A 72,089-nucleotide genomic window follows, 5' to 3' on the forward strand; every position below is an offset into this window, starting at 1 on the left:
TCACGCACACGCACCTTGCGCGTTTTGCGCGGTGGCGTCAGCGCAGAGAGCTAGCTTCATGCACGCGTCATATTTTGCCGCGCAAACGGTGCTCGAGTGCGACGCTTAGTTCGAGGCGACAACGCGCCGGTTGGCACTCCTTTCGCTTCTGGAAGCAAGGCACATTCGGATCGGTCCAACTCAAAGAGGCAGCAGAGAACGGTGGCATGTTTCGGTTATCGCCTATTAAAATTGTACAGTACGCCTTCAACGGCAACCCGCCGCGCTAGATAAAGATGTTTACTGCGGTAGTTTTGGCGGTGATAGGCGATAAGTCGAGCCCGTCGGCGGCTGTGTTCTTTGCCGACGTCGTCACCACACCTCTGTTCATTTGCGCGGCGACTAATCGGTTGGCCGTTCTCCGCAAATCCCAAAGAGGCGTAATATCTCTTGCGGTGCGCCGCATCATTAGCCGTAACCTAAATCGAGGTGCGCTTAACCACTATGGCACAAAAGGTGATCACGCTAACCATATGGTATACGATGAGCCACTACAAATTAAAAAAAAAACAGTTCTGATGTCCTACGTGCCAAACCAACGATCTGATTATGAGGCATGTTGTAGATGGGAACTTCGTATTAATTTGGCTTCCTGGAAATTTTTACGCGCATAAAATGCAAAATGCACGAGCGTTTTTGCATTCCACTCGTTTGGAATGCGGCCGCTACAGGGATCGTATCCACGACCTCGAGCCCCAAATTGCCACGGCGGCCGCCATAGTTACGAAATGCGTAAGCGTGACGTGCAACACCGCCTTCCGGTACGAGTGTGGTACAAGCGTAGCACAGCTGCACACCTGCTGCACAATTATTTGTCGCGGTTCTCCTAAGCTCGTAGTGCCTGCCTAAATACCTTGAAAGGCAGCGCGGCTCTCACGTATCGGAACGCGAAAACAAGCGCTTAGACGGCCCACGTGAGCCCCCATGAAAGATGACGTGGCCACTGTACAAAATTATCACTGGGCAGAGAAGCCGATCCTTATGTTCCAATCCTGTTCTCTCATACAAATTAAGGAAACGTTATTAGACAGGAACAAATGCAGCAATGCAATTTTATGCACGTGGGGCGCCGCTGCCTTTTCGCCTACCATTGTTTCAAACGAAGTGACGGCGGTAGCGAGAGTTAGTATCGCGCGCTTTTGCTCCAGGGCACGCGGTTTGTTTGAAGAAAGTGAATGGTGTGCTTAACATCTCACGCTTGTCGATGTCAAAATAGAAAAAAAGGCTACGTGTTCAAGAAAACGAGATTACTTACCCATATGCAGAAGTTCGGCTGCCACTGTTTCGGGGTGCCTTCTCTCCAACAGGCATCATGACCTCTGCCGCCCAACTCATCAAAACAACCAGGCCCGCACATAAGTCGAAGACTAGTAGCTGGGTGACCCAACGACTTCAACGGATAAACGTCCCACTTATTGTCGCTAAAGCATTTCACTAAAATGTGCTTCATGATGTCCGCAAAGAAAAAAATACTTTCATGAAAAATCACGAGGCGTGAACCACCGCACAACTGCAGCCAAGAAACTGAGTCCGAAAGGCGTTCACAGCTTCACTATCGTATTAAGTTATAAAAACCTTTCAAACACAATATAACGGCACTGAAAAACCGCTAAATTATTAGCAATAATATTTCATCCACCAACCTTTAGAAATTTTTAACAACAACCTCATTTGTAACGTAAACAATAAATACTACGACAAAAAAAGCGACTACGAAACTAGCGGTAACCATGTGTACTGTTGCAAAAGTGTGCGCAAAACGAAGCTACAACGGTTGCAAGCGCGCGTGCGCACATACGCACACACCCGAACGCTACATTGACGTTCGTAGCGCACCTTGAAATAAAAACACTACTAATTTGGTTCTTTTTACAAAAGTAAAGCTCTTAAAATAGTTTCTAGCGCCTTTGCAGATGACGAGGTGACAAGTAAGTTATGTAAGAGTCCGTTACCTGTATTTCAATCATTTCCCTTTGGTGTCTTCTATTTAACTGAACATACGAGACCTACAGGCTAGGGGGGATGTGAGAGGACGACAGTTCGGCGAGGCTCAAATAAATCGCGTGCTTCTTGCAAGGTGAGAGTCGGGAGCAGCCGCAGATACAGCGATTAGCTGTGATACTGTTGCGGCTGTTGCTGAATCCGAAGCTCTTTGAAGTCAATGGCTATAGCAGCTGCGCGCTGCGATCTCAAAGCGCGTTCGTTCTTTGATCTCTAGTACCACGGATATTGGATAAAAATACTATATTTGCTTTACGGACAGAGTGTACGTCGAAGGAAATTCGAAGACCTCACACGTGTATGTTTGTAGCGTGTCAGGGCTTGCATCCTACGGTTCCCACAGCGCGTCCGATGCTCGATGGTAGCATCGTCGCGTGTCGGCGCCTGTCTTATCGCCGGCCGCGCTGCCACCGCGTCTACTTTTGGGGAACTCCCCATGCGCGTAGTCACCGTGTTTGCAAGTGAATTTCGCCTTCTTCTGCTCCCCGAAACGTGCTCATTTTGGATCGTACCAATGGCTATGTCATCTAGTGTATGTTAAAACGACGATGACATTTGTACACTGGCAAAGAAAGAAATCGTTATGAACTTGGGCGGTTACGAATCTAGTCTAACGTTACAGTTTTTACGTAGCGAAAACGGCTACGAAAGTGGAGCGGTCCCGGGGATAGGCGCTTTAAAGCGCCAGCTGTAGCGACAGCACGAGGAAGTGGCACGCGGCGCACGCGCCAAGCATTTCAGAGCTTACTGCCTTCGAATGAGAGGAGTATGCGCGCGCTCGTGGCCTATTGGTTAGAGTACCAGGCTCTACGGCCGACGTTCGATTCCACCCCAGCGGTCACACATTATTTCCTTTTAATGAAAGCGAGGCGAAAGAAGAACCTACCTTTCGCAAAGTGACAGGAATGAGGTTGGAACGCTTCGCAATAAATTTTTGGAATGTCTTCATATGCGAGTCCTAATTATTTTATACTGAACTCAACTGCTGCACAACAAAAAAACTAGAAAAATCAACACAAATTACCCAATAAATTGTTTATTGAGAACGCTCAGCGGTAATATTGTTGTGCAAAGGTTCAGTGAACTCAATCACTCTTGAAAATTTCTTGAAGTCCGTTGTTTCAACAATTGCCCAACAATATACCAATGGTTCATCGACAGTCGTTTTTGTACGGGTGATCGCTCGTCAGTGCGACAGTCTCATCTGCATCAGCTGCCGTCTTCAGTCGTCAACAGCCTATATTGTTGCCGCTGGCTCTCTTCATGTTTGGCTATTGTGCTGATTTGGCGTTGCACTGTGGCAAGAATATTTCCATTGTTCAGACAGTGAACCTTGCTACTGCCAGTGTAACAGCACTGACGCACGATGTGCCATCTGACCTGATATCACCGAATGTTTTTGTCGCTCTATTACCGATGACCTCGATCCAACCCAACAGGCCCCTCTACTTAACTTTTTTATTGGCTACCACACTTGTTTTGACTTGAACCAAGCGTCATTAGCCCGCACGAGTACCGTCTCTCACCACACTGACACGAGACATCATGCACAATCAAGCCAGCGTCCATACCGCGTGCCATCCGATGAACGCCGTGTCATCACCAAGCAAGTCTAGGACATGCCTCAACGTGCTGTTAAGAGACCATCCTGCAGTTTTTGGTCATCCTCTGTAGTACGCCTTAAGAAAAAAGATGGCTCCATTCGTTCCTGTATGGGCTATCGTCGCATCCACAATAATGAACTAAAATATGTCTTTTTTCTACCACGCAAAGAAGATACCATATATATTTTTGCATGGTGCACAATTCTTCTTTCAACTTCCGTCTCTATAATTTCTGGCATACCACAACAAATATTACCCGTTGGAAACAAACAGAAGCGAACATGGAGTTGTCTGAAAAAAATGGTTCGTTCAGATCCCTAATACCTCTGGAAATTAATGACTTGGAGACGTTATGTTGTATCCTCTAAACACAGTAACCTATAATGTAACTTTTGGACCTGAGTAATTTATGAAATAAAGGTTACAAGTGGTTTGTTTTCTTGTTTTCATTAGGTTTGTGTGCTCTAAAGGTTACAAGATCCAAAATGCAAGCAACCTATTGGTTACCCTCACAAATGACGTCATGTAAACTCTACGCTGTAATTTACGAGCAGCGCGGTAACTTATGTTTCTAGACGCAAGGAGCTGCGCATATGTAGAGAGGACGTTTGTCGCTTGAAGTGCGCAAATATATTTATTTCAGAAGCAGCGCGGCAGTGGTTTCAACCACAGGATAAATGTTATCACACCACAAACACTTTTTGACAGTCTCCGTGCCCTTCCACTCTGCGGAGAGCTATGACCAGTGAAGCTGTGGGCTCCTTAATGGCGAGCTGCACCTACCCCTCGAGTCGGCACGGCACTGCACTCTCCTCTAGATGAGCACACGTATGGGGAGTGCTGACACCTGCTTCACCTGCGCCGTGGGTCGGCCTGGTATTGCACAATGTTCTGGATTATGGGGGCTGCTTAATGCACATGGTCCACTTCTCCCCGCAAGTTGGCCTGTCATCGCGCTATTGTTGTGGTAGACTCACGTACGGAGAGCGTTTAACGCCTGCTTCCCTTCCGGCGCGGGTCGGCCGGGCATTGCAGTATCTTGGGGATGTTTTTCTACACGCGGCCACGACAGTAGGGAATGTAGCCCTTAGAGTTTCGATGTAATAGTTCGCTCAAACAAATGGCACATGAAAGATGCACACATTGGGCGGCCTATGTTTTGCCTAAACTTGAGCTAACTTAGTAAAGGGACAAAACATTGTGTCTATGCGCGGGCAGCTTTGGGGGTCCTCAATGAATATCGTTGAGGCCACCTTCGGTCCCTGTTTATGTGCCCGTAGGTGTGTGCCGCTCTTCAACGAAGACCTTTGACGCCATCCTTGATAACTAGGTATATGCGGATGGGATCGTGCAACTCTACAATAAGGCAAATAAAGCATAAATTTCTCAGATTCGGAGCGCAATCAAACCTACGTACCTAGTCTTCAGGAAGGACATCAACCAGAAACATAAGCAGACTGTGCCACAAATGGATGGGGAAGTGCCACTTTCAATGAATGCCTTGGATGACAAAACTTTAGGGAGCTGCTCCATGAATCCAATGGGTATCTACCACTCTTCAATGAGCCTCTCGCCGCCTTGGCTTAAGGAGTGTGCGGAAAAGAAGGGAACAGTGGCCAGTGTTCGCAGGCACCGACATGCAGCCATTGTCGTCACGGAGGTCATGCGCAAACTTTTTGGTGGTGCCACTAGATAGAGCAGCGTGTCCAGGAAGAAGCGCGAGAGAGGAGCGCAGCTGCCACATGACGCGTTTCTCAGCGTTCGCATGCGCCGGCGCTCCATGCATCACGGAGGCGCTGCGCAGGCTTTACTGTGGTGGTGGCTGCGTATTCTTACGGCAGCACGAAAGAGTAGTCCTGCTGCAGTACATGCATCCGACATAAGTCGTTTCAATGGGGGAAATAAGTTGTGTCGCTGTATTAATATAATGCTGCGCGCATTACTATTGACAGTCGTCGCAAGATGGGTTCTCCTGAGTTTTTATGCCTATCTACATTTATGGCACAAATGTTCTCAGAAAAGTTAGACTGTCTAACAACAGACATTTGTGAGTACTTTGCGTCTGTGTTGAAAACGAAAAGAGGGAAACACGATGTAGTGAACAAAGTTTATTTTTTATGAACCGAAGGAAGTTAACGTCTTCGAGGACCGGGGAGGCACTTATGCAAAAGAACATATCAAGCAAGCAAGACTTCTTGCATTGCTTGACGAAGGGCCCCACTGAAATATAGGAAGAAGTAGTCATCCCACATTTTTCCAGTGATCGCCGGCAAGAGCCTGCTTAGGATCATGCTAGCCATCCTTATTTCGCTACCGGCGCCATCGATATATATGTGTGGGTCTGTGGTAATCACAGGGATAGTTGGCCCTTCGTCCATGAGAACTTTGTTGCTGTACGATCCTCTAGTTGTGACACGGAATACGAGCGTAAACCGCGATAATGTGGTCCGCAAGTTCAGCGTGCCTTCTCGTCCAAAGCAGGCCCTCCACGGCAGCGACAAGATAGCGTCCCCTTCGTTGATGACATCCACACTCATTAGCCGGGTCCCGTTGACACAGTATGGGCGGAGCGGTCCGTATCGCCGGATCTTGTCAAGACCAGTTACGTTCAGTGTGCCACCTTCCAGACCAGCGAAAACCCTCTGAAATCCACGATCATCTGGGGCGTAGTACCGGGGCAATTTACCAAGAATTTTGTCCAGGGCTCCATCCAGGTCGATAGCACTGAAGTCGCAGCCAGCTTTGAAGAAAATGAGAACAGTGCGATGCACATTTGAAGACTTCAGAACATCTGCGAGTTTTATCTCTTATAATGCTAAAGCGGAGATTGCGATTTATTTAAATGTAGAACACTGCGTGGCTCTTCTAAAAGCAGTATTAAGCTGCGGTAAACACACTACATTTTCGTTTAGCTAATCTATAACGTACATAATATTTTGACAATCTGATATAACAGGTGCACGGCACGCTTTTCTTGTCAAGTTGCATACAGCGGGAAGAATATTACAGGAACATAAGCTTCAAGTTTTCAGCGTCCGGGATATGACGCTGATGTTAAACTCGTCTTACTTTGGTGTGTCTCAACATTTTGTCGTAAATCGCGGTGATGCCGATATTGCATGATTTTACTGTTGATTAAAGTCACCGTGATCTCTATCAAAATAATTTGTCTTCTGCAGGCATCGTGCTACTTGACTTCTTCCTTCAGTAACACTTATTGCGGTTACACTTTTGCTGTCAAAACTAATGTATCCTCAGCAGGCCTGACATGCTTGAATATATTCTCAGGGTCTTCCCAACATATATTCCGAATCTATTCCGGAATACATTCCCAATATATTCCGAATCTTCCTAAATTTCTAGCGTTACAATATGACTAAAGTCACCAACCAAATGCGAATTGCAGACCCAGCGTCTGGCACTGTGCCAGAGCGTGGTTATACTGAATGCAACTGATAGCCGTTATGATCTGTCCTAAACAACCTAGGACACGTGATTTATCAAAACGTCTGCTACAGAAACATTTTTGATAGTTATTAGCTGGATTTAGTGGTTCTGCTTTGTCTCTATTGGCAGCACAAAAGATAGAGGAATATAGGGGATGAGTGAGAGGTAGATGTAGTGATGATGATTTGTGTTACGGCCTTCCTTGCCTTCTTAAGCCCAGCATCAATTAATTTCGGTTGTACTCCGCCGTTCGTGTTCTCCACACTGTTTGTACGCCTGCCGTAAAATACGGCGCCGGTTAATTTTACAGAGAATTCTGGGGCTAACCGAACCACTAAACGGTTTTAAGGATGGTTACGAAATATGTAAATCGAGCAGACGCATAAAGGGTATCTTACGTGCCTTACACCCTTCGATATATATATTTCGCATGCATAAACAGCAAAGGTCCTTACTGCGTGTGAAATAATGGACATCGCAATCTTACCAATGGGAAATTTTGGTGTAAGTCGCGGTAAGTTCTTTCAAGCGGAATATTGCACAATTTAAAAACACATGATTAGAGGCAAAGTAAAATAATAATGATATGGCGGACTTCTTTGTCAATCCTGTATTTAAACATATATATATATAGCAATCGTTCAGAAAAGGGAAGCACTTAGGAAAAATGAAATAACTTTTATTTGGCCTACGTGACCGGGAAACGGGACCTGCCTGCGTCGGAGTGCTACACACACACACAACCGTAGCAATATACATGATAACAATGATGTGGCATTCATTGCACGTATCACCGCACTGTTGCTGGTTTAAAAACAAATTCATCAAACAAGTATGTAAGCAGGACAAGTGAAACTGGCATAGACAGATGTCTAACTAGAGAAAAAAAAAAGGCCACATGAGATCTGCAATTGCATGTGCACACATTTTGACACCACAGCGACAAAAATTTGATAGGAATAAGTGTATGTATAAAATACTAATAAGGGGTCACAAAATTCACGAAGACTTATTACACTGAACCGATAAAAAGGAAAGTTTTCAGTGCTTTCATTGATTCTACAAGTTATCGCTTGAAGTTATGTATTAGCTAATATTGCAGAAGCTTTCTTTTGTGGTGGGACCAAAAACCAGAGTGAAGGATTGTTGCTGTACTTTTATCCAATGAGTAGCCCGCTATACTCACGCGTTTTGATAGCGGTAGATTAGGACGGGTAGTATCAGGACAATTACTTTATTTATTTCTGCATTTATTTATTTATTTATTTTCAATACTGCTGCTCTTCTTCGAGAGCGTGCTAGTTGGGCCGTACAATAATTCAGCTGCACAGTGCAAGGAAACCAAAGTACAGCTTAAACAAAAAAAAAACGGCATAAGCAGTGCAAGTTATACATACAATACAAGTAAACCATGTTAAGGTCGAATGGAATAGTAAATAGTCAAAAAAAAGAAAGGGAAAGAAAGCAAGAGGCTTTATAATAATAGCACAGGTATCACTATGGGTAAGTTGTAAAACATAAGTAAAATAAAACTAGGAGTGTTTGAGAATCATTATGACAAACAAATAAGCTGTCGTAAATAAGAGGTTTTATTAAGATTTCCGAATGAATAAAGCAATCTGTGCCGGCTTTCTTGCATGCATACGTAGTGTTATTCACACACAGTTTTACTTGAGGGATAAATTCAGATAATGATTCAACGTTGGTAATACTAGCATAAAGTTCGTTTCATTCTGCTATTTCGAGCAGAAAGAATAAATACTTAAACGAGTCATTTTTGCACGGATATTTGGTCAATGTGTGCGCATGCTTGTTGCTTGTAGGTCGAGCCTCGGAGAATGAAATTTATTTTTTGGTATCTATGCTATAGTAATTTTTCAGTAGTTGAAACAAGAATTTTGAGCGAGCGTGTTTCGCTCTTGTGGATAGCGTTCGCAAACCAACATGGTTTATAAGATTTCTTGGCGAGTCTGTACGTTTATATTTCTTATGGATGAACCTCACAGGTTTCCTTTGTATTTATTCTAGTCTGCTTATGTTAGTCGGTGTATCCTTAAACGAGACTGCGTGAGCGTATTCGAGAACAGGCGTTACAAATGATGTGTAGGGTAGCAGCCTCGTTGACTTGGTTGTGAGCGCCAGGCTTCTTCTTTAGAAAAATAGTTTCCGCAGCGCCTTTGAGGTTATATTACTGATATGTTTGTCCCACTTGAGCTTCGAGGTTAATGTAACGCCTAGATATTTGTGTTGTTCAACTTTGTTTAGTGGAGTGTCGTTAACTGCGAGTATAAATATTGTTGATACCGTTTTCCTGACTACAGTCATGATCGCTGACTTTTGTATGTTTATTTGCATCTGCAATTTAGAGCACCAACCAGCTATGTCAGCTAGAGAATGATTTAATTTAACATGAACGTTGTAAAAATTTATTTCTCTGTGTCTGACGCAGTCGTCCGCGAATAGTTTCATATTGTAATTGTTGTTACCTGTGATATCGTTAATATAGAGTAAGAAAAGCAATTGTCCGAGAACAGAGCCTTGGGGGACTGGTGATGTTACTGCGACTGTGTTAGAAAGCGTTTTTTCGTAAACCACAAATTGCTAGCGGTTACTTAAGAAACTTTTTATTCAAGCAGAAAGGTCTCCTATACCAAAAGCTTTTTCAACTTTAGCTGTTACTTTGCGGTCACATACGCAGTCGAAAGCCCTGGAGAAATCGAGTAGAATCAAGTTTCTTTGACCGCGGTTATTAACTGTAATAGCAATATCGTGGGCTAGTTCTGTTAGTTGAGTTACTGAAGATTGACCACTGCAAAAACCATGTTTGTTGGGAATACTGTCATGTGCTTTAAGATTATGTGTTCGAGATGTTTACATGATGTGCTAGTTTGTGAAATGGGTCTCAAATTTGAAGCTAATGTTGTGTCACCTCCTTGTTGGATCGAATTACCTTTGTAATTTTCCAGTCGTGATGTAGTTCTGAAGTCGTAAGTGATTTCCGGAAAACTAGGCCAAGATATTTACTACATCACTCTGCATATCTTTTGAGAAAAGTATTAGGTATGTCATCGGGGCCGCTACTTATGGTTGTTAAAGCGCTATTTGAACAGGTTTTGCCGAGCGGTTGCATACAATAATCCATTAGGTACTCAATGCCCTTCATTTTCGCACACTGTCGCGATTGTTAGCAAAAGCACACACACACACACACAGAGACACAAAACGATACACTGTACCGAAATTGCCTGCAAATAACTTTAGCTATGTAAATACCTCAGTGATAATGGCTGCTCTTATTATATTTTCATTCCTACTACGCGTTATTTTATTTGCCCTGCTATTTTCCGTCACGCACAAGAGCATTCGTAATTTACCTACTTAAATGATATTGTCCTAAGCTTCATTTATATTTTATTCAAACTGAGCTAAGGTAGTCAACAAATATGTCCCAAACTGTTGCAGAAGGATGTTGAATGTCTCTGCATCACCTCTAGGAAGAAGAAATTTGTCACCAGGCAACGTTACCTTGCCTTTGACAAAGAGACAAAATGTAGCCTTTTAGCGAGAGTTTTTGTTCATTTAGGAATTAGCTTGCTTGGCCCTTTGAAATAGATTTCGGGCTGCCCAAGACAACGCTACCTCTGCCACTTGACTTTTTCACTTATCTTCGGCAGTGGATCTCCATGTTCGATGAAATTTTGTGCAATTCTGACCAAAAAAAGTTTGAAGTGTGGACTCGTATCGGCGCGATGCTTGCTCACCTGTATCGTATGCAGTGCTTCCAGCATATACCGCCATCAAAATGACGGCTGCCAAAGCTTTGACAGCGATCATGCTTGTTTCTGCAAACAGAACAGGAAGATCTTCATGAAAATCTGTTGTATGAGCGCAGAGTCATGTAAAGGTCGCTGAAATTGTTTAGGCTATGGTCAGACGTAGAACGCACATATTGTGCAATTCCTGTTGTTACACAAGAATGCGCCATCTTCGTTAACGAATGCAGGGACGTTTATGTCCATGCCCCGGTCTCTATACCATGAATATATAAACAAAGCTCAGGTGGAGGTGGAGTTTTGCCAAACGGGCAATCAACCAACAATTTCGACTCAGACTTAACCAGTGTTTCACTGCTGATTATCAAAGGTACAATCTATGTACATCCATTTCTTGTAGATTCTGTATTCCTCACGAGAACAGCATGACCTGCAAAAGCAAGTATCGCGTTGTTGATAGAAGAGGGAAAATTACCTGTGCTGAAAATTTTACTGCATTCGTACCTGACTTTATCGTAAGCTTAGAAGAACAGGTTGGCGCACTTTCACGAAGCTTGAAGCCAAAGGTAGGCAATCCTGACTCGTAGTTAGCCAAGTTTGGTACACAACGTAATATTATTTTTTTTAATTGCTACTGCATATATGAAAAGACTACACCATCAGCAAGTAAGTCAATAAGAGGTACCGGCTTCTAATTATTCTGTTTGCAATCGTCAGATCTAGAGCATATTACAACCAGGTTGCAGATATCCTACTTACTAATAAGAATGATTTCGCAATTATGCACAATGCGGTTCTAAGAAAAGATGAGAAGAAATATGAGCCCTAGGCTTCCTTAATTGAAATGTGCATGTTTAAAAGGCAGTAAAGTGAGATATCGATACTTTTAATGGAGAGAAAGGATATGAGGCGCATTATTTATTTTGCAGGCCTTATGTATTTGGTGCTTACAGAGGAACTGATGAGTTCCAATAAATTTGTAACACAGCTCTTCAAAGTATTTCAACAGGTTGTTTTTTTCTCATCATTTTTACGCCGTTAGTTGGTCATGCAGCTATTATGCTGTAGCAGTAAATTCACCTTTGGTAGCTGCCTACAGGGTTATTGTCACATTCACTCTTGCCGAAGGGTTACCGTTTAGATGGCCGTAAACACTTTTAGGTCTTAACCAATGGTTTGATAAAGGTGAACATATACACAGAATTTAGGCTCTGATTGTATTATAGAACGTTCCGGTGGATAAGCTTGTCGAGCGGAGTGCGAAACTGTGGAACACTCACTTTTCGCTTCCCTCACGAAGCCCCAAGTATAGCGTCAGAAGCACGGGCGGGCCTAAAGCAGCCACTGAATGAAAGGACTTTGTAGTATATGTGTAGCGTTTGAAAAGAATTCTACGTACTGCAGCCTTATAAGGGGTTGAGCATGGGCTGTTACTCGCTGTAGATAAGCTAGATGTCGAAAGCAGTATGCAACTTCTGCGTCACAAAGACGCCTCCCTGAAATGTGTATGGGCGTGATGTTGCACGTGCCGGATGAGCACGTCCGTGGCTATAATTATTGTCCTCTCTATATAAAAACAACCATTATGCCGTACGAGTTCAGAAATCTCAGTGGTCTCAACGAACGGTCTTCCGCTTCAGCTCGGTGCAAACCCAGCCTTTCATATCGTAAACGTTGAGAAAGGTCGGCGTTCTTAATAAACGCTTCCTGCGTGCTCGATATCTGCGGTCGCACACGTCCCAATTAGAGTGCCGAGGCTGACGGACCCCAATAATCACAGAAACGCATGCTTTCACATGACGGGACGTGCCTTCCTGGTGAAAGGCTTGAAGCATACAGAGGTCTTTTTTTTTGCCTTGTCGTCATAAAAAAGATTGGTTGGCTGAGCTCCATTTGACATGCAAGCAATGAACAGGGGTCACGGTTCAGTGTAGAATGCTTCCTATTAATCAGCACCGATCGCGTAATGCTTTTGGGATGTGTGTCAAATTGATGCGGAGTGCAGTGTTCGGTGTTTTTGCTGCAATTCTTGGTGACAAGTTTTAAATCTTAGAGGTTGCTTAAGAGAAAGAGAACCCTTTGATGAAAGAAAGAGATTTTAGCCAGCGTATAGGCAGCGCTGACATGGCACTCTGCATGGGGAAGGGAATTGGGAAGGAAAAGACAGGAGAGGCACAGAAAAAAGGAAAAGGTAAAAAAAATGGAAACTGAGTTTTCTGACTCATGGGCAATGGACAGCGGCTTGAAATGGTAGAGTTCTTCAGTCTATGCACCGCCCTACAATGAGGTGACAGAATTCGCCACGTGAAAGGTGCATGAGGGGGACAGAGTAGAGCTAAAATTTGTTGAGTTGACCAATGTTTTCTAAGTAAGTCAATAATACGTTCATCGCAGGTCTCTGTTGCGTGAGGTAGGCTAAAGGGCCTAAGACACAGACAAATGATAAATGTCTCTGTGTAGGTGAATGCATGCAGGTATCGCAGGTTCCTTGAACCGTGGCATATATTCAGTTCCACCTATCTACGGAAACGGCCGTCCACGTTTTAGATTACACTGCCTACAAGATTGGCCCACACTATAGTGTAGCGCTATTCTTGAAATCGGCCATTGAAAGTGGCGAGTTAGTCGCAAGAACGTCGAGTGGCAAGTTTGAACGGGTCAAAAATTCTTCGCTATAAACATTATTTGGAGCGTACCGCTGCTAAATCATGCTCTAATCTCGTAGATCGAATTTTTGATGTTCATCATTAAAATAAGAATGTCCGTGTTTATTTGACGCATGTATAATACTGAAATGCCAAGTGACCTTCGTCTGCGACACTCGATATTATTGAAGGCCTATACACAGAGATTATGACGTTACCGGGTCGCTTCCTATGCGTAGTGTAAAGGCCTTCAAGAGTGTTTATATTAGTTGTGGGGAGGGTATGTGGGCTATGGTGTAAGCAAGACACGAGTGGATAAATGTGAGTTCATATTGCTTTCTTGACAAATCAATCAAGTACTGAGCCTAGTGTAGCGGAGAATATGAATGCAATGCTGAAGGCAGGGGCACTGCCATCATTTCGGCCAAGAGCTAGGACTCTTGCAACAAAGACTGCTTCGACATGTTGGAAGAGCTTTAATACATCCCCCTTTCATTTGATGGAGCTGCGGGATAACCTCTAAAACTGTAATTCCGAAGCCTGACGGTGTCCACTGCTGCAACCATGCCTGAAAAAACCAGCCAGGAAGATATCCAACAGCGCCAAGCGTTCATCGGTTCTGCAGTCTTGTGGCAGTGTGATCCTCTCGTCTTAGCGAAGGATTGGTTGTGAAATTACAAATGCGTGAGCCAACAAATGTGGGACGATGCGACAAAGTTGCACAACGTGCTACATTACTTAACCGGCATCGCGAACCTATGATTCCGAAGTCACGAACATGATCTTACCACATGGAGTGCACTAAAGACAACTTGCATAGTAGTGTTTGGGCGCGCAACTCTCAAGTGGGCGCGCAACATCGTGGCGAAACTTTCATAAGTTGCGTCGGAAACGTCATTGACTTGTTTACGCACGTGAATCCATGAATGGCAGAACAGGGGAGATCAACCATGTTATTAAAGACGCTGATGAAGCCCCCCTTTCAAAGGATGCTCCGATGCACCGATGGATCGGCGCATCGCTGTTGCAACAATCAATTTTGCCAAAATTTTGAAACTAGGCATCTTAGCGCGGCGCCCACCACTCACGAAAGATTCGCTAGCAGCGTTGCTTACTGGCCAGTTAACCTTCCCGACTCAGATGAAAGAATTTGTGCACGAGTAGGTCGCGCGACAAGTCTCCACTTTGCGACCACGGAGAACCCTTGCTATTATTTCGCTTTAACCGTCCAACATATGGTTCAAGAGCAAGTCAGCAAAGTTCAGGCATGCCCGTGTCAGCCGTTTCCTATGGCTACACCTATGATCTATGCTGAATCCGCTGCAAGAGCACCTCGTCTGCTGGGGTTCTCTCCTCTGCATGCAGTGCCTCCCATCTGCCTTAGCCTTGGCAGCAAGCGTTCTATCTTTCTGTACACAGCGGCAGGGTGCAAATACATAGCGCTCTGTTGACAGAGGCCTAATATGCTACGTCTGCGGCATCATTGGACATATAACGCGCTTATGCCGTCGGCGCTTCCCGGCCTTCATGGACACCGCATGAGCTGCGACTTCAGACCATTTCGTATGCCACAACAGCCGCCACCGTAAGTCTGCGCTACTCATGACCAAGCAGCTCCGGATACAGATTCCTTTTGTACTCGCCACTCGCCTTCCCGTCCTCGCCACTCTTCTCTCACTCAAGCGTCATAGGCCCACTGGCAGCAGAACTGAGGCAGTTCCGCATTTCCGCAGTTCCTGAGGCGCGAATAATGTGTTCGTTGATGATATCGTTGACTGAAGTGTTCGTTCATGGTAGGAAATTTCTTGCGCTCTTCCACACAGGTTCAGTTGCACCTATGATTAGTGAAAAGCTTTGGCGTGCTTTATGTAATGTGACCAGGACAACTTCCGTATTACGGCTTTGAACTGCAAATGCACAACAAAGTCAGCCAGTCGTTAAGTCTATTACCAGCGTGCTGAATCAGGACATTTAGCGTTCAATTGAATTCTTTGTAATAAATGGTTGCTCTCACGATGTCATTCTCGGCTGAAATTTTGTCTGTCGCGCCACCAAGACTTCATTAACTGTGCACGGGCTGAGGTTCAATTCTCCATTCTGTGCAACTTGCCACCTCACGACATGCAAGCTCATGATGCAAGCATGATATTTGTAGGTTAAGATACTAACCTTTCTCCGCAGAGTGCTGTCTTTGACACTTTTGCAAGCGCATCGCTTGCCAGCGTGACGGTTTTATTCACACCTGCTGTCTTCTTCAGTCGTCACAAGCCTGTATTGTTGCCGCTCGCTCTCTTCACGGTTGGTCATTGTCGCGCAGAAATACTTGTTTTTAACCGATATTCGTCTAACTTGGCTTTGCGCTGTGGCGAGAATATTGTCACTCTCCGGACTGTGCACATTGACGTTATTGTGCATTTCCCTGTTGCCGACAACCTTTCTACTGCCAGTGTAAGAGCACTGACGAACCATGTGCCATCTGACGTGACGTCACCGAATGTTTTATTTCGCTCTATTACCGATGACCTCGATCCAACACAACGGAGCATCTACTTAACCTTTTTATTTGCTATCACGCGTGTTTTGTTTTGAACCAAGCCTCATTAGGCCGCACAAGTACCATCTCTCACCACACTGAAACGAGATATCATGCACAATCAAGCCATCGTCTGGACCGCGTGCCATCCGATGAATGTCGTGTCATCACCATGCAAGTTGGGGACATGCTTCAACGTGGTGGTAACAGACAATCCTGCAGTTTTTGGTCATCAGCTGTAGTGCCCCTTAAGAACAAAGATGGCTCCATTCGTTTCTATGTGGACTATCGTCGCATCCACAAGAATAAACTAAGATATGTCTTTTTTCTACCGCGTAATGACGATACCATATATATATTTACATGGTGCACAGTTCTTCTTTCAACTTCCGTCGCTACAATTTCTGGCACACCACAAGAGATGTTACCCGTTGGAAACAAACAGAAGCGAAGATGAAGTTGTCTGAAAAAATGCTTCGTCCAGATCCCCAATATCTATGGAAGAGTAATGACTTGGAAACGTTATGTTATACGCTCTAAACACAGTAACCTATAATGTAACTTTTAGACGTGAGTTACTTATGAAAAAAAGGTTACAAGTGGTTTGTTTTCTTGTTTTCAATATGTCTGTCTGCTCTAAAGGTTACAACATCCAAAATGCAAGCAACCTATAGGTTACCTTCACCAATGACGTCATGTAATCTCTACGCCTTAACCTACGAGCAGTGCGGCAACTTATGTTTCTAGAAGGAAGGAGTGGCGCATATGTAGAGGGGACGTTTGTTGCTTGAAGTGCGCAAATATATTTATTTCAGAAGCAGCGCGGATCTATTTTTAGCCACAGGATAAATGTTATTACACCACAAACTCTTTGTGACAGTCTGCCGCATGAGCTCAGTAGTGTCGTTTTGGATGTCAGTTACAAGCAGACATGCGCGTGGTTATTAGTCGACATACAGTGGTAGTAGTTTGCGGCTCAATATGCTACAGTACAGGTTGATTATTCGGTCCGTTAGTGAGTTGCATAACGACGTCGATGTGCTATTTATTCTGAGCTCGCTCTCACTGCAGGGCGAGATGATTTACCTCGTAAATAAATTTCAATTTTCAGGAAGAGAAACTAGCGCAGAGGGCCGAGGCATAGTAGATACAGACGACGATAAACACAAACCGTTGTCCTGTGTTTTTCTCTACTGTGTCTCCGTCCTGTGCGGTGGTCGATATTCCTACAGATATGCACCAACTCGTTCAGCTCTCCACTCAAGTTGACGTAAAATCGCAGTTCATTCAAATAACACGCAATATCCTAGAATGGTACAATACAGCTTTTCTATCTTTTCACCATATAAGCCGAAATGCGTGAAACACCGTCGCAGTTAACGTTCTAAAAGCACAGACGGAGAAGGGCAGCGCCTGAGAGGGTGGCGGAAGACGTGACCGGATGTTCGGGGCCGAATGCGCAACTCGACGGGCTATTTTGTTACATTCTTGCTGCCCTTCCAATATTTCAGTCGACGTAGCGAGTCGAAATTAAGCTAAAATTAGAACAGCAAGCGCGCGAGAGACGGGTAATTGTAAGGAGAGGTACTCAAAAGATCACAGGGCTGTCGCTCTGACACGAGCTATACGCGCATGCGCAAGGAAACCACGGAAGTCTAGACGGCAGGAAGGCGCCACGGCGCATCTGCCGGCCCGCGCTGCTTCGTACGCGTCGTTTGAAATGTTCAAACCGCTTGGCTGGGCCACGCCGCTTTCTGGCGGCGTTCCTTCTCCGCTTTTTTCGCCGTTTTGAAGTCTTTTGATTTGTGTGCGCGCACGACAAAATCTGTAGTGGCGCTAAGCAGCAGAGACTTGGGTGTGCTGCGTGGCAACTGCGACGAATCTTCCTGCGACTGTCGGCGGTACAGTCGCGATCAATTTGAAGGTGATCGCTCGAGCTGCGACTGACGGGCCTTCCAAGCAGCATAGCGGCCGATTTCGGAACTCCGAAGATAAAAATTGCGCTGCCTTCTTCCCCTTTTACGCTCGTCCAGGCTGCAACCGTCACCCCCAAAATTAACTCGCCGCTTTTTTGTGCTTGTTACCCTTTCATGGTAATGATGTGTGTGCGTTCCTACTTCATGCATAGATTGGCTAACAATGACGCTTCTGTGAAATAGCTGATAACGCAGTCGAAATGAATTCGCAGGCTATCTCGTGAAGGGTGACGAAAAGCTGCGAGTTGCCAGACGGGAGTGACAGTTGCTCAGCGAACAGCAAAAGAGAGAGAGGAAAGCTATCTGATGTTTCCCTCTTGACTGACGGTGATGACGTAACGTGGCGCTGCTCCTAGTTTCGGTCGCCGCTCGCGCGATTACCTTCAAATTGATCGCGACTGTACATCGCTGTCTGTTCGTCGGAGGACTCAGCAGAGAACGCAATCCGTTGCGACTGTTGTAACACTGTCCGGGTGCCCACGGCAGAATTGAGGACTTGGTTAAGTGCCCTTTGTTTCAGAGCCGCATTTACGACCCGCAAGGTCTTCGTTTGCTTACTGCTTGTCAAATCGAGCCTTTGCGTTGCTCTGCAAAGTGGGCTCGCTTGTAGACCTCTTTTTGGGCGTGCATTTTGAACGTAGATGAGGTTTACTCGGTTTATACGTTTGCATGACTGACCTAGCTCGCGATACTTTGGGTCGATATATCTGCTTATCTATGATATACTTCTTTTAGCCGAGTGCTGCCTCAGGTGCCTCGTGTCGTCGCGTGCTTTCTCTGAACAGCTGGGTGGTAATCCACAGTTAATTATACATTTCCAGTTCACAGGCGTGTGCACGTTGTGGTGATGTGCGAGATTTCGTATAGTCATAAATGCGCCCCTTTCCAGTGCACGACTGCGTTACTAGTGCTTTTAACCTGTATTCTATAACTCTGCGTGTAATTGTGCTACCTCTGAATTGGTTTGGTCTCCGGGTATTGAAAATATGTGTGACACTACAGAACCATGGTCCATGCTTTATGCAGCACGTAAGCAAACGTGCTAGACTAAGGCTTCGGTGTAACATATACAGAGTTTGACGAACATGGATAGCCTGACAGAATTTCACTTTAGGCTGTGAAGAAATTCCATCGCGCGTTTAATTTTGTATTCTACCTAAGTGGTTCAGTACAAGACAGTGGAGTTGCCTGAGTGCCGCATCAGATTTCTCAGCTTGGCAGCTCAGAAGGTTAGCTCAGAAGGTTAGGTTCCGCACACCTAATAATTTTAAGCTTTCTGTGAAAAAAAAGAAACACCTTGTACTCTTGTGGAACCGCTGCCCCTCAACTGCCGGTATTGCCTGATTCCATGCGTGTGCGCTGCTGGTTATATCTGCTTTTGTATGTTTCCGAATGCGCACGTTTTCAATCTACGGCTACTGTATTTGCACTATACAACCTGTTTTCCATAACTCTGCACGTATATTCACACCTTGTGTATTGATTTCTGTTCCGCAAGCTTTCAGCGCCACACTCCGGGCACGAGTAAAGATGTTCGTGTGGCTGTGTTTCAAATCGATGGAGGCACAGTCCCTTCTTTATGCAAAACAAAAGCAAGACTGCTCGACTGAGGTGCCAATGCAGCATGAACGGCATGACCATGGAGGCATGGAGCACGATGTATGATGTTTTCGGAAAGATTCTGCATTAAAGCCTGTTACCGTACCTCTTCCATTTTCAAAAATCTTTCACATGGAGTGTGAGAATGAGGCATTTGCAATGTGCACGTTGTTCTTTTTGTTCTATGAGGTGAATGCTGCGATGTTGTACTGAGAGAGGTCAGAATTGAGGTAGAGGAGGAAGTAGTTCGAGAATATAGAATATTAGTCGGAAGAACTGTTCTTTCTTTGCACCACGTGAAAGGGCGTTGTAAAAGCGCTGTAGGAGCGCTGTAAATATATACAGCTGCATTATTAACTAACTGCAGAGCAGCGCAGAAGGATGCAGTAACGAATTTTTTGGACGCAACACGGGTCATAGGTAGCATTCTAATTTGTCACTGAATGATGCAACCTATGACGAATGTTTTTCTTGAATCTACTGGCAGTTTAATTACTCTTGAGCTAGGCAAGACAGCGTGCTCTAGTAATGATTTGCCACACATCGCGACAGGACCGCAATTTCTATATAGGCATATTTTTCTTTCAAAAATATACATTAGTAGCATAGGTGTTGCCAGTCAAGGTGAATGAAAGTGCACATATTTTCTCATCACAAGCGCGTCAAAAAGAAAAAAATTACGGAAACGTATTTACTAAACAATAAAATAGATCAGTTATTCCACCTGTAAGCAATCTGCACCCATGGAAGTAGAAGCGCATTCTATATTTTTCCGTACTTATCTTTATTTTACATATAGTACATGCGCTTAGATAATCTTTTGCAGACAAATTTTATTATTCGTGTTACAGTACAAGAGCAAGCGCGTCAATTTTAATACAAAAACTTTTGCCTACATCTCCATAAAAGACGAGATCGAGGATGTGTAAGCACTAGGACTAAGAGTGATTCACTGTGGACACATCTGAATTTTTCAACAAAAACTGGAGCATTGGCATGCAGGTCAAGATCTAGGAATGACAACGTGACAGTAGTATCCGAAAAAAGTGCTCGGCAAAATCCACCTCACGATGACTCGACGCTACTACGTGTACTATTCAAACAAAAAAGTTACGCAACGTGTTGCCATCGACGCAACGAGTTATGTATGAGGCCTGTACTGCAGAGGAATTCTCCATTCGTGCTTACGTAAGAACACACGACGCCATCTAGCGTCGCCGCCGCGAAGCCTACATGTGCTCTCAAAAATTAATGGCATGTCACTACATGCGAACGCTGAAAAACGCGTCATACGGCAACCGGCCTTCTCTCTCGCGCTTCTTTCAGGACACGCTGCGCCATCTAGCGTTACTGCTGAGAAGTTCATGCGAGGACTCTGAGACAAGAAGCGTGGTGCGGTGGCGCCTGCGAACGCTCAAAGCTGTGCCCTCTCTTGCCGCACGATCAGTTGCGCTTGCTCAGTGAGCCAAGTTGGCGAGAGTGCAGCACACACCCAATGCATTCAAGACGCAGCTCACTAAATCCTAGCTTTGAAAGGCGTTCATTGAAAAGCGGCAAGTACCTAGTGCATTAGTCGCTGAGCATGTTGATGCGTCGGGTTGCTGTCTTTGTAACCATGTGACATAAGTTTAATTCCTTTCAGCATCGAATAAACTCAAGGGATCTTTTTGGTGATTAAACGGCGGCGCATTCCTACTGGCACATGCCTAGACCTAAGCTTCCATCAAAGGGGTTCAGTGAAGACCAGCACATACCGCGTGGCGCATAGCGAGTGCTCTAAGTCGGCCTCAAAGAGTTTCTTCGAACAGCAGTAGCTACGCAAGTCACACTTCTGCATTGACACAATGCCTACGTGAAAGAGGTTCATTGAAGAGCGGCACCTATGCACACATTGCACATACTCAGTTACCCAAGTTGGTCCGCAGGTTGGTTTCAAGCACTGTTACCTCAGCACAGCAGCATGATACTGCCCATTCCCATTCGGCCACGGAGGACCCATGACCCATGTAGGCAGGAAAACGGTTAGGTGCAAGCACACATAGATTATTAGCCACAAACATCAATACAAAGAAATAGTTGGCCCCCTGAAAGTGTGTTAACTACACAAAAGATGCTAACGCGTTAAATGGGCAATGAGCAACAAAAAGACATGACAGTAATACAAGAAGACTTTATTCCAACATTACATGTGCTGTTGGAAATGCCCAATGCCCTTGCGTATGTTGTGCAAGCATGGCTCATAGATTAACTGCCTTCATTTTAAAATAAAGCTGAACTAGAGAGTTTATATAGGCATGTTTAAACTATGAGCAAGAAAAAAAAACTACTTGAAACTGAGGCACTCGTTTTGTTTATGTGAACAACATGCAGGGCAATACATAGAGTAATACTGTACAGCGTTGAACGAAGACGTAGCATCCCTGACTACACGTTGTAATTTCGGATTACAGATGATTTCTTGCGTCCTAATTGCTGGATTCTGCCATTCCAGCCTCCTTGTATTTTGCGCAGTGCCTTTCTGGTCTGTCTACCTGGTAGTAGTTTTGTGAAAATTGTCCGGATTCAGATTTTGTCTTTACGGCGCAGAAGACGCGAAGAACTATCTGTAGGGCCTTGTGTCAATAACTACAGATCATTTCCCCAGCCTTCGCAGGTATATCAGTCTTGCATGCCCTTATTTTAAATATTTATGTGGTGCTTAAAAGGCCACTTTGTGTTGTGGAATATATGCTTATAAACAGTGTTCGCAATAATTAATTGTAAAAACATATACTTGAAAAATAGTACAGACAGAAAATAAACATTTTAGCTCATGCCTTTTCTGTTTTATTCTGATTTTCATTTCACAGTTCTCTATTTTGGTGAACAATTTATGTTCGGTGCTTCTTTTCTTTTTACACAGAGAAACATTACTACGTAGACCACATCCTTATGAGAATGACTTTTACTCTCCTCGGTACTGCAGTTCTCATGAAATACGATAGGGTCAAATGCTAGGATGCGGTTATAGCTCATAATAGAAGTACATATATGTTCACAACAAAGAATATATGAGACGTGACAGGACATGCGACACTACACGACGCATATAGCCATGCTCTGATTTGCATGACTCCCATGAACAGCAGCTGCATCATTTTGACATCTTAGGACTAATTGGATGGCGCAAATGATGTACCTGTGCGTCTCCTTACGTGGCTGTGGAAACCATTTATTGAAACTGTAATTCGTTTGTTCGTTGTTCGCTCTTTCGACGAACGCAGTTTCTGAGATAGGACTCTTGCAATTTATTTCCGCGGTCTAGCCATACCAGACCTAAAATCCTTTTAAGTGCTTTAGGCATCCATGTTCAAAGCCTTATTGCATCTATATGCGATGCTACGTGAAGTATTTGAACTTGACAAACAGAAATAACTCGCCAGTGCTGCACAAAAACTAGATCCCGCCATAAACACAAAAATGCGTATTGCATATGCGAAGCTCAGAAAACAAATGAAAAGTGATTCTACTCTTCGTGAAAAGCACTGGTATTTCAAATAATTTCTTTACCTTAAAACCATTGCACTGCTTAAAAATCCGTCTGATGGTACATTATTATTTTCTCACAAACCACTTGAACAGCAAAGAAAAAAAAGTTACAGCAACGTTTCGCTTCGGGAACACCGGTTACGCGCAAGCGTAAGGATCCTATAGCGCACACGACGCCATTGTATGGCGCTGCGCCTAGACGCCTACACTGTCCACACTGCAGATCGTATTCAAGACAGGGCTCGCAATGCCACCGCACATGCAGCATCCGCGGGGGTAGAACGCACCGTTCTAAGCATTCGCTTACTTCCCAAATTACCTATAGCATGGTGTTAGCGCGCACAGAAAACATGAACCCTTCACACTCGATGAGCGCGGCCACTTGCTTTCAGAACGCTAGTGGGAGGAATCGCGGCAGCAGTTGCGAGCGAAGGGACCTTCGTGCTTTCTATCGCTTCAACGCAAACTGAGCGGCGAAAACACATCGCAAGCTAAGCTACGAGCCGTCGGCCCACCTACATTGTGCCCCCAAACGAGATCACTTTCAAGATTGAGCCCGCGAGAGCGCGCGCGGCGAGAGTACAACGCCCCCTCCTTTTCTTCTCGCCGGAAGCAGAGTGCACGAAATAACCACCTCCCATTGCATGCTTACATATTCTTGAAAAGCAAGCCGCGTTGGTTCCTTGTACGTTTTGGTTGTGCATTAATAGCAAACATTCTAGGAGCGCAAGTTCGGGCTTATGCCTGCCAGTCTTTGTGTTTAAAGTGTTAGTTTAAAAGACATGAAGGACGCTTAACGATTTTTATCCTCAGATTTCTGCGTTGTTGTCACCGATGGTGTTAACTAAATGTGCGGGCGAAATTTAGTGATAGGCAGGCAGCCAAGACACCTTTCTCCTTCGCTTGCTTCGCTGCTTCGTACAAGCACCGATGATTTCGTGGCGCGTAAGACAATCAATTTTCTGTAACCTCAAAGTCAGTTATTCTTGTTATTGTGGGCAACGCCAACAGAAACGGGTACGCATTGCAAGAGTTGCCGCCATCAATGTATAAGTGGACTAAATAGGCGTCTGAATGAAGCTAGCTCGTTGCCAAGGCCCGCCTCTTTGCCTTCCATCCCCGTCACGAAGGTCAAAAGCGTATTCTTGCTGCAGACGTCTTGACAAGATATCACATAGTGTCGCATTTCAAAAGTTGATTGGGCAGCCAAGAACTAGTCTTGTGCACTGACGCCGATATATGAAACCAAGGCCTTCTTGCTTTCAAGAAATTCCCACTCCCGGCAACACTTCACTTAAATCGCACATACACAGACGCTCAGTCGACAATCCGCAGCAGTGGTTCGAAGTGACAAAGACAAAGGTAAGGATGCATTCTTAATATTTTTGTATTTATCCTACATACAATACCGGCGTTAGCAAATGCGCACATCATATATTAGCCTCATATATATATATATATATATATATATATATATATATATATGTACACGCAAACTGTTGTAACATTTTGACAATATTAGAATAGCCGCGTTGCACCAACTTGTACAAGTCATGTGCAGTGCGGCAACATAATCACTCAAGTGCCGCTTTCAGTATAAAAAAAAACATAGAACAGGCGAATTTTTAAGAAGTGACATGGAGAATAAATAAATTCGATACGGCCTCGGTGCATAGGTAAATATGTATCCGAAGATGAAGGGTGTCTTCCGATTAGTATTTTTGAGTCTACTTTTCCATGTCAGATCAGAAAGACATGCTGATTCTTTGAGTAAATTGTAAATATAGGTTGTAAGAAAAGTTTACGAGGCCTCCCTATTGTCCATAGAAAAGGACAGGACAATACCCGCCAACGCTGATGATAGACAAGTCAAGGTCGACGTGTATCTTGTTCAAGTGCTTCGATGATCGAATGTTGATTACATATCTCTATTCGGTCTTTTTTTCTTATATATTATTCACTCAAACCGTAACATTACGTTTCATGTTTCACTCGCAATTACGACAATGCCCATCGGGTCTGCACGAGACACTTGTTATATCGTTAAAACGTGTGGACAACCACACGTCTGTCGTGCTCGCATTTCAGCGAGACGTCGAGTCGGATACGTCAAACCAGCCACGCCAGAATCGCCAAATATTTGCGCCTTGTACGGATCGCAGTGATGAACGTCGCTCACATCAAAGCCGCCATGAGCTGTTGTCGCAGCGCATGCGCACTAGTGCGCGGCAAGCGATCACGTTTTTGTTCGGCGAAAGCACAGGCTCAGGACACTCTCTTCGTTGCACCTGAACTGTTACACCAGCACCCTGCCAGCCCGCCATGCTAGCGCGTGATGCTCTCTGGTCTAGCGGTTTTGGCGTGATACTGGACATTTTTATACCTCCTATTTACACTACCTTTAAAATTGTGCTTGCCTGTCTTTTATAAGCAAATATATCCGAAATATAACTGTTGTAGTCAACTGCAAATCAGTTGAGCTTAAGTTGAGTGCAGAAATAAGCTGAACGAAGTTTTTAATGTCAACTTAAAAGCTTGTAATCTCCGATCTCAAGTAAATGTCGGGGATTTTCCCATTGATCTCTTTTCACTGTACTGAAACTTGCGTAATCAAGTTGTGAAAGAAGTGCGTCGGAGAATCTTTTAACGAAAGCTACGGTAGTGAAGAACAAATCTGTTCCCTTTTTCCATCCATTGGGTGACAACGCATTCGTAATGATAAAATGGTTAGACGACAATATTTAAAGCGATAATAAATTGAGCAGGTTAAATCGGCCACAACCCAATATTGTCCAAATAGGCTCATAAGCATTGTGGATTTTCTCTTCTGGATCAAAATAGGACAAGTAAGTTTGGCTATTTGATGCGTGTTTCATATTTCAGGCATATAACTAGCTTTAAGACAAAGTAGTACGAGACTGAGAATCACTCAGCGTAGTCCTTTGTATGCATCTCACTCGGGTACTACGCTCTTCAGAGCCATAGTAAATATGTCTGCCTATCTGGTCACACACCCTGACGATAAATTATCTAGCAAACTTGAGCTATTGTATTAGCCCTCTTGAAATTGTGTAATCGTGTATTAAGAATATTTCTGCCTCAAAGCGTATGTTTCACTTTACGTAATGAATAACTTCTCTTGTCCACATTCCTGATTTTCACCAGATAGACCGAGATCACTCAACCAAAATGACGTGGAATAATGCTATACGGGCATTGGCACTCCTTCTCATGTTCGCTGGGATCGTCAGCAGTTTTTCAGGTATTCTTTTCTTTACACAATCGCAGAAATTAAGATATACCATTTGTAGTCTATCAATGTGGCTTTATAGCGCGCGTGCATTACACAATCACAATTTGTGATGATGAGTGCGCCATAGCATCTTTTTTATTTCCTGTCAGGCAGAAAAATTTTCATATGTTGCCATAAAATGCTGATGTCTACCCAGCGAAATTTTTATACATGTGGAGATTTTATATCTGAAGTTATACTCAGTTTTGTGTGCGAATGTATAAAATTTACTTTACTAGATCGTTGATGCCCTTGGGCAATATGATACAAGTGCAGTTATTTCTGGTAAAGACTCGGAAGTTGAGGGTAAGCACATTTTACAGACAGTGGTGTCAGTGAGCGTAAACTGCTCAGACCTTTGCCTGCGACGTTTTTTTTTTCTCTTTAGCGGCACATTTGAGAAATTATTATGGGCTTTAATGCCACTACGAATGCATCTAAGTTTAGGATCATAGGGAAGCGGGTACACATGTTCAAGGCAGAGCGCACTTTAAATGGCTCTAGCACAGAATTTGAGGCCTCACAAATTGAACTTCCACAAAAAAGAGAGTACGAATTGAATCATATCATGAATAGTTTCTTGCGGTTGCTTCCACTTTGGCTAACAAAGCACAATACTGCAAATCTAGTATATCCTTGATGTAAACATTTTGCTGATGTGCTACATTTAGGACTATCATTTGAATACGAGAATACACTTCTGGTACAATACTGAAAAAGGAAATCACGTCGAGACGGTCTTGCCCCATCAAGGACGAGACGGCCCTTGCTCCTGGACTGCAGTCCTCATTGCCTTCACTCGATCAGCTCATTTACCCTGTCAATGCAGATTCGCTTGAGAAGCGTTTGCCAGATTCATCATCATCAGCCTGGTTACGCCCACTGCAGGGCAAAGGCCTCTCCCATACTTGTCCATCCACCCCGGTCATGCACTAATTGTGGCCATGTCGTCCCTGCAAACTTCTTAATCTCATCCACCCAACTAACTTTCTGCAGCCTCCTACTACGCTTCCCTTCCCTTGGAATCCAGTCCGTAACCCTTAATTACCATCGGTTATCTTCCCTCCTCATTACATGTCTTGCCCATGCCCATTTTTTTCTTGATTTCAAAGATGTCATTACCTCGCGTTTTTTCCCTCGCCCAATCTCCTCTTTTCTTATCCCTTAACGTTACACCCATCATTCTTCTTTTCATAGCTCGTAGCGTAGTCTTCAATTTAAGTAGATTCATCACATTCCCTATAACGCTTTTATTGTAAGGACAAGGAAATAGTTCCTGCATTGTGATAAGTGTCGTTTGCAGCAACTATAAGTACCGCTTAGGCTAAGTGTATAGTGGGCCGCTCTTGGCGGGATATATTTGGCTGAGTGATTGCAAAATCACAATCCTATAGGAAATTTCAATTAGGCCGTAGTTCCACATCAACCTGACTAACCAGCCATACCATGCTAAAGAAAATATCAATGGCGATAATAAACACACTGCACGGGTATATTGAGGTATGCCTGACTTTTTAATAAGTTCAAAGCAGTTACGAATTCGCAGAAGTGTATAATGATAGCAGCAACCTAAACAAAAAGATTTAGATCCTTGGAAGCTAGGAAGTAGACCTTATTGCTCAGCGCTCGTCTTGCCGAATTCTGGAAGATAACCTACAAAGAAATACGCCATTGACTACCGATGTAAACGCGTCACTTAACGCCTGTGGTTGTCTTCTCTGCTTAGCGTTCTGTTGCAATATTTCCGGTAATTATTAGTAAGAGTACCAACATCATTAGGCTATTCATGCTGAATCTAATCTTATTCGCTTTGTTCTGAGAAAGAAAACATTGTACATATTTAAGTGCTTTGTCGAGAAAGGTTTATAGCTTCACATGGTTAGGCGTAACTTGGTCACTGGAATCTGTAACACACACACACACACACACACACGCACACACACACACACATATATATATATATATATATATATATATATATATATATATATATATATATATATATATATATATATATCATATGTTCGCATTGTTTCATAGCATACGCTACGATTGTTATCGCTGCACAATACGCGGTATCGCCCTATTTTCTCGCTCTGCATTACAAGAAGGGAAGCACCTCCCTCGCTTTATGTTTGCTCACTGCCACTTTTATTAAAATATATTTTTCGGTGCAATTTATTGACTCTTTAGCCGAATTTTTTTATACGAGCATACCTTCAGTCTAGAAATTCTGGCAATATTTTAGCGCACAAAGGAATATTGTTTCACGTGTTTTTGCTAGCTAATATTCCACGGGCGTAGCGCCGTCATATTATTTGCTGTCCATTTATACCGCACCACGTCAGCTGTAGCACGATTTTCAGCCAGGGAAGTATCGCCACGCCTAGGTCAACACTATTTTTGTGCGCTCATGTGCTTCGGAAGAGCAGACTAACGAAATGATATGCCATGAGGGTTCTCTGATATCACCCCCAGAATGGTGCGGGGCCGACAACGATAGTCGCCTGGAGCAGCTCATCGAAACAGCGTTGCTCGATATCCCGCAAGAGCATACGTCTGAAATACAGGCAGGGGCCTCGCACCAATCTCCCTTGGGATTCGAAGGATACAAAGTTACCGGATTGAATCAGCTGCGTCGTCGGGGACCTCTCCAGACCTACTGCGGGAATGGAAGTCAGGTAAAGAAACTTGGTGTTGTTTTTTTTTGCACTTCTTGCCAGATGGTCTTTCTTTGCACTATTAGTCAGTTTCCATAAACTAAAACGCGTGTTGTTTGAAATGGGTCATAATCTACTCCTGGCACAATCAGACTTACCAAAGACAAGGTCGTGCAGTGCCTTAGCAACCAATCACTGCTTTACTGCCATGGTGTAACCCGTTTCACATAGCCTTTACGGTCAAGCAAATACAACTGCGGACATACGACACCATCATCCCTATATTGTTGATCGCGCGTGATTCTTTAGACAGGCGAACGCATGCATACAGCAAAAACGCCTACTTTTGAGTTTGATATTGCACTGCATAGCGTTTGGTACGCTTGCATAGTGCATAGTCTGCTTACCTGCCAGGCATCTTTGCTGCTTCTTGATTTCTAGAGGACTTCACTTTCCACGCAAACCCTGAAACTGGTGGCGCTGATTGATGTACTTCGGAATCAGGATTTGCAAATACTGTGCTGCGCTTAAGAGAATGGTGCTGTCTAAACTGCGAATAAGTTACTGAGAAGATGGCGGTGTACCCTGGAACAAGCTGCTGCTATTCCAGTAACTGAATTTAAATGAAGAGGAATTCCTGAACGCTGCAGATTTTCGCCTTCTCCTTCAGAATAGAGTATTGTCATTCGCGAATGTAGTTAGCCGCAGGAATTGTAGTGATAAAAGGAGAAAGCTTCTTTGCAAAGTCCCAGCTAGATTGCAATGCAAATGTCAGTGGGAAAGTTTATAGGTCACATGCTGTCTCCACAGTACTGAGGGTGTAGCACGGTGTTACACCAGTGTTTGCCAATTTGCAGCACGAAATAAATTTGGTGAGGTGCTGCAGAGATAGACAAACTTTATTTTAGAATACAAGTGGTTACACCCAATTCATCAAAATAAAGCCAAAGACGTGTGTGATCGTCGAAAGAGAAAATAGGCCTGGAGATTAGGGCAAACAGTGCAAATATTCAATGGCAGGTGGATAAGTACAAAGCATAAGAGGGATATCATGGAATGGGAGCTGATTGCTGGTGCGCAGTTGGTAAATGTGTTTAAAAGAATGCTAGCAGTGAAAGTAATTGAATAGGACACGTGCCGAATAAGGTGTTATTCGGCTTCAGCGTGTCGGCTTCAACCTAGGTATGCTCGAAGCAGTACGCCTAGTATTAATTTGTAAACTCGTATAATGCTTCGAAAAAACAAAAGGTACTTCAGAGAGCTAGTTTAGGTAACACGTGTTTTTCACGTGTGCAACGTAGCCACAAAAGTAAATCTTGAAACGTCTGGTGACACATTGCAGTGTGTGTAAAGGTTCGCACTTGCGGTCAAGACAAATGATCACTCTGCCGAAGTCAGCTTTTTCGGCGCACAAGTGTTTCTCATAGTGTCACCTTTTGCTTTCTACATGCTCACTTTAAACTCGTAGTCATCATAAGTTTTTCTGTCTTGTAGCTTCAGTTTACCACTCCTGCCTCATAGTTTAAAGTTTCAAGAGTTCGGGTACAAGCACACCTAAAACTCGAAGTTGCAAGAAATGGAAGTGAGTGCATTGATAACGCAAAACTATGCGTTGAGTTTAATGAGCAGTAATACCTAAGGTTGGCCGAAAATATAATCAATTCATTGAAGTATCAAAAAGATTTCAATGCCTGGTTCAGGTTGAGTTCTCCGAATTTCAATACTTGGCTTGTTTTAGAGCGCTTAGCAGTTTACTATAAAGCTGACAAATCTAAAGTGCAATAATCTTAACAAGACTAAGAAATGATGCACTGCAAACAAGAACGAGATTTCTAGCTGAAATATTAAAACAAGTAACAGTTCTCCGATCGCTTATAGTAATGCCTGATGCAAGGAGCTTGACCTAACCTTGTAACGAAGCATAGAGTAAAATACTGAAATTCTCAGCAAAATTCTCTCAGGACAAACCCTTCACGAAGTGCTTTCCAATGCTGATAATTCCCTTTTGCTTTCTATTTCCTCATTTAGCGGACTGCACGAATGTGTGCTGTGCTGCTATGTTTGTGTGAATAAAACGCATTCACCCACGCCTTTTCCTAATATTCTTCTCCTGCGCATTCATCATCCACGGCTTTACGTAAATACCAGTGAGAAAACCAATCAGGTACCATTTGTCGTCCTTTCTCTCTGTGTATGTTGGTTGACGTTTCGTATACACCAAAGCATACGCAAATTAAAACCTCTTGTGTGTTAGCTTTGACTGACTCTACTCTGAACTGGTGAAAACGTTTCTCTTGGGAGGCCCTGAAACTTCGCCAAAAGGTACCCTTTATTTTTTCTCAATGCGCTCGCTCCTGATTTCACGCAGGTCATCAACTTTGACCTGGCTTCCGAAGAGCCCATCTTGTGCTCGTTCCACTGGACGGCTGGTGGCAACGGCTCCCTCGACCTCGCAGCTTACGGTGTGCGGGTGAAGACTCACCTGAAGTTTGTGCAGGGGATTGCCACTGAGGGCAGCGTTACGGCTAGGGAAATTCTCGATGAGCAAGAAGAACCGGTGACCACTTCGCTGCGTGCAGCCCGAATCACTCTGCACATCGACGACCCCAGCGGAGATAGGACGAAGCCCTTGGCAGGATTTCTGCGACATCTTGCGCTCGCTGCTATCAAAGATTCCTGGGAAGAGGTCTTTGTACCGAGGCTTGTGCGTGCCCTCAAAGAACCGTGAAAAAACACGGACATCCTTAGCGAAATAAAGCTGTTGAGGAACATTTAGGCGGTTAGATCGCGGTTTCTGAGATTTCTCCCTCACAAGTTCGCCTTGCTATAAAACTTGAGCCGGAAGCCTAGGAGGGGCACACGTCCACTCCACTGGATCACAGGACACTCAACAAAGTCATTTCATGGAGTGAAGGTTCATTTCAAGGAAGAGAAAATCCTGAATCTCTACCCATCGTCGGATGTATAAATATCATCGTGTGTATCGCACTATTTGTTTCTTTTTTTTAATCTTACTTTTCTACGTAATAGTTTATTTCCAACACTCGCCTATGCAGAACACCATGTCAATGGTAAACGAAGGCATGAAAAAATATCTGCCTTCCACCGAAGAGCTTCACTCTCTCTCGCTCTCTCAACAGAGATATATACCGCACTAGTTGTGCATTCTAGCATTTCAGCAAGCTGAAGCATTCATTTGGTTGATACAATAATGACTCCTACCACTGAAGACCGACCTAGAGGAAACAAAGCGGCACGTTGAACAGAAGACCCCGCGGAGACAAAAGACCCTTTGTAAGAACGTTAAAATGATGGCAATGAAAGATGTCGCCTATCACACGCGAAGTGCCGCAATACAGGGACTCTGAAACACTTTTTTAACACAATAAGGAAACCCTGCCGATCTGTACATGTGGTTATTCTGAAACTTTGAGCCAAATATATTTCTACTGGGAAAAGAAGAAATTTACAATCTCGTGTCATAACACTGAAAATTCGCTTGCTGCTAACTTTGCAACATGGTCATCCAGCTACGCCACAAGCTTCCTGATCGCGAGAACAATACTTAGTAATGCTACTGTTCCTAAGTTAGAAGGAAATAAATAAAAAATTCACACATCGGCAATTTCAAAAAGATGAAAAATAAGTTTTTAGTCTTTCCGCTTCCGGTTCACACAGGTCCGTTGAGTGTAGCAGCGTCTACTGAGCGTGGCCTACAAGACTGCACGGGCATGCTGCAGTAGATTCAAAGGCGCGGCCGCTACAGAGTGCTGCGACGTGCCTTCTTGTCGTAGGGTGGGCTGGTGCCTATCTCGACGGCGAGGAAATCAGAAAAGCGCGTTCAGTGATTCGTCTCCGTAACTGACGTAGCTCCGCGCACCCGGGCTTCGAATTCGCGTCGAGAGAGTGCCGCACACGTCTGAATCGGAAGTAGCCTTGAAAAAAAAAAGAAAAAGAAAAAGAAAACAAAGATAAGGGAACTCTTGGCCGGGGCCTTGCCCCCTTGCGATGCCCTCTGTGTAACTTCCCTAGCGCTAGTGGATGCGAAGGCCGAGAGAAAGCTGTGGGATGGTGCGGTACCTACCTCTATATTAGCTTGTACTTGAAGCATTGGAAAATATTTGAAGGCAGGATATTTGTGAGGCGACATCGCTTATTAGGGGTGTCATTCTATGATCAGTTATAAAAGCTTGACATAACTCTTTTTAACGTGAACGGTAAATAGGGTGTAATTTGTAGCACACGCAAACAGTAGACTTGACTGTGGCGAGTAACTATGGCTTGAGTATACGTGGAAATTGTGTAAGAAAAAGAAAGAAGCATTTGCAAAGGACAAGAAAGAGCTCGGCAAGCTGTTGGCCTATAACAGTCAAAACAAATTGCGCAATTAGACCAGAAACACAAAAAAAGAAAACGTTGAACTCGAAAAACAAAATACAGTCTGGACACGAGCTAGTTGGTACGATACCTCCATGGTGAAACAATGCTAGAAGAACAAGGACGAGAAAAGAACACAAGGACGAACGCTCGTCCTTGTGTTGTTCTCTAGTACATGTTTCTCTAGCGCAGTTTCAAAGTGAAGGTATTGCACTCGACCATGTGTCATTTTTGTAGGGTCTTGATTTCGCTTATCTGTTATTCACAAATAATAAAGCAGAAATCATCAAACCAATGTGTAAATATTCCTTCTTACAAACAAGAGAAATTGCTGAACGAAACGTATATCTTTGCCACAGCATCTGCGAACTCGTTCGGTTGCTTACAAAGGATGCGGACGTTCGCCGTAGGTACGGGCGCGTAAGAGCTGTGCTCTAAATGACGCCGGAAAACACTGCTGATTTATTTTACAGCATTTGCCCTGTTCTAACATGCCGCCGAAGGTGAAGTTTACCCACATTCCATTTGTTTTAGATAGAAAAGTATCACGGACAATACAGTAGAGCGTCTAAACTCCGCATAAATTTAGGACGCACCCAATTTCGCACCAAATTTCGCACCCAATCGCTGCCATCACCAGTTCATCTGCATTCACGGAAGAAGTGTCATCGATTCTCTCACCCTAACTAATATTGTTTTAAGAATTGTTGTATTCCCACCCCTTATGTAATACCCCCGTGTGGGGTCTTTAAGGAAAGAAAGAAAGAACGAAAGAAAGAAAGAAAGAAAGAAAGAAAGGAAGAAAGAAAGAAAGAAAGAAAGAAATTTCTGAGCTAGAAGATGTAGCACGCCTGCGAATCCAGGAATAAAAAAGAAAGAGACGAAAGAAGCGAAATTGAGCTACACAAAATAGAAATGTATTTGTACCTAATTTCCGTCCTCATTACGTTCGGACAGAATCTTATCAATGTCTAAGAGCCATACCATGCTCTCCGTACGGCCAATTTAGCGTGTGTTATTGTGAATTTATTAAACGACTCCTATGAAATCGCAAACAGAGTTTCGATCCCTGCCTAACCACTCGTCTACTTAATTCTGCGAAGCATCCAGTTCTTCGGAACGGCAAGAACACGTCCTCCGACATGTTGTCAATAGGTTAGCTTTCATATTTAGAAGACTGAAAAGAGTGACTCGGACATCGTGACCCTGCGAAGGAACTATCTCTGTCGCCTTCTTCAATGGCAAATACAATGATGCTATGTCGGCTCTAACAGTAGGCGGTTGCGAATGCATGGCACGGTGTTTTCATTTCTGATTAGGCTGTAGGGGGCAGGGCATTTTCTAACCAGTTTTCTTGGAGAAGGATGTGCGTATAATACTGTAATTATGCAGGGTGTCCCAGCTATGTTTATCTCGCGTTTAAACATATGCGAATTCCACGTAGCTGGATGGAACCAAGGCAATCTTGTTTGTGGTCGCTTGGAGATGCTAGATGTTTTATTCCTCCTAATTAGATAATTAGCCTTAATAATATTCAACGTCTCAAATATTATAATTAGATGAAAAGTGTCAATGAGAAATTGTACAGTGACATGAAAAACTCCCAATACAGCTCTCTGTTGCTCATTACGTGCTACATAGAAGTTTTGTTCTCAGCATGAAGGAAGCCCGCGTATACACGCAAAGTGCCTCGAGTGGGCAGTCGTGCGGCAGTTTTGCGTTTACAACATACGCGTCATACGTCCTTCTTAGGAGCAGGCAGCTTTCCATCAGCGACGCCGAGAGCAGTACCGTGTACGAGCTCGTCTACGCCATGCCGATGCTGCAGCCAGGCGCAAGCAGGAACTGCGTACCGAAGATCCGGCCACCTTTCACGCCGTCGTTAATGAACCGTCGGGATTAATCTTGCTTTTGTGATGAATTCGGTTAGCCAACGTTTTCGCGATTTTGCCTTGCAACTCTGTCTCGTTTTCCTTACAGCTAAACTTCTTGCGGGCGTACGGAATCTTCGACACAATGGACCAGCTGTTGGTTAACCTGCATCTGTAGACGTTCTTGTCGAACGTGAGAATCGGAATTATCGACAGCATGCTGCCTTTTTCGAGTAATAGCCGTTTACGTCAGCTCTTATTTTTGTCTAGTGCTTCCTCAGGCAAAATGGGAGCAGCCACGTGATCACCTTCTGCAGTATGGCGCGTGACGAACGCCTGTTTGTTTTCCTCTCGCTGAAAACGTCTGCGTTGCGGATTGTGCCGGTACCCTGAAATATCTCCTCTCGTATGCGGCTGCCATCACGCAATATAGAGGCAGTACAAAAAAAAAAAAATTGGGATGATGTCGGTTACCGCTTATTTATCTGAGGTCATATGCGACGCCATGGGAAACATGTTCTTTTTTAGTTAAGCTGTATGCAGTAAAAGCCGCAAGTGGTGTCAGTCGTCGAGTGGCATTGATGCCCTGAATGTACAAGAACATTTGTTTATTTAGTTTCAATGCAGCAAGGGCTGCTTATATGGTGTATCGACATGTCTTTACAGCGCAAAAGACGAGAAGAGAAGAAAGGACACAACATAGGAGTTGTGTGTACTTTCTTCTGTCCTAGTCTTTTGCGCTGCGGAGATATGTCGATTTTGCATCGCCAACTCGCCCATACTCCCACGCCATCTTAATAGTATTTTTTACGGGAAGTGTTGGTGCACTCATATACGGGATTCACTCGTTTCTATTGACGAATCTCGCTTTTCCCAGTACGTGGTGGTGGAAAATAAAGACTGCGAAGCGCTTATGGCTGAAAAAGAAAGAACAAGATAATGAGAAATCGAGCTTACGTGCCCACCAGGACAACACGATGAATAAACACAACATAAGATAATAACATAATCATAAACATATTTCACAAACGTAATAATATAAACATACATTCAACGATGAATAAACGTCACGCATTGTATGCTTCATGTTTAGAAGGACCTGGATACTCTCATGGCAAACGGAGGAGGCTGTATTTAATCCAGAGATCGCGTACGAAAGGAAGTACTCACAGCCCGCAAATTGCTTTCAAAAAGTGACACCTAGTAGAGGAAGTGGGAAATATGCATTGTGTACGGTGCACTCAATTTTCTGAAGCTACTCTAGTAACTACCGCACAAATACCACACCTAAAGCTTCTCAGAGAGTATCACAACTTACGCCATTGGAAATGGCGTAAACACCAGAGGCCACAGGCGCCTGCGTCTTCGGCCCGCCGCAATGAAGGCAAAAAAAAAAAAAAGTGTACGTGCCTCCGAAAGACAGAATGCGTGGAAGAGCGGTAAGGTGCCCACGCGATCCATTGCGCAATATTTTGAAACGCGACAACAGTTCCGTTCCCAAGACGGGTGTCGTACTGAACACCTTCCTTGCGACAGATGCTTGTCCGCTTGTGGGTCGTTATCTCACTTCCTCCGTCGATTGCCAAGTGGAGGGCCCACACACAGGGTGCGTTCTACCGTCCCGCCCCACCTTGATTTGTGTATAAATAGAGAGAAGCACATGCACTCTGTGGCATTATTGTTTCCAAAGCTGCTACGAAGGTGCTGTTTGTAGCAGGTGAAATGTGTTATTGTCTGACAAGAAAGGTAAGTTCACGAGGGTTGCGATGTGGACTTGTTGGCAATGCATCTCCTGCATCTTAATGAATAGCGCTGTATGTGCACCTGTGTGTCTTCTTTTGTCCCGTCTTTTACTTGGGCTACCGTACACCCCAAGAAAGGTAAGTGCTTGCAGTTGCAAGTCAGTTACTGTGTTAGCGGGTTCTTGGCAGAGATGGCAGATGCTGACTTCAGCGTGCTGACTTCAACAGTTCTACACATTTGCCCTTTAGACTTAAACGACTTTCACCTACAGGCCTTCACAGACCTTCACCCTCCATGAAAAGGCAGCGAAAGGTTTTATATAATTTAATATAAAGCAGCATGTCACTCATCTCTAAACCTACGGTTCATGTGCCAAAATTGCAAAAAAAAGAGATGTATGTGAGTGAGGTATATCGAACAGAACGAAACATGGGCGTTTAAAGGCCAGAATATTCCGTCTATATGAGGGAAGACGCAGACTGCAATCAGCAAAGGAGAATTTTGCAGAAGCTTTGAGCGCCCGCGAAGGCCGCTTAAAAATTGTTTCCTTTGGAGAGACAGGTAGAAATTTAATTCAATAGGCTGACAAGGAAAGTTGCGCACATCTGCAAGCTTGGTATGTTCAGGTGATTGAAGCGTAGACGCCGAACCGAGATCGGGCGAAGGAGATAACCAATGCATGTATGCGCGTGTTATCAAATCTTTCGGCACTGTAATTCCCGCCAAATTTAAGTACACAAATCTGCGCCTCCTACTATAGGTTGTTTTGCGAAGAATGTAATGGAGAACGCGTACTTGATGAAGAATGTGATAGAATTACTGTGAGTGCTACGGAGAAAACAAAGTAATCGGTGTTTATCAAATGATCAATAAAGCATAGTTCAATACAAGTAAATAATTTCATCTAATTCATTGCATACAAGCGCAGCAGGAGCATACTTGATGAAAAGAGCGCTACGAAGACGAGGACTAAAAGAACAATATGTACGACGGACAAGGCGCTATACTTCCAACTAAATGTTTCTTTGAAGAAACAGGACTTTAAATAGATGCAACCAAGAAGGGCCCATCGTGACATCACGACCTCCCTATCTCATTAGAAAAGCTATCGCTTTTTCGGTAAGCGTCACTGAAGGGCAACTAATACAGGTGCCCTCGGCCTTTGCAATGTAAAAAACTTCTAATATCTCCCGTTCTAGTCTGTCTCTAGACCCTGCCAGAAACCTGGTGTCGCGAAGATACGGACGACAATTGTGACGTTTACAGTATTCTGCCAGATGGCCCTCCGCATTGTTATTTACGGCCCAATTGTGTTCACGCGCCCTTTCATTAAAACACCGTCCGGTTTGACCGATATAAACATCTTGGCCACTTAGGGGTATCTCAGATACATTACTTTTGCAAGCAGTGTACTGCGCTGCATGTTTCTTAGAGCATGGTTCGGGTTTTGCTTTTGTCATCACAGGGCATATCTTGGCCAGCTTACATGGTGCACTGAAGAGAAGATTGATACTATGCCTTTGTGCCACCTTCTTGAGGTTGTGGGACACCCTGTGCCAATAAGGAATCACATGTAATCTCTTCCTATCAAATGGCTTTCTTTTGTTAGTGCCCTCTCTTGCCTGTTTGATCTTTCGAAGAAGCTTATCGCAAACGCTAGAGATCAAGACCGAAGGGAAACCGGCTAGGCGTAGCCTTGAAACTTGGTTATTGATACTGATTCCTATTTTGTGGTTGCAAGATTTGTTTAGCGCTTCTTTTAGACAAGTCATTGCTACTCCTCGTTTTACTAGCTTGGAGTGCGCAGTGTCGTATGAAATTAGCTGCTTGTTCAACCTCGGCTGGTATTCGAAACGAACATGCGTGTTCATCAGAGTGAGATTGAGCATGTTTGTTTCGCATGTTTTTGGCATGTTTCGCATGCTCTTTTTTCGCATGTTACGCATGTCTTTTTCGCATGTTACGCATGTTACATGCGTAACATGTCCGTGATGTCACGATGGGCCATTCTTGGTTGCATCTATTTAAAGTCCTGTTTCTTCAAAGAAACATTTAGTTGGAAGTATAGCGCCTTGTCCGTCGTACATATTGTTCTTTTAGTCCTCGTCTTCGTAGCGCTCTTTTCATCAAGTATGCAAAACCAACTCGCCGACATCAAGCTTCAACAGTAGGAGCATTAAATTGCTTTCGAAGCGAAAGAAAACACTCAGGGAGACTAGGAATAATTTCGTTTGGTGGCATATTTGGTAAAGCCTCTTCAAATTGTTTGCTTCTTTTGATTTCAGGCACGGAATTGCGTTTCCTGTACATAGGCAGGAGATATGAATGTCCCTTGGATACCCGCTGTGTTTCTCCTAAGCCTGGGATACGTTTCCGCTCTGTTACCATTGGATGGGGCATATCCTGTCAAGGTGTCACCCGGAAATGGTATTGTGCAGGCTGAAAGGGCCTATTTAGCTTTAAATCAAGGTAGACGTCCTAACATCTATTAGCAATTAGCTGAAATAAGGCACAAAAAAAACGTTACACTTCCATGAGCTGCCCTCCTACAAAATAAAGCCGCGCTGTTTAACATGATTAACTCATACATAGTTTATGACTAATTGCAATATAGTGAGCGAATGTTTTTCACTTTTTATCGTAGCTAGGACGCAGATTTAAATTTGAGCCGCCTGTGCATACTTATTGCACAATATAATTTCACTGATTGCATTACAGTTGTCAGAGCAGCATTTTCACTGAATTTTCGAAGCGCTAAATACGACTCACAGTCTGTGCACATTGGTCATTTACGTATTTTGCTTTGTTACCCTCCTGCGTAGGTTAATCAGACCTGTGGTACCGATTAGTTAATGAAGCAGTCAGATCAATAAAAACATACAATAGCAACTCTAAAGCAAATATATTCGATGTGGGTGCTCTTCGGCTAAAAACAAAAATGGGATGTCGCCTCTTCTGCGAAACAACTGAAGTAATCAATAGAGTAAGTGTTCTTGTGCCTTAAGATAAACTTAATAATCCCTCAGCTTGTAAAATTTGCATACAGCCCACTTACCACTTGGGACCCGTGAGAACTCACATTGATTTGAGCGAACCAAAGAGAGAGAGAGACAGAGAGACAGAGGGCTCTTTATTAGAAAAACAGAGAATTTTGCCGGCGCGTATATAACCGCTGGCATGCTACTCTGTATAGGGATGGGGAATGGGATTAAAAGATTCCAGAAAAGAGTGGGAGAAAAAAAGGATAGAAGTAAATATGAAATGTCCGAGTGGACCTGATACTAATATTTACAGGTGACATGGCGGGTAAATTTGGGCTTTTGTATAGGAAGGGTGCAATTTTTAAAGCTTTCGTATTTGACCAATTTTCTTTTTTTTTTCTTTTTTTTCAAATTTTTTTTCTATTTGACCAATTTTATTTGACCAACGTGAACGATGATTATCTACAACCAGATGCAGAGATGTATTCCTATTCTCGTTGTGTATGACTACATGCAATTCCAGATCGAGCCATACACAATATTTTTTTTTTTTGCTGAACTTTGCCAAGTCTCCTCTACTAACCGCTGACGAGAAGCGGTTAGCAGTGCTGACACCGTATTCAAAAACAAGCATTTTGCTGCTGCAGTGCCGTATCTTTCGCATGAAGTTACTTATATTGTTCATGCTTCCAGTGGGTATTTGCAAGGGAAGCATATTCCAGTGTTAAGGGAGACAGTTGGGATAGTTGGAATTTAAACAAAGATATTTCTGTCGTCCTTCTGTCTCTGCACCTTTTCTTTCTGTCATCTTACGCACGGAAATGTGTTTATGAATCTTGCAGATTCTGCACGTTCCCATTAACGCTGATATTGAGTAGATACGAAATTTGTTCAGGAGCTCCAACAATGATTCACGAATATTCCAAGAAATATAGGGGCAACGTGCATCGCCCTTTGCTGGGCAATTTTCGCTGAGCAGTGAACACACTGTAATGGCACCAGTAACTTCACTTAGGCCGTGCTTTCAGTTGTACACTATTGGCCTGTGATAACCCCCCTAAAAATTATGTAGGGTCGTAATGAATGTACTGGACGTAGAGACGGAGACCATTAATATATCGAAAATAGGTTTGGAGCGGCATCCAATTTGGTGAAGCATAGAGTAATCGCAAAACTCAAATATTATGTAGTTTATGGACGGCTAACAAGTAAACCTACATATCTTGGCCCCTGTACCCGAATATAAGAAACATTAGAACAACAATGTAGCCCATTGAATAGGTATGACGATGCATCTCTGCAGTGCGAGTACTTATCTTTTTTATTTATAGCAAGCTTTCCTGGTAGGACTTTCATCATTACGAGACTAATTAGGTTATTAGAAGTGAATATAATAATTGGTCTTATTAGCCTTCTTTTGCGAAGAGAACATATACCCAGTTTTATGTACTTTCTAAAGAAATATATGACCATTTCATATGGTTAGGCGTGCCTGGGTCACTCAAGACAGCCTTAGATTCGCTTCAAGTTCCGGCGCTCTTCCTAAGATTTTACTTACCTTCTGAGAATGGCATGATATGGGGCATTGCCCTGCATATTCAGTGTCATTTCAAGCCCTGTATCTAGAGAAGGCCAGGTTCTTACTCGGTTGACCACTGTTATAACTTCTCCACCACACTTTCCTTAACAATTTGTCCGTTATGTTTCCTTGGGGCACAATGGCCAGTGTATTCTTCGTAGCAGTTTTACAGCACATGCAAATAGCGGCACTACACACACATTCATAATATGCGGAATCTTCAGCAGCTTTTTTCGTGGAATGAGGTCTTGCTTACGCTAGCAATTACGCCGAAGTTGCAAAACGGGAATAGTTTGTGTTTTTGGTTGATAACGCTTGATGGCATGTTCACGTTCTCAGCTACGCCTTCGTAGCACACTAACGTGGCCGGCAGGGACGCGTTGCGTCGCATGCTTTGTTTCACTAAGCTATTGTGCGACAAATATTAACAGCGAAGTGCAAAATAATTCAGCATCGCATCTTGCAAAATAGCAATAGACTAACATTTTGGGGGGCTTACGCCCTAAAACTGCACCGTGGATAATGAAGGAAGAAATAGCAGAGTATAGAGCACCTACGGTTTTACGACCTCCACGGTATACTAGTGTTCTTGCATTTATTTTCTATTAAAATCTGGCCACCGCTGCAGCGATCCCACTGGCGACCACGTGCTCCGTAGGGAAACGCTAGTTCGCTACGGCCGAGGGTGTTTGTGAAAGGGTGTTTCCTTACGTGCACCTTCTCACTTTAGCGATACACCATTTGTGAAGGCGCCTACGTAGAAAGTCATACAGTGACTATAACTCTTTGGTGTGGTGCTTACAGTACGCTTAGCATTTTTTTTTCTTCTTTTTCATAAAGGGACGTGTGACTTCTCGGGTGTGGATGCGGAGGGCATGGTGGACGCCGTCTTGAACCGACTGCCCGCAGAGCACACTGTTCCCGACGAAGAACCTTACGAAATCATTCCCGGTGTAACTGTTGGAAAGTTCGCAGTGTACTCGGGCCTCAGTAATCTGCGGCCTTTCGGACCAGTGTTGGCCTACTGTCGGGATGACTCGAGGCTTCTCCATGTTGTCCTGGATGTGACCCGGGGCAACATCAGGGTTACACTGCCGTGGCACACGTGCGAGGAGGCGCGTGGCGCCGTCGGCGCCTTTGCCCGGGGGAAGTTCGCCGTCACATTTCAGGTGATTGTTGTGGGGTCTATAAGTCGTGTTCTGTTAGGTAAAAGTATCTTTGGTGCTTAGCCAAGTGAAATCCACGCCTTCGTATGGAACACCTCGATGTAGAATACCTGTGATGAGTTTTTAGCATTATTATGTTTATGCAAAGCTATATTAGCCTCATTCCTGTCACTTTGCGGCTGGTTGATAGGTGAGTATTTAGGTAGGTTACTGTCTTTCCTCGCTGTAGTAAAATCTAAATATTGCGCGACCAGTGGTGCAATTGAACCTCTGTCGTCGAACACCTTAACCCTTGTGTTCTAGCCATTGCTGCTTGCTTAGTTACCGTTATTGCACCATTGGGCAATTATGGCTGCTTCTTTTTTTTTATCGCACTTTTTTTATCACGTGTGCTTCTTAAGTTCCAATGCCAGCCCGTTTATTGAAAGGCTTTACACGTTCGCTCCGTGCTACGACCTCGTCGTCTTTCGTTGTGCCAGCTCGCGCTTTGAGGGGCTTTGTCAGACTGCATTGTGTGTGGGACCGGCCCACTTTCTCCAGTTGTATCCTCGTAGCACGCTACGTAGAAATTCTGTGACGTTGTGCCGACTTCACCTTTGCCCGACGTAATTGTGATTTATAATTTTTTGACCGGAATACAAATATCATAGTTGTTTTGTATGCACCATCATGACGTACCCATAGACAGATGCCACTGTTCAACGTGTAGTCACTGGTGACGTCACAATATATGCTTCTCTCGAGTATGGTCATCCATTTCTACCTAGAACTGCCAAATCGGAAGCTCGCGTCGAATTACCAGCGTAAAAATCAAGCCCTTCCAGCCATACGATCGCCTTCAACACGGCCGTCTTCTTGCTGCTATTGCCACAGATACCTACGCTCGCGACCCACACCCACACCGCTACTCAGTTTACACGAATATTTTGATCCCACCTGGTAGCGCTTTGCAGAATCTCATATAGTGCTAGATAGACATGCACCTGCCAAATGCTTCAAATTACTTCGATTGTGATAGCGCAGGGGATCTGCGCATTTTTTTCATGTGTTGCTAATAAATATTTCTCCTGCTCACATTTCGCCCCGTGTAAAGGTGGCTCATATGTCTCCAGCCAACAAACTAGGAAAGCATTTTTTTGGGGCTCTTCCTTATCACTTTGCATACCTTCGTGGCATCTTCCTTCACTTCAGAATGTGCAAAGCACAATTACTCTCTAATCTTTTACATATCATGTTAATTTAAGTTCATTAGCTCTGGCCACTGTCTGTCAAAATTTATCATGTAATACTAGATCTAGCTTGAGTAGAGGCTAGAGAAATGTTTGCACTGGTGCCGCCGCCTAACCATTGAGTACATAAAATATGCAAAAGAAAAATTTGATACGCTGAAAGCCAACACAGCTTTTCAAAGAACATTTATAAACATTCATATATATGCCCAGGGCACGTATATTTTAGCGACGTGGTTCATATCTTCCTGGTGGCCCATGATTTGTTTAGTTTGTATTTTTTTAACTTCTTTGTTTAGGACAGAATGCGGAACGTGGAAAATATAGCTGAAGTGATTTCAGTTCTCAAAAAGTCACCACTTTCCCAACGAGTATATCGCCATTAAAAGTAAAGAAATTCTGCCGAAGAACCTGTTTTAGTATGTTTGAGACGTGCCATGTGCAATTCATTTGTGCCATCGCAAGAAAACAAAACGCTGCATTATTGAGCGACATTTTCACGCTCCGTGTTGTGCCTGAAAAAACGAGTCTTTTTTTTTATTTCGTTTTGCTTTGGGAAGTTTCCGCGGCAACGTGCGCAAAACATTGCTGTGATTCTGAAAAAAATAGCATTGACGAATTTGCGAGGACGTTCGACAGCTTTCGCTTGTATCCTCACATTGGCTCGCAGGTGGTGAACGGAACGGGAACCAATGGATTGAAGTTGGTTCAGCACAGTGGACCTTCACCTATCTACGTGGACAGTGTGTACGCATTCTTAGAGGATGCCGGACCTTCTGTGGACAGTGCGTTCAAAGTATTCGGAATAATGTTTTCTGGCGTGGTTAAGGAAGCTTGGCTTTACTACGTCACCCCGATGCTTCAAGAAGTGTTCAAGAACGCTACTGCTTTGTAAATACAGCCTTAAAAACGAAGATACTGCCGCCTTCGACACTCGGTCTATCAACGTGTGCACACTGCCGTTTTAGTGCTTTACGATATGGAACAAATTGTCGACAAAAGCCTGAGCCTGCTTTCAGAAACTACTAGTCTGCGGAAGTTGAAATGTAACCCAGCGTTCGTTATTAAAAAGTATTATAGTTGGGCACGAAGGCAGTATTCACAAACCCAAATTGATTGGCGGCCTGTAATAAAGTGCATTTTGTTTTCAGACGTGGTGGCTCACTTATTTGTGCATAACAATCCTAGATTACATAAAGTCTGATAAATCACGACACCAATATTAATAAATAGAGCAAGCCAAGAAATGGCTCAATAAAACAAGCAAATTAGACAGCCTTACAGCTGTCAAACAGCCACTTGAGTTTAATGAACAGCTATAAAATGTAGCTATAGTTTGTGGTCAGTTGAAGCAATCCGAGGTGCCGCGACGCTATATAATTTAGCATCCTCCATTGTCACACGAGAATAAACGACACTTCTTTGTGATAAGATGCATGAGTTTGAATTTATCGATACATCAAGTACCCCGCAAAATCATGTTCGTTAGACAAAAAAAAATTTCCCAAGTGTAGTAAATGTATCGCTTAACGTCCAAAACATTTAACAAGGTATTCGTTTCATTTGCAATTACTAATTCATGACAAGGTTTGAGCGCATGCCATGAATGGTGTGCTTAGATAGTCAAGGCGATGAATGCATACATGTGTAAATGATGGGGAATATGGTTAGATTATAGATCGTTCTCACTTCTCCCCACGCAATTAGCATTCTTAGGGTGCTTCACGCACTTTTCGGTATAAATTGACGTCCGGATCTAAAAGTTTTTCCCTTCACGCAAACTTTGGTAATTAAGAATATAAAGCTCTATCATTAAACTCAATGATACCTACTTGGGTTTTTGATTGCGTGCCCCTCTTGATAATAATTTTCATGAAATATAACATAACATTGTCAACTGAAAACCCATAAAAAGCGATATTGCTAATCGCGATAGCGTCGTAAATCATTTCCTTATGGTGGATTCGCTGCCATTTATTTACCTCAGCTCTAAAAGCCTGCCATGTATTTGCAGTAATTAGTTGTTCAATAAAATAAACGAATGAAGGAACTCGGACAGGCTACGATTACTGATGACAGCATTATCACTGTCTAGTGTAATCTGCTTACAGTTGATGGGTTATGAGCAGTGACGGGATGGGCTGAAAATAAGAGCGTGAGATAGCTATTAGAAGAGGAGCGCCAATTAACAAGAAACAGAAAAAAAATACAGGATGAGAACCACTACTTTTCATTTATTTGACCTCCAAACTGCCTTTAGAATGCACAGGAATTCGAAGACACGCGTAGAGCCGCAAGGCCCCAATTGAAAACAAGGAAGGCAAAGATACAATGATTTCATGCTACAAGATGCAAAAAAGGTCCTTGATGATTGATACAAGGCTATAGGCGTGATACTGATACACCTGCCTTCGTATTTGTTATTATTGTTGTAGGCCTGTAATATTCCTGTGGTGATGGTACTCGTCCTTGTCCCCGTAGTCTGACTGTCTGCGAAGAGCTGCCAACATCTGCAGGAATCCCAGTGTACGGCCAAGTGCACCTCCTTTTTTGATTTCTGACAGATAACGTATGTTCCCATGTACAATCAATAACACATGGGTATTTAGACATTTACGTAAGTAGCATTCGCATACCAACTCGCGCAACTGTCCATCCTGTTACGTATGGGCCAGTTTGTCAGAAGTAAAACTTGTCAGAATACACAGAGAGGTATGTCACAATGCACCTACGCTATATCCCGGAAAAAAAGGTACGCACTTTCCCGCACATTGTGCTTCCTGTCGAACTGAGCCACTTTTCTGAGATTTTCAGCTCGTCGGGAAAAGTAAGATAACGATCGCGAGAGAAATATTAGGAGCTGCCGCCACAAGAAACACGGAGATAGACAGGTGTATCAGTGAGAGAGCTCTGGCCTGGCATCATTCAGATAGCACACTGTTGGAACTTGTAGCATAAAACCATCGTCTGTTTTACCGTCCTTGTTTTGAATTGTGGCTCCGCGGTTCTGCGGATGTTTTCCGATTCTCGCGCGCTATAAAAGCGATACTGAAGGCCTAATAAATTAGGTATTGGCGATCGTCACGTCTTCATCTTCTGTGCGTCGTTAATTTGTTCTCCTCTTCTTAATAGCTATGAAACACGAAGTGGTCCTACACAAAGCACTCCTACAGCGAGTGAGAAAGGAAAAAAGGAAGAGGTGCTGCTTTCGGCCGATAACCCACCCACACGCCGCGTCGACTCCGACAACTGGCCCGCGCTAACTACGGTAGCCATGGCAGCAAACCTTGCACGTGGTAGTGTGCACGCGCTCGCGCATGGAAGCATGAGGTGGCCGGTGTCGCACGTGCTTTGTAGAAGAATGCAAGGAGGCCACGTACGCAGATGCAGCTTGGCGAATGTGACGGATGGCGAGGCAAATTCTGAGCAACTCTCGACCGAATGTGCTGTAGTGACCATGTGTTGGAGCAATAGAGGAGCAGTCAGGATGCGTAGGCCTGATCAGGTCTCAACGTTCTGTAGACCAACAGCTGTTGGAGAAACCCAGTTGAACGCCAAGGTACGGGAAGACGTGTAAGCGACATATATTTCGCTCCATTCGTCAAGCAGACTCACACGTCTCTTCGCGAGCAATCCATCGATTGACGTTGCCACCTTGGCTGCACGGAATACAAAATTGTGAGCCTGCTGAACCCTTACGGATGCTGTGTAGGGACGCTTTGCATTGTCTCCGCACCCCTAAGACCCTGTATTCGGTCAGCCTTTGTTCCTTGTTCTTGTTCCTTGATGCTTGATTTGTTCCTTGATGCTTTTGGTCATCAGCTCCGGGCATGACTTGCATAATGCGTTTGACTAGCATGTCTTTGTGATTCCCCTCTTAACGAACTTAGAGTGCGCTGACTGATATGGGAGCAGTGGCTTGTTCGCGCGAGGCTCGTACTTGCAGCGTACATGGTCATTGAGAAATAATAACGTAATGTCAAGAAATCAAATACTTCCTCCAATCGGCAGTTCATGCGCTACTTCTAGAGGAAATAAAGCCTCGTGTGTAAAAGAAAGTGCATTAGTGGTTAAAAAATCAAAACAGTTAGAGCTGCAGTAAAGTAGAACTAAAAAGTCATCGACGTATCTAAACTCTTTGAGAATCTTAAAATCTGGAAGCTGACCAGTTCTTGTCTAGTTCTGCTAAAGATATATCGCTAAGATTGGGAGCTATACACGATCCGACGTAATTTCCCCCCTTCTGTATACAATGCTGTACTTCCCACAGAATGAAAACAGACCGAAGATGAAAGCTAAGAAGACCTAAGAAATCGTCATTCGACATCCCGGTGGGGTTCGTGAAGGCAATGTTTCCAAACGTGTCAATAGAACAATGAACACTGGAGAGCAGACCTGAGTGCGGTAAAGAATAAAACAAGTCTGTTATGTCTACAGAGAAGGCCTTAATATTTTTGTGTGTTGACGACCTGAAGTATTCGAGTACCACACCAGAGTTCTTTACTAGAAACGGGTCCTCAATTGGCAACATTTTCAGCATTTTTTGAAAATACAATGCTATACATTGGTGCTGTTTCCAGACGCAGTGGCTCGAAAAGGTCCGTCCATGTTGTGCGTCTTTACGCTAAAGAACGCATCAAGGCAATCCGGCTTGCTCGCACCTATACCCTTCATAACAGCACCTAAACGCAGGCGTTCACAAAGCTTCTTGGCTTTCGCTTTCACTTTTGACGCACACAGATTCCTACATGGGATAAACACTTTCTTTACTGCATCTAAGGCTTTCTTGTTGAAGGCCTCATGAGACAACACCGCGAAACCGCCATCCTCATCTGCGGGTAATACACACAGCTTCTTGTCTCTCAAGACAGAGGCAACGCGTTTTACAGATACCTTTGGAACCGCTGGCTTAATATGGATCAAGGCATCGACACTGTCTGACACACACCGCGCAGCGTCCTCTCCAGTGGCGCACTGGGAAACCTGCCTGACGAGAGACAGGAGCTCTGGAGGGGTCCTCCGTTTTTCGAAGGCGAATTTCGGCCCTAGGGCAAGCACGCGTTGCACGTCCTGAGGAACACTTTCCCGTTGTAGGAAATGAACTTTCCCTTTTGGTGCAGGTAACTTGTCGGGGAAGAGCCGCCGCAATTCCTTGAGTTCAATCTGCCACAAGGATGCCGTCGTTTGTTCGATCAGCCTTCAACACTCCCGGAGGCGCCTAGTTAGCATGGATGGACTCCCGGAGGCATTTACTTGTGCAACCAGTGGTCTTCTCTGCAGACGAGCAAGGCGAACCCATTCTGACCTCTGAATCTTGCAGATCCGAATCCCATGGTTAGCTGAAGGTAGAAAGCCTCCAAATGAAGCTGGAACGTCTTGCAGCAACATCTTGTTTCGAAGACAAAATGAAAGGGACCGAAATTTCCAAACAGCGCTGGCAATGAACGCGACAATGGCTGCTGGGTCCCGAAGAACAAGTAGAAAGGAGCCCGATGTACTAGAAATGAAATGTTGTAAAGCAGTGATTTGGGCTTGTTGGTAAGACATCGTGAAGCTTATAGCGCGTGAAAAAGACAAGGACCAAAGGGAAACGTGACACACACAGGCGCTAACTTGCAACAATTTTTATTACGAGCAAGGGACGCATACATACATACAACGTTTTAGCATACATCATACATGCGCTGTTTGCAAAAATTCCTTACACACCATTGCGCAGGTACGATGACTTTTTGCGGGAAAGCGCAATCGATGGCTTTGGCACACAGTTATCCCAAAGCCTATCAATCATTTCGGATTCTATAATTTCGCGAGTTATCCTACCTCGGGCTCTACTCACAATGGAGCAGTCTCTGTATGCTGGAGCACACGTCGAGTGGTCACCGTCATCCACCGTGGCAACAGCGCACTTGCAATGCCTGCGGTGTCACGTCTCCCTTTCGTCCTTCTCTTTTTCATGCGCTATAAGCCTCACGATGACTTACCAACAAGCCCAAATCACTGCTTTACAGCTTACTCCCAACAATAGGCCTGCTCCCAAGAATGGAAACATAGCAGAAGCACACATACATTCAGCTCAGTTAAGTGCAGGATCAACGCGAAAGAAACAAATCTGCGCCGTCACAACGAGAACAACAAAGAGCACTTTTGCAGCAGAAATAATGTGTAAAGTATTTATTAAACATGACATAAAAATACTATAATGCTGAGTGCCTCGTGCGATATAAAAGCGCAAAGAAGATTCGGAGCACTTGAGAGGCTAAATATGCATTGCATTCCAGTAGCTGCCTTCCAGGCATCATTACCCACCTCGCTCCCCCCCTCCCCCATGGAACGCCTGCGAAGAAGTGAGAGCCTTTCATGGTTGCGATGCGTGGCGCAACTGTTTGCCCTTCGTTCGGCCAAGGCCAGCTGCCAGTTGAGGTCTCCTAATGATGAGCGAGCCGACGTTCTCGACTATTTACCTTTTGCTGCATGGACTTATCTGAACTATTCTCGCCGATTGCGTAGAAATTGGAAGGTTTGGTCACACGAAGCAACCGTGTTTCGCGTTATATAGCTCGTCCTCTTCATATCTGAACGCCCGAGAACCTAGCTTTTTACATATAAAGGATAATTAAAAAAAGTAAAGCTGCTTGTCTTTTCATATTCGTTCAATTCAGAGAACTCGTTTGGAATACACTGAAACTTTGAAACAACAAGCACTCGCCTAGACAATCTGCAGTAAAAGAAAGGTCGCTGGAATTTTTTGATTACCAATTGTATATAGTTAAAAAAGCAGTAACTGACGACAACGACCAAATATCCAAAGCACTGATATTTGCATATCAATGGATAGCTGGGGAAGGCTGGCATTTAGAATAAGCAAGAAGTAAACAACGCTGCAGACAAATAGAAATAGTAAAAAAAGGTAGCACAAAGAGAAGGAAAGTAATTGGCCTGCCATCGAAGAAATATCTGTAAGTTAATGACAAGAGTACAACAACTGCAAACCGCCTCGCACTCTTTAGATTTGAACTTTTGTTGTCGGCATGGGTCATAGACAAAATAAAGACGTTTACTCACTTCAGCGCTCAACGACCATTTTGTTTAGAGAGCCGCACTCTCCATACACAATAACATTTGCGTATACAAAGTCTTGGCTACTTAGTTTTCTCAAACATGAAGCAAGAGCGGTAGACATTCCTGTTAAAAATTTAAAAAAAATCGTCTCGCTATTTGAGGTTTAGGGCTCACAATTTTCCAATGCAGTCAAAAGGTCAAATGCGATAAATATGTTTCATACTCAGCAATATTTATAAATAAAGAGGAACATATGTACGTCTTTTTAAATTCTGTCATCCGGCAGGGACTGTCAAAAATTATTTGACCATGTGGCCGTTTCGAGCCAGCCCAAATTGCAAGCTTAACAGCGGTGACTGCTTTTGAATAGCACATTACATTTGCAACTACTCCTACTAGCTCCTACGAGCACTACTCCTTGGTTTTAACCCTCCCGCTTAAGAGACTTGCATGCGCAAGTCTCTTAAGCGGGAGGGTTAAAACCAAGGAGCAGTGCTCGTTCTTACGTTTTACCTCGTTCTTCATGTTTAACAGTTCGGAGCAATTTTGCTGTAAAAGATCCATCTGAATAGGTTGGACGGATGTCAATACTGCGAATGTGCCTTTGAACAAATTGTCCAGTTCATGTCATATTTCCCGCGCAACGCATTTTTCTCACCACACGCCAAGTAACGAAAGCTTAAAAGAAATAATTCTTTTTCAGGCAAGGACCGCCCTTGCGGACTGTACTGCAGATTAATACGGTAGGCCTACCTACAACAAATCTCGAAGCAGTAATACGTGTAAAGACGGGAAACGTTGCTACACCTTTTCGAAAGCAACGGGAACATCATCAAATGTAAACGCCTCTCGGCGTTTGGATAATGGTGTTTGTCTTGGTGCCCTTTGCGACCGAAGCATGTCGTGACCGTGAGTCACGATGGCATACATAATTGGAAACCGTGGTTATCCCTATAAAAACCGAAGGCATCGAAGCTATACGCATCTTTCAATCGAGAAGAGCTGCGCACTGCATGCTTACTCAGTCAGACTGAATGCAGGCGGATTTATCCTTGGAACCTTGTGCCTGCCGGAGAGAGAAACCCTTCATAAAGTAAGGTGAGAAAATTGAATCGCTTGGTCAAAGATTACAAACAATAGCAAATGAGTAGTTATGCTCAGCACCGCAAGACACTGTGCTGAAACTGTGGTAAATCTGCACTAAATTTAAGGCCGCCGAAATTGATCACTATTGGTAGCCGCGGGGAAATCTGCTTCAGCCGGGATAAAAAACACCACCATAGGTTTTAAGAATCATTTGAAGTTTAGATAATTATTGATAAAACACTCGTGAAATGATCACGTATTTTTCTCTACCTACCTCTCTGCGCCAAAAAAAAAAGGATCATGTAAGCATCACGAACGGAGCCTTAAATAGCTGTAGACTAAGAAGCGCGAAAAAACACGGACAAAGAAGAAACATGTAAAGGCGTACTTGAAGAATGAGCCAGCTAGCCCAACGGAAGTTTTCTTGCCGTCCACAGGCATTATTTTTTTTATTACAGCAGCTGTTCAGGTAACCCGTCTGCATTCATTGTCACGCCTACTTCAATATATCGAATTTTAAAACCCTGATTTCACTCATGAATCGGCCGGTAGAGGGATCAAATTATATATTTGCCGTGGTTCTGCAGCAAGAGGAAGTGCGAGTGGTGCTTACGCTATTTCATTCATGGCATACTTCTTGGGAATACCTTTCTATCAGTATTTGCGTCTAGTATTAGCACTCCTAGTGGCTTTGCTGTGAACGGATATAAATATGCTTCTACCAGCAGCTTCGTTCTCCTATGTGGTCAATTTTACCCCTTTAGTATAAAAACGAGGAAAGCGAGTTAATAAAGCGCCAAATGCTCAACATGCACCCTATTTGAGATAAGAGTAAACCTGCTTTCCCGATAGAACAGCGTCTAGGCTCCAAGTTATAAATATTTCTTGCCCCGGCTGAAAAAGAAATTTATTATTAGGCAGGTCATTGTCTGATGTCACAAATGAAAACTTGATGCGTGAACTTATAAAGGCAAGATTTCGCTTTGGACCTGGTTAGCGATCTGTTTTATAATGAACTTTTTACCTTATAACGGTGGTTGTACATCAAAATATTTATTCTATATGCAAATTGTATGCGAGATGTGAGCGTTTGCGCCCGGTTAGATATTCCGGAATAACAACATTCCTTATGGCCTCTTGAGCTGTAATCTAAGATGTAATAAAAAGTGGCACAATAATTACGTTACACTGAAAAAAGCGTTTCATGTTTAAAAAAATATCAAATACAAATTTTCACAATGTCCAGAATTCCCCCGTATAAAGGCCTATTTAAGTGAGAAAATCGCGGGAAGGTGTTTTCCATGTTTAGAGAAGGGAGAAACGTTATCAAATTACCCTCCGGTCGGGAGAAGTTCTACATGTAAACAAAAAAGCTTCTCAACAACGTGTCATTTTCGTGTCCAGATTAGTTGATTCCTCAGACAATTTCTATACGTTGCGGCTTCTTTCTTTTCGTTTACAGATAACAAAATGAATGTAAGGATGAATATATTGTCTACCGCCGTGTTCGCGTTGCTGTCAAGTGCTGTCTCGTCGGCGGAAGGTGAGGGCGTTATGATTCAACATGCACAAAAGCAAAACATATATATATATATATATATATATATATACATATATATATATATATATATATATATATATATATATATATATATATATATATATATATATATATATATACTCCGAAATTAAAGTGTCTTTGCGGTGCAAAAACTTGATGCGTGGCGCAGAAGAATTATACAATACATACAAGGCATATTCCGTTACTTCACAAACTTTGAACTATGAAAAGTCTTCTGAGGCGACATTTTAGGCTCAACGGCTATTCGTTATTATTTAAAACTAAAGCGTAAGGCGAAGATAAACCTAAAAGAGAAATAAACCATGCTATAGATGGAGCACCTTTATGGTTTACACAGTGCATGAAGCACCATTTACGGCTCGCCCAGTAACTTCCCGTCCCTGTCAAGAAGAAAGAGGTGCTCACACATTGATAAGGAAGCATGTCAATCAAATCTGCTTCGGTAACTTGTTTTTGGTTGACCTTGGGCTACCTTTTTTCGACCACCGAGTTGTTTTAAAGCATCAGGGTGCGCCCCCACTATACAAGTGAGTCAGATTGTCTTGTTCGGACTTTGCTGCACCGAACGTGTGCTCAGATTATGTGGAATTGAAAGATCTGTCGACTTTACCGACATAAACATTTCCACAGTGACAACACGTTGCTCACACCATTCGCGACACACCAAATAAGCATATTTTTGTGCCTAATACTGAATATTGCTTGCGGTTTAGTTTTGTGAAATCAAAGAGCTTAGGCAAACGGAGGTTTTTTTTTAGCCTACTAGTGCGCTATGTCACTTTCTTATGGCTCAGATCAGTAAACTGCAGAGCTTAGAGAAGTCATCAGGTAATGAGGAGGCAAAACGGGAACTTTGCTCGCTGTGCAATCGTCTTCGAATTATGTACAAAAGTGGAAGAGCATCGAGCCACAGCTGATTCGGGCTTCGGCCCAGAGACGCGATTACGAGTCCGTACATCATTTTCAAGTTCTTAGTGCGAATAACTGTGGGGGGAATGCCGCATCCGTCTCCATTTCAGAAAACTGAATAAAAGCATTTTTTATTCGATGAGATTATATGTACTCATTAGTGTAGATCAGATTGGCCAGCAAGGTAGGAAAGTTTCAGTGAACCTTCGAAGGAAGGGCTGAACTTACCATTTCTGGAGAGATGTGGAAGAAGGAAAAAATGTTAAAACGCAAGCTGCTTTATTACCATGCTCCTAATATCCGATTCAACAGCATGACGCTACAAAAGGTACTAAGCTTTTCGAGCCAGCAAATCCGTCTGTAAGCTCTCAGCCGCAATCTTGTGTAGCAAATTATCAAGGAAAGCCGATGAAGTTTTACAATTTGCAGCATATTTAAATTCAGTAATGAATCTAGCGATGTTGAAACTTATGGCCGTAATGGTAAATGCACAGAGATAACGTCAATGGCATTTTTATTTTCGTCGTTCACGAACACTAGTACCGTGTGTGGACGACGCAGACAACGGCCCCGAGAGAAGGGACACACCAATGTGCAAATGTTAAAAGGGAGAACATGTGCAAGAAATGAAGGACACATAATTTATTCGCCGTAGAAGAGCTATGATAGTGAGTCTGCTCCACTTGCTGGAGTAAATGTAACACGGAGTATTTTATGGCAGTGTGTGCCTTGGCGAAGCAATGCCGCCAAGTGACGGCTCCATCAAGGACGAGACACATCAACCCGGTAACACAATACGCATTATACGCATTAGACACACAGTCTCCTACTTTCGATATTTGCCGTCCCGAAATGTAAAGCGTGTCAGACATTTTAGGAGAGGTGTGTGCAAAAAACGTTTGTTTATAGTCTTCCAAAGAATTAGCTTTACGCAAATATAAAAATTGTTCAAAAATGTTTTGAGAAAACACACACAGAGAAAAAAGTTAATGTAACTTTCAACCGTCCTTTTTTCAATTGCGCACTTAACAATTAAATTAGAGACCGACAACTTGCTCTTAGATGCCAGAGATATAATTTTTGTGCAATATTATCAAATCTTTTTTTCATTGTGCTAGTGAGAATGTGTTTTGTTGTCCAGAAAAGAAACGAATGAAAATGTCGCAACAATTGCATGCTTATAGTTGATTTTCATGATCTACTTCCAGTGGAATGCTCTTTCTATGACAAGCACCTGGAAAGCTCGATAGACGACTTTGTCACCAAGCTGCCCACAGAGCGCATTGTGGCCGTGGACGAGGAACCTCCGGCTCAATTAAACTCGAGTCGGTTGAAATTCATTGGCCTGAACTCCCTTCGACCTTTCGGGCCGTTTTTTACTTTTTGTCCGAACGGGACCAAAGTGGTGCAGTTCGACCTCGTCAACGCAAAACCCTTGGTACTGATTGGACCATTCGTCAAACCAAGCGGCACACTACACGAATTCGAGAGCAAGGCACTTCTTCTTAGGTTCACTGCGCAGTTTGAAGTCGAAGGAACCGGAGAGAACGTAAAGCTGCATTCTAGAGTCAACGTGCCGGTGTCCTTGGTGGGGCTGTCCTTCAGGCTCAAAGGGTTGGATGAGAAAAGCGACGAAGCGGTGAAGATTGGTGCTTCGCTTCAACCGCACTCTTTTCGTGACTTGTGGTATGGCACGCTCTTCTCGGAACTTGAAGCCCTATTCGCTGAAATTCTCGAGAAGAGTAAATGAAAACATGGCTGCTCATGTGGTTAAGCACGGTTACTAGGTACATACAGCTCTTCGAACTCAGTTTCTTCTCTGTTCCTTACGTGACACATATAGAGTATACATATTAAAATTTAGCGTGCGCTAACTAAATTCTGACGTTTCGTAAATGATATCTTGGAAGTAAGAATATTATATCCGCCTTGTATTCATTAGGCGGCTACTTAGAAAAGCCGCCATTTGTAGCCCTATGGCGTATAAATTCTGGAAGAAAAGTGTTCAAAAAGTAAAACTAATAAGTATTGCTCTGGCGCTAAACATACATTTCACTGCTAGTTAGATATATGAACAGCGCTTGTTACAAAAATGTTTTGGACACCGTTTAGGTAACACATCTCGTGTACGTTTTTCTTTTCAAATAAACAGACGCACGATTTCGCCTTGTACACTTCCTTTGCTTGTCTGCTTTTTCTTCAATGCGTTTCTGCTGTTGGGAAAGATACGTCCCGATTGCATGCCTTATCTCTAGCTTGGTAATGAATAAAGGGAAAATCAGACATCAGGGAAACTCGACTTCGCCCTGCCATCTGCTAGCTTCCTGGTTAGCTCAGATGGTAGACCGGCTGCCCCGGAAAGGCGGTGGTCCCGGGTTCGAGTCCCGGACCAGGACGAATTTTTCTTCAACTCTGAGACTTTTCTTTCGAAGAATCCGTATGGGTTTCCTTTGTAGCAATTCCTACGAACGGGTGGATGTCTGATTTTCCCTTTATTCATTACATCTCTCCACCTTGCGGATTTCCGCAGAACTACTACGTCAATCTAACTTGGTAGTATACATTTCACTAACTACCGCCACACAAAGACCATATTTTAGTAATAAAGGTTTTGCCATAGGTTGCTGCGCACGTACCGACAGTAACTCGCATACCCCTTGACAAAGTATATCACTGTTCTAAGTTGCGCGTTTTCTCTTCAATACTACCTCTTTTCATACTACGCAGCACAGATGAAGCATATCCACCTGGTCTAGAGACAATAGTTACCGTCACATCGCTCGAATACTTTGCTAGGAAATCATGTTTCTGCTTACAAGCCCATGTTCGGCATTATTTCTACAGAAATGGAAAAGAATAAGTCTCACTTTAGCGAAGCAGTTTTCTCTTAGTCGCGCGAGTTTCTAGTGGTTGTGCGTCCCGGTTTTGTCATGCGTCAAGAGGCAGACGACTGCTGTCATTTGCAGTCAAGGATAGAAACGAGCGAAGGTGATGGCTGAGCAATCGTCATTGCAAGTGTCGACCTTAGTGCCTTGTTTTTTCATTCGCCGCCTTTACCAACATGACGCGCGCAAGCGTCACGCCGGAACAAGTTGGTACGGTTCCGCCCTCTGCGTTCTAAAAGACTATCAACGGTAAAACGACAAAGACCGCTTTGGGCCGCCAGGCCTCCCCACCCCCCTCCCTCTGCACATGTCCGCGTCTCGTGCTATGCGCAATGCTGGCAACGCGTAGATTGCGGCTCCATATTAGTCTCACATGTTTTTTAGCTATGTGATAGGAAGCCAACAAACACTGACACCAAGGACAACATAGGGGAAATTACTTGTGCCCAATAAAAGAAATAAAGAAACAATAAATTAATAGAAACGAAAGTCGCTGATAAAAACAACTTGCTGCAGAGGGGGAACGATCCCACAACCTTCGCATTTCGCGTGCGATGCTCTACAATTGAGCTACCGCGGGGCCGTCCCCTGGTATCGCTTTGCGGAAACAGATATAGGGCTAGACAGGCATGCACCCGCAAATTGCTTCAAATTAGGTCGATTTCCATAGTGCATGGCATATGGACAATTTTTTCATGTATTGCGATAAAATATTTCTCCTGCTGAGATGCCGCCCCGTGCAAAGGATGCTGGTAAGTCTCCAGCCAACAAACTAGCAAAACACTTTTTGTAAGGCTCTTCCTTATCAATTTATATACTTTTGTCCTATCTCCCTTCATTTCAGCATTTTCAAAGCGCAATTACACTATAATGATTCACATATTATGTTAATTAAAGTTCATTAGCTCAAGCTACTGTCTGTCACAAGTTTATCAAGTAATAGGAGATCTAGCTTTGGTAGAGGCTACAGAAATGGTTGCACTGGAGCGGCAGGCGAACCATTAAGTACATAAAATATGTAAAGGGACAATTTGATCCGCTGACAGCCTAAAGAAACATTTATGCTCAGGGCATGTATATTTCAGCGATCTGATTCATATTTTTATAGTGGTGGCGCATGATTTGTGTCGTTGGCATATTTTTTAGTTTATTCGTTTAGAAGCGAATGTGTAACGTGGACAATATAGGTGAAGTGATTTCAGATGACAACAAAGTCGCGGCTTTCCCATCGAGCATGTTGCAATTAAGGGTGAAGAGTTTCTGCCGAGGAACCTCCTTTAGGATGTTTCGGACGTACCGTGTGCACTTCATTTGTGCCATCGCCTAAACAAAAAACGCGGAATATTTTAGCAACATTTTCACGCTCAGTGTTGTGCCTCAAAAGGAAGTTTTTTTTCTATTTTGTTTTGCTTTGGGAAGTTGGCGCGACAACGTGCGGAAAACATTGCTTTCATTCAGCGCAAAAATGTTGACGAATGTACAAGCACGTCCGAAACCTCTCACTTGTATATTCACATTGGCCCGCAGGGGGTGAACGGAACGGGAACCAATCGGTTTAAGTTGGTTTTGCACAGGGGACCCTCCCCTGTCTACGTGGACAGTGTCGACGCATTCTTAGTGGACGCCGGACATTCTGCGGACAGTGCGTTAAATGTACTGGGAATAATGTTTTCGGGCGTGGTTACGGAAACTTGACTCCACAACGTCACCCCGATGCTACCCGAGGTCTTCAAGAACGCAACTGCTTTGTAAATGCAGCCCTTTAAACAAAGAAATTGCCGGCTTGAACACTCGGTCTATCAACGTGTTCGTACTACCGTGCTAGTGCTTTAGGATGTGAAACAATTTCTCGAGAACAACCTGACCGTGCTTGTAGAAACCACAAGTCTGCCATACTTGGGATGTAATCCAGCGCTGGCAATGAAAAACTGTTATTGCTGGACGCGGTGGCAGTGCACATGTGTATCAACGCAAATTGATTTGCAGCCTGGAATAAAGCGTGTTTTGTTTTTGAAACTTGGTGGATCATTTATTGTTGCATAACAAACCTAGATTACTACATACGAAAAAATAGCAGACAAATGACGCAGTATTTCTGAGCCTATATACAAAGTCTGATAAATCACGAGAGCAACATTGATAAATAGAGTAGGGTAAGAACTGTCTCAATAAAACAAACATATAAGACAGGCTTACAGTTCTCAAACCGCCATTTGAGTTTAATGGATAACTATAAAGCATAGGTGGCTACACTATGGGCTCAATTGAAACAATCCGAGGTACGTTTCACTACAGAATTGAGTATCGTCCCTTGTTACATGAAAATGAATGACAGTTCTCGGTAACAAAATGCATGGATTTGAATATAAGAATGCATCAAGTACCCGGCTACTCGCTGTTCATTAGAGAAACTTTTTCCAGATGCAGTGAATATGTCTATCAACTGTCCAAAAAATTTAAAGTGGTAGTGTTTCTTCTTTTTTTTTGGGGGGGGGGGGGCACTTGTAATTCATAAGAAGCTTTGAGCGCACGTCATGAATGATTTACATATGTTGTCAAGGCCATGAATGCATTTATGTGTGAATGATGGGAAATGTAGTTAGGTCAAAGACGTGCCACAGCTTACATTGTTAGTTGTCGTTTCTCCTAATGCGATTAACATTGTTGGGGTACTCCACGTGCTTTCCGGTATAAGTCAACGACTGGATCTAACCGATTTCCCTTTACGCAAATTGACTAATTAAGAATATAAAGCTTTATCATTAAACTCAATGATATCTACTTGGGTCTCTGAATATGTGCCACTCTTGATAATAATTATCATAACCTAAATCATATCCTGATCAACTGAAAATTAAAAAAAGCCATATTGCTAATTGCAGAAACGTCGTAAATAATCTCTGCATGATGGATGCGGTGCCATTTTTTTTTACCTCTACACTAAACGCCTAATATATGCTGTCAGTAATTAGTTGTTCATTAAAATAAATAAACAAACGAAGGAACACGATGAGAAAAAAATTACTGCTGACTGCACTTTCACTGTCTAGTGCAGTCTGCTTACAGTTGACGGGTCATCAGCCGTGGCGGGATGGGTGGAAAATGACAGCGTGAGAGAGCTATTAGAAGACGAGCGCCAATTAATAAGAAACTGAGTAAAAATACAGGATGAGAACCACTGCCAACTAATTTATTAGGTCTCCGAAATTGCCGTTAGAAAGGACAGGAATTTGACGATGTGAGCAGAACCTCAACATCCCAATTTCGAACAAGGAAGAGAAAGAGAAAACGGTTTTATGTTACAAGGTGCAAAAAAGGTCCTTTATGAGTGATAGAAGGCTATAGATGTGACACTGATACACATTCCTCCATACTTGTTATCGTGGTAGGCCTCTATATAATGTTTGTGACGCGATTGTGTTCGTAGTTATCCCCATAATTTGAATGTCTCAGAAGAGCTGCCCACCTTCTGGAGGAATGAGTGGGCGGCCAAGTTCGGCGCCTTTTTTATTTCTGACAGAGAACATATCTTCCCATGCACAATCATCTATGCATGGCCATTTAGGTATTTACGTACGTAACATTTGCGGGCCAACTCGCCCAACTGCCCACCGTGTTACACACGGTCCAATTTGTCCGAAGTAGGACTTGTGACAAGACACAGAGAAGTATGTCATACAGCACACATACGGCATCTCTCACAAATGAAGAAGGTGCGCACTTGCCCGCGCATTGTTCTCCCTGCAGATGTGAGCCGCTTTTCTCATATTTTCAACTTGTAGGGAGAAGTGGCAAAACGATCGTGAGAGAAGTATTAGGAGCCTACCACCTCAAGAAATGCGGAGATGGATAGGTGTATCAGTGGAAGATCTCTGGCTGGGCATCATTCAGAATGCACGTTGTTGGAACCTGTAGCATGAAACCGTAATCTGTTTTGCCGTCCTTGTTTTCAATTCTGGCTCCACGGTTCTGCGGATGTTTTCGAATTCTCGTACACTATAAGTGTGATACTGAAGACCTAATAAATTAGTTAGGTGGTGGCGGTCGTCACGACTTCACCTTCTGTGTGTCCTTAACTTGTGCTCCTCTTCTTAATAGCTATGCATCGCGAACTGGTCCTACACGAAGCGCCCCTGCAGCGAGAGAGAAAGGAAGAGGTGCTGCTTTCGGCCGATAACCCACCCGCACACCGTGTCGACGCTGATAAAGACTGCGTTAACTACGGTGACCAGGGAGTGAAGCTTGCACGTGATATTGCGCACATGCTCGGGCATAGCAGCACCACGAGGTCGCCGCTGTCGCGCGTCCCTTCTAGAAGAATGCAGGATACCACGTCTGCACGTGCTCCTTGGCGAAAGTGACGGATAGCGAGGCAAACTCCGAGAAACTCTAGACCGAATGTACTCCAGTGAGCCTGGTTTGGAGTGATATAGGAGCAGACAGGACGCGTTCGGCTGATCAGATGTCAACGTTCGGGAGACCAACAGCTCTTGGAGGAACCCGGCTGAATGCCAACGGACGAAAAGACTAGTAAGCGAAATGTATTTCGCTCCATTTATCAAGCAGAGGCACACGTCTCCTCTTCAGCAATCCATCGATGGGCGTTGCCACCGTGGCTTCATAGAATACAAAATTGTGAGCCTGCTGAGCCCTTACTGATGCTGTATAGGGATGCTTCGCATTGTTTCCGTGCCCCAAAGTCCATGTATTTGGGTGGCGTAGCTTAATTTTTTAATGTTTTAATATATGTGTGCGTGCCGCTCCTGCCACCATTTCCTTCTTGTTGCCCTCGGAGGCTTCTCTTACTCCCACCGTTAAAGCCTGCTCCCAAAAACAAAGTCATTAGCAGACGCACACAGACATTCAGCTCACTCAAGTGCAGGACCAACGCGAACGAAACAAATGTGCGTCGGCACAACGAGAGCGACCAAGAGCACTTTTTGCAGCAGAAAGTGTAAAGCACGTGTAAAGAACGTGCGTATCATGACAATAAAAATACTATAATCGTCAGTGCCTCCTGCGATATAAAAGCGCAAAAAAAGATTCGGGGAACTTGAGAGACGGAATATGCGTTGATTTCAGTCACTGCATTCCAAGCGTCATTGCACCCCCCCCCCCCCTCCGCTCTCATTGGACCTGCGAAGCGAGAGCCTTACAAGGTTGCACGGCGTCGCGCAACTGTTCCCTTAGTTGGGCCAAGGCCAGGTGCCAGTTGGGGTCTTCTAATGACGTTCTGCCGACGTTCTCGGGCATTTAGCTCTTGCAACATGAAGCTGTCTGAACTATTCTCGCCGAGCTCGAGCAAGTTGAAAGGTTTCATCACACGAAACAACCATGTTTAGCGGCATATAGCTCGTCGCCTGTATATCTGAACGTCTGAGAACGCAGCCTTTTACATAAACCGGATTATTTAGCTAAAAAAAAACCTTGCTTGTCTTTTCATCTGCTTTGATTTCAAGCGAGTGGTTGGGAATACGCTGAAAGTTTGAAGGAAACAAGCACTCTCCTAAACACTCTCTAGTAAAAAAAGAAACGGTCACTGAAATTTTTTTACTTACCAATTGTAAATAGTTAAAAAAATCAGTAACGTGATGAGAACGACGAAATAACAGAAGCACTGATATGTCCATACCAATGAATAGCTGAGGAAGGCTGTCATCTAGAATAAGCAAGAAGTAAACAACGCTGCAGACAAATGGAAATCATAAAAAAATAATGCTATGAGAAGAAAAATAATTGGCCTGCCATCCCAGACAAATCTGTAAGCTAATGACAAGAGTGCATCTGCTGCAAACCGCTTCGGTCTGTTTAGATTTGAACTTTGCTTGTCGGCATGGGTCATACACAAAAACGAAGACATTCACTCATTAAAACGGTGAACGGCCATCTTATTTAGTGAGCCGTACTGGTCATACACAATAACGTTTGCTAGACACATTTTTCACTTCTTGGTTTTCTCAAATATGAAGCAACAGCGGTAAGCATGCATGTCGAAATTGAAAAATCCATCGTCATATCTGGTGTTTAGTGAGAGTACAGCTCAATATTTTTTGCAATGCAGTCAACCTATCGAAGGTGACAAGCATGTTAGTTATTGGGCAATCTTTATAAATAAAGATGACCATATGTACGTCTTTTTAAATTCTGTGTGTCTTGCGGCAGTGTCTGTCAAAAATTGTTTGACCATGTGGCCGTTTCGTGCTAGCGCCGATTACAAGCTCAAAAGCGTTGACTGCTCTTGAATGGCGTATTACATTTGCAACGCATGCGCAAGTCTCTTAAGCGTGGGAGTTGAAACGAAGGAGTAGCTCTCGTTCTTGTGTTTTTCAGCGTTATTACTGTGTAACAGAGCGCACCAATGTGGCTTTAAGAGCTCCAAGTGAATGAGTTGGACGGATATCGATACTCCAAATGGCCGTTCAATAAATTGTCGTGTTTATATCATATTACCCGCGTAATGCAATGTTCTCACCACACGCCCAGTAACGAACGCGCAAAGCAAATACTTCATTTTCATGCAAAGAGCACCCTTGCGGACTCTATTACAGCTTATTACGGTAGTCTTACCTCCAACAAATCTTGAAGCAATAACAGGTGTAAAGACGGAAAACGTTGCTACACCTTGTGGAAAGCAAATTCAACATCATCAAATGTAAACGCCTGTCAGCCTTTGGATAATGGTGTTTGTCTTGGTGCCCTTTGCGACCGAAGCATGTCGTGACCGCGCGTCACGATGGTATACATAATTGGAAACCTTGGTAACACGTATAAAAACCGAAGGCATCGAAGCTATGCGTATCGTTCAGTCGCGAAAAGCTGCGCACTCTATGCTTACTCGGTGAGACTGTATGTAGGCGCGCTTTTTCTTTGGAACCTTGTACCTGCCAGAGAAAGCAACCCTCCGCATAATAAGGTGAGAAAACTGGATCTGTTGCTCAAACGAGTACGCGCAATATTAATTGGTAGCAATGCTAAGCACCGCCTTTAGGCCGTAAGAGACACCGTGCTTAAGCCGTGGTAAATCTTCACTAATTTTAAGGCTACTCAAATTGAGCACTGTATATTTTAAAAAATCTTTATATATCTTTTGTAGACGTCCATTAGCCGCCAGAAAATCTGCTTCAGCCGGGATAAAAAAGAGCTCCATAGCTTTTAAGAACCATTTGACGTTTATCAAAGTATTGATAAAATACCCGTGAAGTTGTCACGCAATCTTTTCTCCTTCCTTCTCCCCGCCAAAAAAAAAAAAAATACAGGATTGTGTAAACGTCACGCACGGAGCCTTATATAACTGTTAGCTGAGGAGCGTCAAAAAAACACGGACAAAGAAAAAAAAACATCTCAAGGCTTACTTCAATAATAAACCAGCTAGCCGAAACAGAAGTTTTGTTGCCTTCCACAGGCATTATTTCGTTACTACAGCAGCTGTTCAGGTAGCCCGCCTGCATTCATTGTAAAGCTTGCTTTAATATTTCGAATTTTCTAGAACACTGATATCACGCAAGCATCGGCGGGTAAACAGATCAAATTACATATTTGCGGTGCGTCTGCAGCAAGGGGGAGTGTGAGTAGGGCTGACGCTATTTCAATCATGGGACACTTCTTGGGAATATTTTATCTGCGTATTTGCGCCTTGTATTAGCACTCCAAGCGGTTTTGCTGCGAAGGGATATAAATATGTTTCCACCGACAACTTCGTTCTCCTATATGGTCAATTCCTCCCCATTAGCATAAAAAAAGAACAATGTGAGTTAATAAACGCCAAGTGCTCAACATGGCTACTATGTGAGATAAGAGTCAACCTGATTTCCCGATAGAACACCGTGAAGGCTCGAAGTTATTAAAATTTCTCGCCCCTACTGAAAAAAAATTATGAGGCAGGTCATTGTCTGATGTCATCAATGAAAACTTGGTGTGTCAGTTTTGATTTTGACATTGGTTAGTGATCTGTTTTAGAATGAAGATTTTACCTTATAACTTTGTGGTCCGTCAAAATTTTGATTATATATGCAAGTTGTATGCGTGATGTGAGCCTTCACTCGCGGTTAGGTATTCAGGAATAAGAACCCTGTTCATGCCCTCTATAGCTGTATTCTCGGATGTAAGATAAAGTGGCATAATAATTATGTGATACTTAAAAAAGCGCTTCATGTTCAGAAAAATACGGATCTTCACGATGTGCACAAATCTCCCGTATAACGCCTATTTAAGCGAGAAAATAGCGCGCACGTGTATTCGATGTTTAGAGAAAGGATAAAAGCTAATCAGGTCGGAAGAAGTTCTACCTGACAAAAAATCTCTTCAACGACATGTCCTTTTGATGCTACTCTGTTTTCATTTACAGATAACAAAATGAATATAAAGACGACTATATTGTGTACCATCGTTCTCGCGTTGGTGTCAAGTGCTGTCTCGTCGGCGGAAGGTGAGGTAGTTATGATTCAATGAGCATAGAAGCAGAACACACACACACACACACACACACACACACACACACACACACACACACACACACACACACACACACACACACACACATAAATATATATACACTTTTGATATTTCCCTGTCACGTAACTCGCACGCAAACACTTGACGCATGGCACAGAACAATTATACAGCAGCTGCAAGGGATCTTGCACTACTGCAAAACTAAGCAATATGAAAACTCTTCCGAGGCGAAAATTCAGGCTCATCGGCACTTCATTATTATTTAAAACTAAAGCGTAAGGCGAAGATAAGCATAGAATAGAAATAAACCACGGTATAGATGGAGCACCTTTAATGTTAACGCAGTACATGAAGCACAATTTACAGCCCTCCCACAAGCTTCCCGTCCCTGTCAAGAAGAAAGAAGTGCTCACACATTGATAACAAAGCATGTCAGTCAAATCGGCTTCGGTAACTGGTTTTTTGTCTTTGCCAGAGCTTGTTCTTTCCTGACGACCTAATTCTTTTAGAGCATCAGAGTGCACCCCCACTATACACATGAGTCAGATTGCCTTGTTCGTACTTTTCTGCACCGAACGTGTGCTCAGATCATGTAGAATTCAAACATCTGTCGTGTTCACCAACATAAACTTTCCCACAATAACAACACGTTGCTAACACCATTCCCGGTACAACAAATAAGCATATTTTTGTACCTAATAGTGCACATTGCTTGTGGTTCAGTGTTGTGAATGTAAGATATCTGCCCCTTCTACTCTCTTTTTCTTTTTATCCACTTTAACCCTTCCCCCCGTGCAGGGTAGCTAACCGGAACTACCTCTGGTTAACCTCCCTGCCTTTTATGCATCCTTTTCTCTCTCTCTAAAGAGCTTACCCAAACGAAGTTTTTTTTTTTTAGCCTACTAGCGCCCGCTGTCACTTATTTGTGGCCAAGATGAGTAAATTTGCTGAGCTTAGACAAATTATAAGGTAATGAAAAAGCGCAACGGGCATTTTGCTCGCTGTGCAATACTCTTCAAATTAAGCACCAAAGTTGACGTGCATGGAGCCAAAGCAGTTTCGGGATTGGGCCCAGACACGCGATTGCGAGTCCGTACATAGCTTCTAACTTTCTAGTGCCAATAACGGTGGCGAGAATACCTCGTATATCTCCCGTTCAGAAAACCGAGTAACCTCATTTTTTTTATTCCAGTAGATTATATGTACTCATTAGAGCAGACTAGATTGGCGTGCAAGCTACGAAAGTTGCAGTGAACCTTCGAAGGAACCACTCAACTTTCCATTTCTGGAAAGACGTGGAAGAACACTCAACGCTCGACCACACGCTGCTTGGCCACCATGCTGCTATTATCCGATTTAACAGCATGATGTTACATAAGGTACTAAGATTTTCGAGACAGCAAATCCATCTGTATGCTCTCAACAGCAATCTCGTGTAGCAAATAATCAAGGAAAGGAGGCAAAGAAGAAGAAGTATTTTATTGATTGGAAATGTAGAGAGGTCGGCCGGATAATGGAGCATCTGGCCTGCTACTCTACGTAAGGGGAGGGGAAGAGGGGAAGAAAAAGGGTCACAATGGGGGATGATAATGGGAGGAACGAGGTGAATGACACATTATACAACTGGTATCACAGGCGTGAGTCCAGGCCCGTGTCACCTAGGAAACGTGAAAGGAGGCAAAGTTTTGCAATTTGCCGTATGTTTAAATTCAGTCATGAAACTACCGATGTTGAAACTTGTGGCCGAGATGGCAAATACACAGAGAAAACTTCAATGGCATTTTTCTTTTCATCGTCCACGAACACTAGTTGCCTGTGCGGACGAAGCGGACAAGCGCGCCGAGAAAAGGGACACATAAATTTCCAAATTTGAGAAAAGATGACATGTGTATGAAATGAAGGACACATAATTTATTCACCCTAGTAGAGCGATGATAGTGAGTGCGCTCCATCGACTCTAGTAAATTTTACACAAAGTATTTTATGGCAGTGTGAGCCCTGACCAAACAATGCCGCCCAAGTGACAGCTCCATCAAGTACTAGACACTTCAACCCAGTAACGCAATTCGCATTATACGCATTATACGCATAGTCGCCGGCTTTCAATATTTGCCGTCCCAAAATGAAAAACGTGTCAGAAATATTAGGAGCGGCGTGTGCAAAAAAAAAAAAAAAACTTTTCTTTATAGTCTTGTGAAGAATTGAGTTTACGCCAAATATAACATTCTTCGAAAGCATTTTGAGAAAATACACAGAGAAAAGGCAAAAATAACTTTCAACCATCTTTTATTCAGTTGCAGGATTGCCAAGTAAATCAGAGGCCGACAACTTGCTCTAAGCTTCCAAAGACGGTTGTTTTGCAATATTATTGATTTTTTTCTAAGCTACTGAGAATGTGTGTTTTGTTGTCCGGAAAAGAAGTGAAACGAATGAAACAGTCGCCAGAACTACATGCATAATGTTTATTTGCATGATCTATTTCCAGTTGAATGCTCTTTCCATGACAAGCACCTGGAAAGCTCGATACACGACTTTATCACTAAGCTGCCCACTGAGCGCATCGAGACTGTGGACGAGGACGAGGAACTTCCTGCTCAATTCAACTCGAGTCAGTTTAAATTCGTTGGCCTGAACTCCTTTCGACCTTTCGGACCATTTTTTACTTTTTGTCCGAACGGGACTAGAGTGGTGCAGTTCGACCTCGTCAACGAAAAACCCTTGGTCCTGCTTGGATCATTCACCGCGCAAAATGGCACACGGCACGAAGTCGAGAGCAAAGCACTTCTTGTTAGGTTCACGACGCAGTTCGAAGTCGAAGGAATCGGAGAGAACGTCAAGCTGCATTATAGAGTCAACATGCCAGTGTCCTTGGTGGGGCTGTCTTTCAGGGTCAAAGGTTTGGATGAGAAGAGCGACGAAGTTGAGAAGATTGCTGCTTTCCTTCAACCGCACTTTCTTCGTGACTTGTGGCATGGCATGCTCTTCTCAGAACTTGAAGCCCTCTTCTCTGAAATTCTGGAGAAGAGTAAATAGGAACATGACTGTTCTTGTGGTTAAGCAGGGTCGTTATGTACATATAGCTTAAGCGTATCGCTTGCTTTGCAAGCTCAGTTTCTTCTCTGTTTACTGCATGATACATAAAGAGTATATATTTTCATATTTCGTGTGCGCTAACGCAATTCTGCCACTGCCTTAATAATGTCTTGGAAATAAAAATGTTCTCTCCGGCTTGTACTCAATATGCGACTACTTTGCTAAGGAAAGCCGCCATTTCTACCCTTATGACGTATAAATAATAGGCGAGAAGCGTTAGAAGAGGAAAACTAATAAGTATTGCTCTGACAGTAAACAATAATTTCACTGCTAGTTAACAATATAAAGAGTGCTTGTTACGAAAATAATTTTACCATTGTTTACGTAACACATTATGTTATGGACGTTTTTTTTCTTCAAATAAACAGACGCACGATTTGCGCGTTGTACACTACCTTTGCTTGTCTGCTTTTTCTGCAATGGGATTCTGCTGTTGGGAAAGATACGTCCCGATTGCATGGCTTATATGTAACTTGGTAGTATACATTTGATTAACTACCACTACATAAAGACCATATTTTAGTAATAATAGTTTTCCTAACACATTATAGCTTCCTGCGCACGTACCAAAAGGCAACTCGCAGAACCTTTGCCAAAGCATACCACTGTTGTATCTTGCGCGTTTTCTCGTCAACACTGCCTCTTTTTGTACTACGCATCACAGACACAGTACACCCACCTCCTGTTAGACAATAGTTTCCATCGCTACGCTCGAATATTTTGTTAGGAAATCAACCTTCTGCTTAGACGCCCACGTTCTGCATTATTTCTATAGAAATGCTAAAGAAGAAGTGTTATTTTAACGAAGAATATTTCTCTAAGTCACGTGAGTTTATAGTGGTTGTGTGTCCCGGTGTTTTCGTGGGCCAACAAGTGGACGCCTACTGGCTTTTGCAGTCAAGGATAGAAACTAGCTGAGGCGACGCATGAGAAATAGTCAATGCAAGTGTCGACCTTAGTGCCTTCTTTTTCGATTCGCCTCTTTTACCAATAGTACGCGAGCAAATGTCACGCCGGAACAGGCAGGTACGGTGCCGCCAACGGCGTCCTAAATGCCTAAGTCTGGTAAAATGACAAAGAGCGTCTTGGGAACACCACGAGGGCCCACCACCCCGGCGCATCTCTACGTCACGTGCTGCCACCATTCCACGATTGCGTAGATTGCGGCTACAATTTGGTCTCACTTTTTTGCATGTGATTAACTCGGAAATTCGAGGCGAAAGTCTGCACTAGATAAACGTGTTTACCGTGCGGTGAACGTGACACAAAAGAGACAGAACGTGCCCAAGCGCGAATTTCCAACTAATCTTTCAATGTAACATGGTGCTTGTATGCAAATAAGATACGCGTAGCCACCCACTCTAATATATACTGTTTTAGACGAGGACAATGCCCGGCCACCATACAGTGTACCCGATAAGTCGGGAGTTGCATATTTTCATAAATCTGAAAAGCTCTGAAAACACTCACCGGCAAAACTTCTCGGAATTCAAATTTAGCCGAAAGATCTCCATTTTGAGATCATGTAGCCTTTAAATATTCGAGGATGGTTTAGGTTTCTCGGACATACCACTGCATGTCGCTGCAGGATACATTCAGAAGAAGTCACCCGCCAAAACGCAATAAACTGGGCCTAGCGCTACAAAAACCTAATCAAAACTACTTGCTAATTATTTTGTGTTATTTTCCTCTCAGCGCTGTTCTGCCAGATATAATTTGAGACTAATTCACCAATTCTACCCTGCGCTTGCTGCGCTCCTCAAGGATGGCTTTGCTCAAAGGAGCCATGAGACGCTAATAAGTTTCGGTGAGGAAGCTTATGGCATGGGTGACACTGTCGAGGAGCAAATCTTTTATGAAGCACTACAACACTACAGTGGTTGAGAAGTGGAACAATATTGTCGAAATTGACACAGCCAGTGAGGTGGTATATACCAGCGATTAATTCTCCTACTGGGTGCAAACTATAAACCTGGACGTAAATGCCAATTTTATCTGACCTTCGAATCACTTGCCATTAATTCCCTCAGGTGTGTGAGGTAACGATCGTATCTCCCGACTTGCGCACGTCTTTCAGACGAATACCAGGCACATGACGTGAAACAAAATGTTGAGCCGATGACTGGCCTCCCCTTTCGCGTTGTGCGCTGTCTCCTAGCATTCCGAGTATCTAGTGCGAACGCCGAAGCGAGTTTTCTATGTTCCTGTTGAGGACAAGAAGCAACGTGACACAGTTACGGAAGCAACGATTGGAAGGCATGCGTGTTTATGTTGCTAGAAGTTGTAACCGGTGACAGGGATTCTGGTACGAGTTCCTAAAAAAATATTGTTTTAATTATTCACAATGAGTTCTGTAAGAAATAAGTAAACCCCAAACGGAAGTTTCAGGGCTTATAGCCGTTTGTGAAATTGAAATGCACCCTAAAACTCCAAATTTCCTTTAACAAAGTCAACTGAGCAAACGCAGAACTCTAACGTTAATATACCATCAGCATGAGCCTGACAATCCTCTGCCAATAACGATATTCTATCGACCGAGTGACACGACTTCATTACGGATATATGGCCTCCGAGATCTCGCGGGCGAATCTCCGATGTCTCCAGTCAGGACTGAAAATCTTGTTGCTGTAGCAATTACCTCTTCGAAGGACGTCTGAAATGACAGAAGCACGACGCAGGTCCCGACGTCTCTGTGCTTTCGTTGAGTGTCGTTCTCAGAGTTGTTCTTCGCTTACTTTGCGCCGTATAAAGTTGTAATTACAGATTTGCCAAACCATTAAATCTACCGAATAAAGTTAACAATTCAGCCACTGCAGTACTCAGCCATTGAGCACTGCAAACTAATATCATAATTCTTTAAACTGGAGATAATTTTGTTCTAAACTGGACAAAGAAGATATAGTACACATCAATCTGATGTACGTCACCAATTTTGGCAGATTTTTGCAATACCCTTGTAAACGTTGTAACCATTTCGC

At 43.5% G+C, this 72,089-nt stretch overlaps 1 protein-coding gene and 3 long non-coding RNA genes across 4 annotated transcripts; 3 read left to right on the top strand and 1 right to left on the bottom strand.

Annotated features, from left to right (window-relative positions):
• Positions 1–5,739: 5,739 nt before the first annotated feature.
• LOC126534152 (uncharacterized) lies at positions 5,740–12,258 on the bottom strand. Its single transcript, XR_011895450.1, has 3 exons — positions 12,145–12,258; positions 10,853–10,933; positions 5,740–6,384 (listed from the first exon to the last, which is right to left on the bottom strand). It is a non-coding gene; the product is annotated as an uncharacterized lncRNA (long non-coding RNA).
• A 12,164-nt stretch (positions 12,259–24,422) lies between these two features.
• On the top strand, positions 24,423–32,085 carry LOC126534154 (uncharacterized). The gene is made up of 4 exons (XM_050181393.3): positions 24,423–24,507; positions 26,311–26,407; positions 28,916–29,118; positions 31,466–32,085. The coding sequence occupies exons 2-4, from the start codon at positions 26,335–26,337 to the stop codon at positions 31,823–31,825; spliced, it is 636 nt and encodes a 211-aa protein (XP_050037350.2). The 5' UTR covers positions 24,423–24,507; positions 26,311–26,334; the 3' UTR covers positions 31,826–32,085.
• A 19,991-nt stretch (positions 32,086–52,076) lies between these two features.
• LOC129385720 (uncharacterized) lies at positions 52,077–56,854 on the top strand. Its single transcript, XR_011895727.1, has 3 exons — positions 52,077–52,203; positions 53,654–53,734; positions 55,891–56,854. It is a non-coding gene; the product is annotated as an uncharacterized lncRNA (long non-coding RNA).
• A 7,082-nt stretch (positions 56,855–63,936) lies between these two features.
• On the top strand, positions 63,937–69,505 carry LOC126534149 (uncharacterized). Its single transcript, XR_011895728.1, has 3 exons — positions 63,937–64,480; positions 65,912–65,992; positions 68,504–69,505. It is a non-coding gene; the product is annotated as an uncharacterized lncRNA (long non-coding RNA).
• The last annotated feature ends 2,584 nt before the right edge of the window (positions 69,506–72,089 follow it).

This window comes from Dermacentor andersoni, chromosome 7, assembly GCF_023375885.2.
Source record: "Dermacentor andersoni chromosome 7, qqDerAnde1_hic_scaffold, whole genome shotgun sequence".
In the NCBI taxonomy this organism is placed as follows: Eukaryota; Metazoa; Arthropoda; class Arachnida; order Ixodida; family Ixodidae; genus Dermacentor; species Dermacentor andersoni.

Excerpts from the sequence above, each read along its gene's own strand:
- LOC126534154 (XM_050181393.3), top strand. The coding sequence starts at position 26,335 with ATGACGTGGAATAATGCTATACGGGCATTGGCACTCCTTCTCATGTTC. Across the intron at positions 26,408-28,915 it reads GATCGTCAGCAGTTTTTCAG|AATGGTGCGGGGCCGACAAC; the intron begins GTATTCTTTTCT and ends TATCACCCCCAG. Across the intron at positions 29,119-31,465 it reads ACTGCGGGAATGGAAGTCAG|GTCATCAACTTTGACCTGGC; the intron begins GTAAAGAAACTT and ends GATTTCACGCAG.